The 72,089-nt window shown below is 45.1% G+C and overlaps 1 protein-coding gene across 1 annotated transcript; it reads right to left on the reverse strand.

Annotated features, from left to right (window-relative positions):
• Positions 1-22,511: 22,511 nt before the first annotated feature.
• PRNP (prion protein (Kanno blood group)) lies at positions 22,512-55,223 on the reverse strand. Its single transcript, XM_073653657.1, has 2 exons — positions 55,078-55,223; positions 22,512-26,899 (listed from the first exon to the last, which is right to left on the reverse strand). Exon 2 carries the CDS (start codon positions 26,887-26,889, stop codon positions 26,128-26,130), a length of 762 nt encoding a protein of 253 aa, XP_073509758.1. The 5' UTR covers positions 26,890-26,899; positions 55,078-55,223; the 3' UTR covers positions 22,512-26,127.
• Between the last annotated feature and the right edge of the window lie 16,866 nt (positions 55,224-72,089).

Raw genomic sequence — 72,089 nt, forward strand, 5'->3', positions numbered from 1 at the left:
CGGGTTTTTGTTCAGTGGTCTGTCACAAGGGGGCACTTTTATAAGTGCAACTATTTACAATGGAGAGTTCTTTGGTTATTCACTGTCCATAACCTAAAAGTCTCTGTACCCCTTTCGGGTAACTGGATAAACAGGTTAAATGCACACATATAAAACATTTAAATACGTTTATACTTTAAATTTCTGCAGTTTAAATTCTCCAACGGGCAGGGGGCTGACCTTTTGTAATTCTGGTAGATCTACGGAGTACACTATCTGTCAGTGCTCTACCCTGTTCCCTTGTCTCTACCCCTGGTGTGGTGGGTTCAGTGTGAACTGCATCACTAGTATTTTGAGGTGACACTGGTAGGTTGGGCAACTTCCTACGGATTCTTTGGCTTACCGTGGGTACGACAGGTTCACTATTAGCAGAGGGTTGATTCACCTGGTGTGCTGTTGATGAAACTTCTGCCTCCGGGGCCAACTGTTCTTCCAATTCTTCTGGGACTTCCGCAGCTTCCTGAGGGGCTGGTTGGAGAAAGGTGAGGACTGGCACAACAATTGCATTGTTCACTTGTGCCCACGACCGGGGAAATTCTCCGAGTACCGTTTTGACCATTTCTTCCACTTCCTCTGTGGGTTGAGGGCTATCTTGGTCTTCTTTAGGGTATTGCATTTGCTCGGGACATTTCTTCAAGTGGTCTCTCGAAACTTTTGCTGATGTTTCTCCTCCATCCTTACTAATGAGGCACACTTTGGTGTTATCATGACTCGAGGGTAGGATGGTGTACGGCTCTTCCTCCCACTGGTCATCCAATTTGTGGAGTTGCCTCTTCCTCTTAAGGACTTGCTCTCCAGGTGACAAGGGGACAGCAGGTGCGTGTTGATTGTAGGTCTTCTCTTGTTTTTGTCTTGCTTGGGACAGACTTCTTTCAACACTCTCTTGCACTTTGCGGTATTGTTGCTGCCGCTTAGTATCCCAATATGCATCTGGTGAGGCTGTCTCTGGTGTTAGGACTCCCATGTCCAGGTCGATGGGTAGCTTACCAGGTCTTGCTCTCATCAGGTAAGCGCAGTTGGTAGAGTTCACTGGGATGTGGTTGTAGAGGTCCACTTTTCTGGTCACAGGCTGCGTTCTTCCAGGGGCAACGTCTTCAACAGGTCTATCACCACCTGGTTCATCTTCTCGCACAACCCGTTGGTTTGGGGGTGGTACGGCGTTGTCCTGATTTTCTTGCAGCCGTACAGGTTGCAGAATTCCTGGAACACCTCCGCTTCGAAGGCTGTACCTTGGTCAGTAAGCACACTGTCTGGGTAACCATGCGGGCGGCAGAAGTGCTGCTGGAAAGCTTTAGCTGCTGTCTGAGCCGTCTGGTCTTTTACTGGCACTACTACCAGAAACCGGGAGTAGTGGTCTACGATGGTGAGAGCATAGACATAGCCTGACCTGCTTGGGGCTAGCTTCACGTGGTCCAAGGCTACCAGTTCAAGTGGCTGTTTGGTGATGATGGGCTGCAGGGGAGCCCTCTGGCTGTCACGGTCTTTTCACCTTAGGTTGCATGGTCCGCATTCTCGACACCACCTCTCGATTGCTTTCCTCATGCCAGCCCAGTAGAACCGTTCATGTAGCAGGACTTCCAGCTTCTTCCAGCCAAAGTGTCCTGCTCCATCATGGTAAGCTTCCAAGACCATTGACTATGGGCGGCACGGTGGCGCAGTGGTTAGCACTGCAGCCTTGCAGTGCTGGGGTCCTAGGTTCAAATCCCACCAAGGACAACATCTTCAAGGAGTTTGTATGTTCTCCCTGTGTTTGCGTGGGTTTCCTCCGGGTTCTCTGGTTTCCTCCCACACTCCAAAGACATACTGATAGGGAATCTAGATTGTGAGTCCCGATGGGGACAGCGATGATAATGTATGTAAAGCGCTGCGGAATATGTTAGCGCTATATAAAAATAAAGATAATTATTATTATTATTGACGCATCCCGACTCGGGACTACCACCTGCCAGACCAGTTCATGTGTCCGTGAGTTGCTGGCTCTTCGACACAGCTTCCCTTCATAAATGAATAGCTTGCCCTTCTCCTTCCACAGCTGTTTGGTCTCCACTGGAGCATCTGGATCAGGGTATGAGTCAGCTCGTGTCAGCAACTCCTTGACTAGGCGGACAGCCGGATCACTATCTTGCATTTCTGCCCATCCATGGTGGGGCAATGGATTGAACGTGGCTTCTCTGTTGGCATAGCACCTGTTCTTCACACAATGGGAGCACTGGGTTACTCCATGACGGTGGAAAGCGGGGATCTCTATCTCCTCCAGCTCTTCCGGGCCTTCTCCCCCATCTGGCAAGTTAGGCATCCTGGACAGCGCATTGGCGTTTGCATTCTTGCACCCAGCCCGGTACTTGATGGTGAACTCATAATTAAACTGTCGGGCCATCCATCTTTGTTCCAGGGCACCAAGTTTCGCAGAGAGATAATGCTTGAAGCGCTCTGTCACAGCCCAGACTACGGCGAGGAACTCCAACTTGAAGGAACTATCGTTTTCGGGGTTCCTTTCTGTGGGCCGCCGGAGCTTCGTGCTGGCATAGGCAATCACTCTTTCTCTGCCTTGCTGTATCTGGGACAGCACCGCTCCTAGCCCCACGTTACTTGCGTCTGTATGGAGTATGAAGGGTTGGCCATAGTCAGGGTAGGCCAGGATCTCGTCTCCCGTGAGGGCCATCTTCAGCCTGATGAAGGATTTGTCTTCCAGCTTATCCCATTTGAATGGAGGCTTCGGGTTTTTGGCCTTCCTGGACTGGCCTACTAGGAGGTCCTGCATGGGTGCCGCCATCTTGGTGAAGTCTTGGATAAATCTTCGGTAGTAGCCCACCAACCCAAGGAACTGCCGCACTTCGTTGGTAGTGGAGGATCTTGGCCAGTCCTTGATTACTGTGACCTTGTCAGGGTCTGGTGCTACACCTTCAGCGCTTACCACATGACCTAGGTACTGTACCTTGGGCTTCAACAGGTAACATTTTGACGGCTCGCCTTTAGGCCAAAACCAGCTAGGGCTTCAAACACCTCTGACAGGTGCTTCAGGTGATCTTCATAGGACTTGGAGTATACTATGACGTCATCCAGGTACAGCAGGACTGTCTCGAAGTTCTTATGTCCTAGACAGCACTCCATCAACAGCTGGAAGGTTCCTGGGGCGTTGCAGAGCCCGAATGGCATGCAGTTGAACTCGCTGAGGCCCATCGGGGTTGTGAATGCGGGCTTTTCTTTATCCGCCTCCGCTACAGGAACCTGCCAATACCCACTAGTGAGATCCAAAGTAGAGAAATAATTAGCAGATCTTAATGCAGCTAGTGACTCCTTAATCCTGGGTAATGGGTATGCATCTTTATGCGTAATGCGGTTAATTTGCCTGTAGTCTACACACATTCTCATGGTGCCATCCTTTTTCCTTACGAGAACTAATGGAGCTGCCCAGGGGATACAACTGTCTCTTATCACCCCAGCCTCCTTCATCTCTCGTAACAGCCCTTTGGCATTTTGGTAGTGTGCTGGTGGTACAGGCCGGTACCTTTCTTTAATGGGTGGATGATCTCCCGTGGGGATATGGTGTTGAACCCCTTTCACCTGCCCGAAGTCGAGCGGGTGTTTGCTGAAGACCCTTTCATACTCCTGGACCACCCGGTATACTCCATGTTTTTGGTGCTGAGGGGTGGAGTCAGTGCCCACGTGTAGCTTTTGACACCAGTCCTCCATCTGTCCCTTGGAGCCATTATCCTCCGCCGGTTTGGATGGAGGTAAGGGTTCCACTGTTTTTATAGAATTGCTGCTGACGGTGAATAATTTGGCAAGAGTAGCATACCGGGGCAAATGGACTTCTTTCTCCCCAATATTTAGGATGCGGACTGGCACTCTCCCATGGCGGACATCAACTACCCCCCGGGCTGTCAAGATGGTGGGCCTACTGTCAGAGTATACGGGCTCTACCAGGGCCTGGTAATCTCTACCCCTGAGACCGATTGCTGCCCGGCACCATATCAACATTTCACTTCTTGGGGGCATGGCAATGGGGAACGGGTCACTCATCCTGACACTGCCAGTTTCACCACTAGACTGTTCTACCTGTTGTCTTCTCATCAGGGCTCTGATTCCTCTTTGCAGAACCCGCTGCTGACTGGAACTGGCGGTCTCCGCAACCTGCTGTAGCAAGACAATAATTTCTGTAAGACAATTTTCAATGACATTAGTGCCTAAGGTTATCATGGGATGACTTTCTCGGCGATCAATGTCAACAATTATCATTCCTTGCCCCGGCAATTCCACTTTGCCAACCTTTATGGTCACTTCTTTAAACCCCACTTGAGGTACGGGCTTACCATTGCTGGCATAGATGCTTAAATGTTCATCTGGATGGCGGGTAATGTCCGAGTCAGTCCAGTATCCCTTGTAAAGAATGTAGGGGATAGTGGTCACCTGGGATCCAGTGTCCAGCAACGCGCTCATTGGGATGCCGTCAAGCACGACAGGTATCCCCACATACTTGTCTCGCCAGTTGCCTGGGCCTGGTGGTCTTACGCCTGGGGTTTGGCCCTCTGTCCCAGGTTTTGCACGTTTACATTACAGTACCTTGCATAATGTCCTGGCTTGTGACAGCGGCGGCAGATGGTTTGTCCCTCCTGGTCGTAGCGGTCACTGTTCCTCCCTCTGGTTGGTGGAATCCTCCTCTGTTGTCGCCACGGGACGTCCTCCCGACTGGAAGCCAGCTGGATCTTCCCTTTGGGTGACACCTGCAAGGACTGCACAGTTTTAGTTAGTGCAGCTACACTTTTAGTCAGCTCTTGGACCTGAAGGTGCAGGTCTGTAGACGGATCATTGTCCAGAGTCTGTGCATCAGCTCCCACAGGCTCTGGGGAAAAGAGTGCCACCTCCTGGTGGCAAGTGATAGCTGGGCGCCGGTGAGATGTAGCGCCACCTGGTGTTGGTTCTCGCAGCACCCGGATGGCTCTGTCTTTAAACTGTGCTAAGTCCAGATCAGGGTTTTGCAGAGCCATTATGCGCAGCTGTGTCCGGTGAACGCTGGACAGTAGACCCTCAATAAACTGCTCAGTTAACAGTCTGTTCTCATCATGCACACTGTCGGGGTCTACCTGTTTGATGGCCCTCAGCACTTCATGCAGGTTTAAAGCATAGTCCCGTACACTGTCCTGCGCCCGTTGTTTGCACCCATAAAACTTCATTTTTATCTCTGCTGTAGTACGGGTGTCAAAGGTGTCCTTTAGGCGGGCCAGTATCTTTCACAGTCCCTTTGTCTCTGGCTGACCAGGACTTCACTTCTCTCTGGGCTGCACCAATCAACTGGCCTATGAGGATGCTCACTTTCTGCTCCTCTGACAGGCGATACACTTTAAATAAGCTGCTCAGTTTTTCTTTAAAGTCACTCAGGGTGTGTGACTCTCCTGAGTACTTGGGCAACCACACCGCCCCAGGTATATATGGCATGGAGAATGGCATTATCGCGGCAGCGGCCGCGCCTGCAGCTGAAGCTCCCTCCATATTGGGCGTCTTCCTCCCCCTAGTGAACCGTGGCCTACCTTCTTTCACTTTGCTTCCATAGGCCGCAGTTCCGCAGGCGATGGTCTCCTTTGAGGACCTGGCATCGCTTGCTTCTGACGTCAGCGCTTGCTGAGGCTCCTTCCAGGACCTGGCGCTGCGTCAGTGCGTGAGGCGGGGCTTGGGCTTTGCGCGCTTCCAGCGGTTACGCCCCTCTTCTTCCCGCGCGGCGATCCGGAAAAGGCGGCCAATGGCGGGAAACAGCGGCAATTGGTGGGAAAACTTCACCATGGTATGCGACACAGTTCATGAAGACGCACAGTAACCGGTAGTAACGGGCATGTAATCCTGCCGACTACACCAAAGTTGACGCGCCCCCTGGGCCGTGGGGTACCCGGAGCCGGGCCTGTAGATGCTGGGGGTTGTAGTCACCGTGGCGGTGACCCGGTCCGTGACCCAGGTGGTCAATCCAAGGGTAGTAGATGTATATAGGCTATATAATGTCCGACTACGCCACCTGTGGAGTGCGGTTAATAGAGACCGCCGCTGCGAAACAGTCCTCTGAAGCCGGTGGTATAGCAGCAAAGGTGGTATAACTCCCCACAGGAAGAGTTAGCTTCAGGGCAGCGTGTGTGGATGATGGTGGTTGCACAGGGTGTCGCGGTGGAGAAATAACCACAGAGTCCCTATAGTGCAGTCCCAGGGTCTTTACTGGTAGCAATTAGACAGGCCTAGACTGGAGTACTGGCTAGAGATAAGAGTCCGGTCAGTCTGGGACCAAGCATAGAGTCCTCCTGGCCAGGTGGAGTTGTAGGCCTGCCGTTCTATACTATACTCTTTTGGCTATTCTGCTTGTAGCTGTGTTGTAGCCCACGTCCCTGAGTGTAGCGTGCTGTGCTCACCCGTATGGCTGGCAGCTCGGGCCTTGTGGATACCTCGATCCTCCTTGGTGGTACTGGTCCCTCGGTGATGCTGAGCCTCCGGGCGTCTGATGGGGCCAGGAGACCTGCAATCTCCTGCCCTCCGGTATCTGCTGCTGGGCCTGAAGGGTCCCACAGCCTCGGACTCCGGTGTCCGGTTCTTTGTGTATTCTGGCTAGGACGAGCTTTCTCAGCTCCAGTCCCTAGCTCCTCTCTCTTCAGTGTCCTAAACTCGACTCCTGCACTAAACAAAAACTAACCCCGCCTCCAGATCCACTTGCCAAGGGGAGGAGCTCCCCTTGATGGCCTGGAGCCAGGAAAGTGTTGCATGTATAGTGTTCCTGACCAGGAAACCCCTGCTTGCTTCAAGACATGGCATCACCTCTTTTGAGGGAAGCAATACCACTGTGGCAACCAGACCCTTGGGGTGCCACATATACACTGCTAAATATGAACAGCACAAGAATTGTATCCATGCATGGCACAGACATCTTGCACATAAAGACCCACAAGCAATAAGAAAGTTAGTTAAAAAAAAACTTACTGATGGTATTACAGTCAATCTGTTTAACCCCTTTACCCCAAAGGTGGTTTGCACGTTAATGACCGGTCCAATTTTTACAAATCTGACCACTGTCCAGATCCCGCTGATTCTGAGACTGTTTTTTCATGACATATTGTACTTCATGATAGTGGTAAAATTTCTTCGATATTACTTGTGTTTATTTGTGAAAAAATCGGAAATTTGGTGAAAATTTAGAAAATTTCACAATTTTCAAAATTTTAATTTTTATGCCCTTAAATTAGAGAAATATATCACACAAAATAGTAAATAAATAACATTTCCCACATGTCTACTTTACATCAGCACAATTTTGTAACCAAAATTTTTTTTTATTAGGATGCGATAAGGGTTAAAAGTTGACCAGCGATTTCTCATTTTTACAACAAAATTTACAAAACCATTTTTTGGGACCACATCACAAGTGACTTTGAGGGGCCTTTAAGACAGAAAATACCCCAAAGTGACACCATTCTAAAAACTGCACCCCTCAAGGTGCTCACAACCACATTCAAGAAGTTTATTAACCATTCAGGTGCTTCACAGGAATTTTTGGAATGGGGAAGAAAAAAATGATCATTTAACTTTTTTCACAAAAATGTTACTTTAGACCCCAATTTTTTTATTTTTTTACTTTTGCAGGGGTAACAGGAAAAAATGGACTCCAAAATTTGTTGTGCAATTTCCCCTGAGCACATAGATACCCCATATGTGGGGGAAAAGCACTGCTTGGGCGCACGAAAGGGAAGGAGTGCCATTTGACTTTTTGAATGTAAAATTTGCTTGATTAATTAGCGGACGCCATGTTGCGTTTGGAGAGCCCCTGATGTGCCTAAACAGTGGAAATCCCACATAAGTGACACCATTTTGGAAACTAGACCCCTCAGGGAACTTATCTAGATGTGTGGTGAGCACCTTGAACCCCAAGGTGCTTCACAGAAGTTTATAACATGGAGCCGTGAAAATAAAATTTTCACATTTTTCCCACAAAAATGTTTTTCAGCCCCCAGTTTTGCATTTTCATAAGGGTAACAGAAGAAATTGCACCATGCAACTTGTTGTTCAATCTCACCTGAGTAAGGCGATACCTCATATGTTGGGTAAAACCGCTGCTTGGGCGTACGGCAGGGTTTGGAAGGGAAGGAGCGCCATTTGACTTTTTGAATGTAAAATTTGCTTGAATAATTAGAAGGTGTGCCCATGATGTGCCTAAACAGTGGAAAACCCACACAAGTGACACCATTTTGGAAACTAGACCCCTCAGGGAACTTATCTAGATGTGTGGTGAACACCCTTAACTTCCAGGTGCTTCACAGAAGTTTATAACATGGAGCTGTGAAAATAAAAAAATCAAACTTTTTCCACAAAAATGATCTTTTAGCCACAAATTTTTTATTTTCACAATGGTAAGAGGAGAAAATGGAACCTAAAAACTGTTGTGTAATTTCTCCTGAGTACGCCAATACCCCTTATGTGGAAAATACTCTGTTTGGGCGCATGTCAGGGTTCAGAAGGGAAGGAGCACTGTGTGACTTTTTGAACGCAAAATTGGCTGGAATCAAGAGCGGACGCCATGTCACATTTCAGGAGCCCCTGATGTGTCTAAATAGTGGAAACCCCCCACAATTGACTCCATTTTGGAAACTAGACCCCTCAAGGATTTTATCAAGGGGTATAGTGTACATTTTGAACCCAGAGGTACGACAGAATTTGATAACATTAGGTCATCATATTGAATAAGTTGTCATTTGTCTTGAGCGCAAGTGCTCGCTACTTGAGTTTGCATCGGGTACTTGGGTATGCACCATGTATAATGGATGCTCGAGTGACATGTTCGAGTCCTCGCCCCGCATGTTTCACGGTTGCTAGACACCCAAAAAAAACATGCAGAGATCGCTCATGCATGGCAGGTGATCCCAGCAACGTTTTTTTGGGCCGCAAAGCATATGGGGCAGAGACTCGAGCATGTCACTCGAACACCCGTGATACTCAGTGCATACCCGAGCACCCGATGCAAACTCAAGTAGCGAGCACTTGTGCTCAACACTAGTCACCATATCGTCATCATTTCATCTTTTTTTTTTCTTTACTTTTGAAAAAATCCCAACGCTAATACAACCCCAACCCTAACCCTAGCCCAACCTTAACCCTAGCCCAACCCTAACCCTAGCACAACCCTAACCCCAACCCTAATACAACCCTAACCCTAGAGTTTATTTTTTTACGCCATTCCTTGTGTGGTATAAGTGATTATACGACTTTATTCTTCGGGTCGGTGCGATTACAGTGATACCAGATTCATATCGGGTTTTTAGGAATGACAGCTGTCACACACTAAAAGATGCTTTTTTTTCTTTGCAAAGACTAGTTCTTGCATCACCATATTTTGAGAGCTATAATTTTTCTATATTTTGGTCAACAGAGTCATGTGAAGGCTTGTTTTTTTGTGGGACAAGTTGACGTTTTTATTGGTACCATTTTTTGGTGACATTTTTTGATCGTTTTCTATTCCGATTTTTAGGAGGCAGAATAAACAAAAGCCAGCAATTCTGGAATTCTTCTTTTGTTTTGTTTTTTTATGCCGCTCCGCATGTGGTAAAATTAATAAGACAGGTTTATTCTTCGGGTCAGTACGTTTACAGCGGTACCGCATTTATATATTTTTTTTATGTTTTGGCGCTTTTACACAATAAAAACTATTTTCTAGAAATTTTTTTTTTTCGTATTGCTTTATTCTGGGAGCTATAAATTTTTTATTTTTCGGACGATGGAGCTGTATGGTGGCTTGTTTTGTGTGGGACAAGATGACGTTTTCAGCGGTACCATTTTTATTTACATTCGTCTTTTTGATCGAGTGTTAATCCATTTTTTGTTTGGCGGTATGATGATAAAGCATTGTTTTTTGATTAATTTTTTATTTATTTTTTACTGTGTTCACTAAAGGGGTTAACTAGTGGGACAGTTTTATAGGTCAGGTCGTTACGGAGGCGTCAATACCAAATATGTGTATTGGTTTATTTTATTTTTCATAATAAATAAATATTATTGGTACAATATATTTTTATTTTTTGGGGATTATTTTTTTCATTTTTTTAAAAATATTTTTTCAATTTTTTTTTTTTTTTCACTTTCCTACCTTTTTTACTTTTACACGTTGTCCCACTATGGGACTTTCCCTTTTTGCAGCCTGATCAGCTGTATAGCATAGAGAGCAGCAGTTCCCTATGCCATGCAGCCTGTCAGCGCTGCAAACAGGGGAGACATTACTTTGGTCATGCACTGTGCATGACCAAAGTAACGTCCTGCCTCCCGGATGTTGTCATGACATCGCTGGAGGCCGGAGAGGAGGAGAGTACCGGCGCTTACCTCCCCCTTGCCCCCGCAATGCTGCGATCGACTTTGATTGCTGCATTGCGGGGATTAATGTGCCACGGGAGCGGTGCGGGTGTCATGGTCATGGAAGGTCTTTTTACACCATCGCGAGCCACCGGGGAGGCCGCGGGCCATCAGAAGGTGAGTATAATGTTTATTTTTTATTTTAATTCTTTTTTTTAACAGGTTCTATGGTACCCGGGTCTGGATGAGAGTCTCCTCTTAATATCCGCATGTGCACATGTAGTCATGAGGATATTATGCGATTCAATGCAAGTCAATGGCGGCAGTTACGCTGCGTTTCCGCAAAAATAATGGACATGCTGCGGATTTTTTCACAATGATAATCCGCAGCAGAAATTTCCGCAGCATGTGCATAGCACATGCGGATTATCATTGGGGACCATGGGGCATGTATTACCAAGTGTTTTTTAAGCGTTTTCGCTGTGGAAATTCTGCTGCAAAAATGCTTGAAAAACGCATAGTGGGCACTCAGCTTTAAAGGGAAATTGTCAAGAAAATCCTTTCCTAAGAATAGTACTACAAAATCAGAACAGCTTCTGAACTTAATACACACAGATGTTTGTGGCCCAATGAGTACTCAAACTCCTGGAAAGAAGTGATATTTTCTTACATTTATTGATGAGTATTCAGGATAAAACTTGAAATATATCTCACTGAAGTATAAAGCAAATTTTTGAGAATGGCAAAAATTCTGAGAGCAGATAATGGAAATGAATATACAAGTAATGAGACACAAAGCATTTTAAGATAAAATAGAATTGTGTTTCAGACCACTGTACCATACAACACAGAACAAAATGGTGTTGCGGAAGAAGGAACCGGACACTTTGTGGAAGTGGAAGAAGTATGCTACTTGACGCAGATTTGCCAACAACATATTGGGGTGAAGCAATCATGACAGCTTGCTATCTTGAAAACAGACTACCAGGTAAAGCTACTGAGAAAATTTTATTTGAGCAATGGAATAGCAAGAAGCCTGAACTACAACACAAAAGAATATTCGGAAGTGAAGTATGTGTACATATTCCCAGAGAAAATCCTGCACCCAGAAATGAACAAGGTTACAATAAGCAGAGATAGAATGATTGTTGAGAACTTTGTGTCGCTGAAGTTTCATGGCATCATAACAGTAGTCCTGCTGAAGCTACAACAATCTCCTTCACAATCTACTATGTAATCGGCTTATCCCGTCTGTCTGTCTGTCCAGGAAATCCCGCGTCGCTGATTAGTCGAGAGGTAATTTGGTTAAACCAATGGTTAAACGATCTTGGTAAACCATCAACTCAACCGATGGTGATTTATGAAGTCAACCAAGGATGCATCAAACTTCCATGAAGGGAGAAGATCAATTTGAGAACCAAACATATTGACATTAAACATCATCACCTGCGTGATTTGAAAGAACGTGGAATACTTGAGTTTGTTTATTGCGAGACTGACCAGATAATAACTGATGATATGACAAAACCACTTCCAAGAGCCAAATTTGAAGAATTCAGGACTACTATGGGACTAACAGGATAAGTAGTTGTTGAGTGGGGGAGTTAGAATTATGCTTATTATTATATATATACAGTATATTGAAAATACCACTATTTACTACTGTTTAATAGTGTATGGGTTTCTGTCTCCAGCAACAGTGTTATATTGCCAGTAAAGCACTGTTAAAAAAGCAACAGGACGTACCTGTTCACTGTGTGTGTAGCTGGAACACATTTTACTTTCACTTTGCAAGCGGACAGACTAGATGGTAAAATCCTAAGCTATAAAAAATGCCAGTTATAAGCTATGTTATCTTTGTTCCCAAATAAATATATATTCACTGTTGAAAGGCTCGACAGCACAGAGATTAATCTGCTGCCAACAGGAGGGCCTCAGATTTTTTTTTTCCATTTCTAAGGAGTGGGACTCCTAGACTGGCAAAGCCTATGCACTAAGTGCAAGGGCTGAAAAACATTTACCCCTGGGGGAGGTATACATATATATATATGTAAGAGAATTGTAGAGGTAGGCCTCATCATCATCCTGTAAAAATTATGAAGGAGGGCATCATGCACACCCTTGAAAAATTAAACACAAGGGACGCCTGTTTACCCTCTAAAAATTATGAGCAAGTGGCGCACAATGACCCTCTAAAAATTATGAACGAAGGCCGCATGATGACCCTCTAAAAATTTTGAGCGAGGGCCACATGATGACCCTGTTGATATGGTGGAGGACAAGAAAAAGAAGAAACCATGAACCGTATACTCTTTTTTTTGGGTGGGAAGGAGAGCATGAGAATAAACCAGAAAAAATGGAACATTTGAATTAGCTTTATGTTCCGCTGCTGTGATCCAGTGGGGTTGAGAAGTATGGGTCAATCCAAGCCTTGTTCATTTTGATAAGAGTTAGCCTGTCAGCATTTTCAATTGACAGACGGATGCGCCTATCTGTTATGTCCCTGGTGGCACTAAAACTCGCTCTGACAAAATGCTAGTGGAAGGGCAGGCCAGCACCTCCAAGGCATAGAGGGGCAGATCATGCCACGTGTCCAGCTTGGATACCTAATAGTTGTACGGCATACATGCATATGTGAATTTTTATTCGACTAGGACCTTCTGGTATTACAACAATTTACTAGCCCTTTCTGCCGCAGGAAGGAGAGATGGAAAGTTCTTCTTGTAGAGTGGGTCGAGAAGGGGGAACAACCAGTAATCAGTGTTGGCCAAAATGCATATAACGCCAGGGTCACGGGAAAGGTAGCGGGACACAAAGTCAGCCTTGTGTGACAGAATCCCAACAGGCAAGACTTCCCTGTCCCCACCAGGAGGACGACTCTCCATCTCCTCCTTCCTCTCCTTATTTTCCTCCTCCTCTTTAGCCCATCCACGCTGAACAGACAGGATAAAGCTAGCGTGGGTACTACCCTCTGTAGCGCAAGCAGACATCTCCTGTTCCTCCTTCTCCTCAGACAGCTCCTCCTCATTATCACCCAATCCATGCTGAGAAGATGAGATGAGGCTGGGTTGGGTAGTATCACCCTGTGTACTTTCTTCCTCCATCTCCCCCTTGTCCACATGTAAAGCTTCCTCTTTAATTGTGAGCAGCCAGCGTCTGAGTAGATACATGAGCAGGATGGTTATGCTGATTATGACATCATTGCTCACCATCTTTGTGGATTCCTCAAAGTTTTGTAGAACCTCATAGATGTCATACATCCATGCACACTCGTCGGTTGTTATGTGCGGAGGCTGACCGGAATACCGATGGGTATGTTGTAGCTGGTATTCAACTACTGCCATCTGCTACTCATAAAGCCTTGCCAATATGTGTAAGGTGGATTTCCAGCTCATGGTCACGTCGCACACTAGTCGGTGAGCTGACACTTGCAATCGCTGCTACAGCACTGCTACACCAGTGGCAGCTGTAGCTGACTTGCGAAAATGGGTGCACATGCGGCGTACTTTTACAAGTAGCTCAGGCAAATCAGGGTACATTTTCAAAAACGGATGAACCACTAAGTTGAGCACTTGGGCCAGGCATGGTACGTGTGCGAGCTTTTCAAGCTTTAGAGACGCCACCAGGTTACGGCCATTATCACACATGACCATGCCTGGTTGTATGTTCAGCGGCGAGAGCCACAGATGTGTCTGGTCTGTTATACCTTTCCACAACTCTGTGGCGGTGTGCTGTTTGTCACCTAAACAAATACATTTCAGCAGAATCTTTGCTGCTTCACCGAGGCAGTGCTGCAGTGCTTCTAGCTTACGTCTGATATGGACGATGTGCTCCGAGATGACAATTCAGAGATGGAGGATGAGGAGGATGAAGGGGTGCAGGAACTAATGTAGGAGGTGGAGGAAACCATGATGGAACTAAGGCCTGCAATCATAAGCATCAGTAACACGCGTGCCATCCCAGGGTCCGATTCGGTCCCAGCCTCCAAAAGGTTCACCCAGTGTGCCATCAGAGAATAGTAGCATCCCTGTCCACATAGACTTATCCACGTGTAGGTCGTTAAGTGAACCTTCCCAGTAACTGGGGTGGTCAGGGCACAGGTGATGTTATGGGACATGTGCTGGTGTAAGGCAGGGACGGCACACCGGGAAAAATAGTGGTGACTGGGGACCGAGTACCAAGATGTCCACAAGCCAAAATGGCAACATTTCCAGGGTAAGCAGTCTGGAAATGTGCCCGTTTAGTGTTTGGGCCTGTGGGTAGGTGGCAGTGTATTTGCGCTTGCATTCCAAGGCCTGGGTTAGAGATAGCTGAACGCTGTTGGGACAAAGAATTGGACATGGTTGCTGATGGTGCTTGCGAATGTGCAACGACAAGTGCAGGATAATAGGTATTCGAGCTGCATCCTGGAAAATTGCCAAGCATGTAGCACAGGTGAAGAGGCAGTGGTGGCACCCACAGACACTGATTGCGGATCCAGGCGTTCGTCTGGTGCTTTGATGAAATGTTCCTGAGCATGCTGGTGGTGGTCAGGCTGGTAGTGGTCTGACCCTTGTTGATCTTGACTCGCCCCCAGGGCCGTGGGGTACTCGGCAGCCGGGCCTCTGGTTGCCAGGGGATATCACGGTGGCTGGCCCGGTCCGTGACCCAGGGTGGTCAGTGAAATGGGGGAATACTTTTATATGGAGTTTTTCGTGACGCCACCTGTGGTGTCTGGTGAGGATCACCAGCGCTGCAACAATCCTCTGAAGCCAATGGTAGGGCAGCTTGGGATGGAATGGCTTCCCACAGGTGGAGCGGGCCTCAGGGCAGCGTGGGGGATATACACTAAACACTGATCTGAGCTGCCTGGCTCCACCTTCCCTATATATATCCCTAACGGGCTCCCTCTGCTGGTCTGAGGTGGGAGGTGGAGGTGTATGAATGTAGTGAGGGCCTCTTGTGGAGAAGTCCGTCCATGCACCCTTCTGGGTTCTGTGGCACCAATGCGTAGCAGGGGCGCCACAATCTCGGTACAGAACAGGTTGAAAATGACTGTTCTTTTATCTTCCTCACTTTTTTTAAAAAAAGTGCAAGACTGGGGAACACCTAATCCTTGGCCTGGGAACTTGCGGCATGTGGGTGCTCTGGGGAACAGTTGCCCATCTTCTCCCTCTGGCTACCCCACTGCCTCTTCCTGCCTGTTGCTGTGCTGCAGATCCCTCACCCTCTGTGCTGCTGTCTTAACTCTGCATGGCACCTTCCCAGGTTGGGTCATTGACTTCATTGTCTACCACCTTGTTTTCCACTTCCGCACTCTGGTCCTCCTGATTTGTTGATTTAACAGAATTACTTGTTGGCAACTGTGTCTCATTATCATCTACCTCTTCAGATACTAATTACCGTTCCCCTCGTCATCTTCTTCTGACCATGGCAGATCAAATATTTGGGCATCACGAGCTCATCATGTCCTTCTTGAAATGTGCAGTGCAAAAGGCCAGAATCAATAAATGTAAATGTAAAGAGCTCCTCAGAGTGTCCGAGTGTGAGATCACTTGTTTCCTGGTACTCACCATGGCGGGAGGAAGGAGGATAAGGGTGAGGATTATGAGCTCCAGACTTTTGGCTCGTGAAACTGGACCATGTGGAAGACAGGATTGTGCTGGAAATATACTGGAAGCATTATCTGCCATCCAACCGACCACCTGTTCACAATGATCTGGCTTCAAGAGTGGTGTCCCGCGCCCCCCTGCAAAGTGGGACTGGACGCTAGGTCTCGTGTATGAGCGTGTTTGTTGTGCTTCGTCAGCAGGCACAATTTCACCTGGCGCATGGTCTTGGCCTCTGCGTGCACCATCAGCAGCACGTCCACTTCCCCTTCCCTTACTGCACGCCTCGCACATTTTCAATTAGGTATATAATATATGCCTGCAAACTTTCAAGTATTAATAGGGAAATTAAAAATATGTAGCACTGAAAAGTACATTTGATTTTAGGTTGCAGCTGCAGTATACCTATAAAAGGACTGTAAGGCAATAAACCCTGCCTATATGCGTCTAATCCAAAACTATCCCTCCTAAACCAGCTATCCTTACACTGAATGCAGATAACAGCGGTTTTACTAGAGAAAGGACATTATGATTATGTAGCCTTGAAAAGGACTTTTGTTTTAATGGTGGAGCAGCGGTATACAAGTACTGCAATAGAAATAAACACTGTCTATTTGCCTGCTCTAATCTAATCTCTCCCTCCTAGATCAACTCTCCCTGTACTGCTTCCAAAGGAGAGTGTACTGTGCATAGTGTCACCGAGTCTTATAGAAGACTCGATGACGTGATACGGCCTACCAATCAGAGTAATGCCAGTAGCCAACATGGCTAAGGCATTATCGTGTATGGCAGGCAATCGCCGCATGTTTGTAGGTTGTCTAATAGCTGAGAAACATGCGGCGTAGGGACTGAGAAAGGGGGAGGTCCCCGAAATGTTGCTGCTGGTGTGCTGCCCTTCAGTCGTCAGAGAAAGTCTCTGCCTGTTTGCCGTTTGAAGCATGGCGCTTCTAAGTATGTATGTATGCATCGCGCTCCTTGGATCGTCCACACTGACACATTTACTACAGCCTGGAAGCTAATTTTAAGCCTGTATTCCTGGTTGGAGGTCTTATTCACAAATGGTGATTTTTATAATTATTTACTGATATCTGAGTCTTTGAATGTATGACTATGGATTAAGCTGAATAATGAAATTATGAAAAACAAGTTCTGTGCCGGGTCTTTTTCAAATTGGGCGGGGACTCGAACATGGCGCTCAAGCACCTGCGTTACTCGATCGAGCAACGAGCATACCCGAGCATCTCAATGCTCGATCGAATGTCGAACAGTGGCGAGCATGCTCGCTCATCACTAGTGGAGACATCTTGATTAAGACTTTCTAACACCTCAGTCAATTTGGCTTGTCGATGTTCTATAATAGATTTAACTCACAGACAATATAGTCTACTACTATATGGTCACCATAAAAAAAGGGAAGGAAGGAAGAAAAAGCCTCACCATGTGTCTGTGTTGTATTGCCACTTCCATCAAGTAAGTGCATAAGCCCAAGTCTGCTGACAATCGATGAACAATGTCAGGAGACACAATGATCGTACCACATTTCATTTATTACCTCAATAATAACTTCATAAATTGAAAATGTACTTTTTCACAACCCAGCATTGAAATTAATTTTTTGGATTGGAATCTAGAAGATAAGAAAAATCCACTCTTCCATTTTTTCGTAAAGCGGTCAGCGGCAATACTACATTGCGGGCAAATAGTAGCCACCCTGCCCATGCTATAAACTCAGCCCCGTATGGAGATGTTCTTCATATAAAGAATATGCTCTGACAAAATAACATTTATCAAAGAAAGTCAAGTTATCAAAGAATGATTAGGAATGAGGGGTTACAAAAAAAGAAATATTGAGAATTATTTCAATAAAGCAAAAAATGTTACTAGGGTCAGCACATTACAATCTAAAAAAGACAATAATACTGATAATGGTATGGTTACTTTTAGTACTCCATGTACAATAGTTTGCAATACAATAAAATAAAAAATATATTGTCTAAATACATCCCCGTTTTATTTCAGGTTGATATTTTTAATAAGATTTTGGACAGAAGCCATAAAATGTAGCAAGAAGAGGTTTATCACTAGGCAACATTTTAACACATGGTTTATACTATAAACAATCTTGCAATTCTACTTAGCTGTCAGTCAAAGGTTTCTATAAATGTGCTGGCAATAAATGCAATATGTGCAAGTATGCTAAAAAAATGCAGAGAATTGATGAGTTGCGGACCATAAATTCATTCATTAACTGTAACACACAATATATTATTTATTGCATTTTTTGCAATACCTGCAATTTAAAATACATAGTCGTAACATAGCTGTACTAGTTGTAAACTAAAAAAAATAGAATTTCAGAACACATACAAAATATCAATAATAAAAACAAAACATATTTTGGTGTAACAAAACATTGTTTAGATGCACATAGAGGACCAATGGATAGTTTTTTGTTTTTTTTTGGCATCGAAAAAGTTAACCCAACTGCTAGGGGAGTAGACAGGCAAAAGAAACTCTTTTGGAGAGAAGCACATTGGATTATAAAATTGGACACCAAAGTGCCTATGGGAATGAATTATAGAACTGACACAATGTTAATTTCTTAACAATTATTGCACATTTTGCATATATGTTAATATTTTTATAATCTTTTTTTGATAAGGTGTTGATGATAATTCCTTTTCTTATGGTGTATTTCCTGCTTCATGTGATTGGTGCAACCACCTTTAAATAGGGCATCTCATGATGCCCAGATACACTCTTTGACTAAGAGCAGCAACTCCAAAAATGCTTCATAATGATAGCTTGGTTTTCATTTCTGCCATGGTGGTCGTCTATTTTTATATTTTGTATGAAGAGATTTTAAAAAATCCACCTTATTTCTGGATATTCAGTCTATGGACTTAGACTAACGCACTTACTTGATGGCATTGGCATTACAACAGACCATGGTGAGGCTTTTTCTTCCTTCACTTTTTTATGGTGACCATGTAGTCGTAGATAACAGTTCTGCAGAACACATTAAAAGATTTTAGTACAGTTACATACAGTGTAGCGTCTTGCAGCTGATGTTCTTTCTGATGCAGTCGCTCACTTTTCTTGTCTTTTCCATTTGGCCCAGACCGACATCACAACTTCTTCCAGTCAAGACTCATCTGCTGAGTTTACAACAAAGACACATTTGACTTGTCATATTTGCAGCATCGTTCCCATTAGGGATGAGCGGACCCTTGGAAGTTCTTGTTCTGGTACCTGACCTGAACTTTATTCCAAAGTCCCATGGGAAGTCCGACTGCAGGAGGAAGGAGAGGGAGAGAACCATAACCCAAATCCCTTTGAAAACAATGAGGATGCAGACTTTTGAGCCAAAAAATTCTCTCTCTCTTTCTCTCTCTCCTTCATCCTGCAGTGGACTTCCCCCGGAACATCAAACATTGCTACGGATTTCCTGGGAAAGTCAGTGTTTGGAGTTTAGCACCGGACAGTAACTGTCCAGTATGAACTCCGAACTTGTAAGTTCGGGTTCTCTCATCTCTAGTTCCCATCTATTCCCAGCCTACACAATCTCCTCATCCTGCTGATACCCCAATACTGAGCCTTCTGCCATATTTGACCCTATTACTGCATCTGCTGTGTCACATGCAAACAGTACCTTTCTTAGTACCCCATATAGTAATAAAGGCCAACATTGTGCCTCCTACATAGTATGGCAATCTAGTGCTCTATAGATATTTAAATTGCCCCCTAGAAAATATTAATGCCCTTTTTGAGTGCATTAGATAGTAATAATGCCCACATTTTGACCCCTAGTTAGTAATAAAGCCCCGTGTGCCAGTTTGATGGTTACAACAGTTATAATGCCCTGAGTGCCCCTCTTAATGCCCACTTAACATTTAATATTGTCTTGAATGCCCCTAAATGGTGATAATCTCCCCTGAGTGTCCCCTTAGCAATTAACAATGCCACAAGTGCCTCAACAAAAATAATAATTCCCCCTAAGGTACCCACATATATTAATAATTACCCCTGAGTCCCCCCACATACTATGATAATGTCCTAAGTTCCTGCATAAATAATTATAACACACCCTGAGCTCCCCTTGTATAATACTAATGTCCCCAGAGTCCCCAAACATACAGCAATACTGCCCCTTGAGTGTCCCCATAGCAATTAATTATTCCCTGAGTGTCACCACAAAAGTAATAATGCCCCCTGAGTCCCTCCACATACTGTAATAATGTCTAGAGTTTCTGCACATGTAGTTAGTTCTAGCATCCCTGAGTTCTCACATGTATAATAATATTGCCTCTGAATTCCCTCTACATATTATAATGACCCCTGAGTTCTCCACAAATAACAACTAAGGGTATGTGCACATGTTAAGAATTTTCAGCAGAAATGTCTGCACCATTTCTACATCTCTCGACAGGAAAAATGCTGCGTAAATTTTTTTTACATGTATTTATGTTTCAAATTTTTCCCCACGCATTCGTATGGGTGAAATCTTCAGCAGGATCGATGAAAGAATTGATACCAGATTTAAATCTGCTGCAAATCTGAAAGGAAAAAAATAAGCAACATGTGCATGACACTTCAGGAATCTCATTCACTTTGCTGGTACTAGGAAATCCTTCTGGTTTTGTAACAAAACTGAGCAGAAAAAACACAACAAAACTGTAACACGTGCACAGACCCTAAGGGTATGTTCACACGGTCAGTGCTTGCTGCGGATTGGATTCAGCACACTTGCGCTGCGTGCAATTCGCAGCGGCCAGATGTTAGAGCATAGTGAATGGGATTTATACAAATCCCATGCCCACTATGCGTCTCCGTTCTCCTGTGGATCACCCACAGAGACGGACATGCGACGCGTCTTCACAGACCGCAGCATGTCTATTTCTCCTAGTCTCTGCAAGAGAAATTCTACAGTGCAAATGGATAGGAAGCGGTGAAGCCGCATGTGTTCAGTGAACACATGCGGCTTCACCTGCGTGCAGCGCTTTGGATGCAGCATAGAGTATACTGCGTTCAAAGCACTACCAAAAAGGATGGTGAGCACAGACCCTAGCAAAGTTTCTGGGATTCAGTAATGGCAAATGAGAATAAGAAATACACAGATCTGTGATTTCCAATAATCTCCAAAGAATTCTGAAGTGTTCATTTAATTTATTGGCTTCATGAATGTGGATGTTCAACATGTAAATCTAGGTGTTTCTTACATGATAACAAATATCAGAATACATGAATGCATAATAAGTAAAGACACTCCCTGAATCCAACCATCTTATTCACACCACTCAACAAGTCTTTGTTTGGCTACTGTCACACCACCATTTTCTCTACATCTAAGAAAATCGGTCCAATAATTATGCTAATCAGACTTTGATCAGACTGTGATCAAATTGGGATACAATTTTCACAGAGGTGGAGAGGAAAAAAAAAGTCCATGAAAATTAGAATCATCCGAGTGCGGATGATTTTTTCATGGAACTATAGACATGAATGGGCTAATGCGATTTAATTCCTGGAGGAAAATCATGCATGCTGCGATTTTCTTCCTCAGACTACTTGGTCCGAGGAAGAAAATCAGACACGTGCACTGTCCCATTGACTGACATGGGTATGAGTGTTATCCGTCAAAACCACGAATAGCACTTGTTCAATTTAAACAGTCGTGTGCGCCATCTCTTTCTGTGAGTTCTCATGAGAATTGCCACACTTTATGAGATTCGGTAGGTCTAAAGACTTTAACTTCTTCCTTATTCTAACATCATGCTTCCTACAAAACAATATCAACCCTGTGGTTCAGACACTATGGTCAGTGTGATAAGTTCACTTTCAAAAAGCACTCCTCCTCCATTTAAAATTTTTAACCTCTTATTATTTTGCAATCATCATATTATATAACACTGTGTACTTCCAATTGCTCGTTTTCCCTTCTACCCAGCTAATTCTTCTCTTTTCCATTTGTTCTATGACATCACGTGACAAAAAACTGACTAGGTGAATCCTTCTAAGCTCTATGTAGAAACAGGAGGTCAAATTTCCCTGTATGAGTCATGAGTCACTGCAAAAGTCCCTGGCAGGGGAGAGGAGGGAGCAACTGGGTCAGGAGTTGAAGAGGGGAATGATAAATGCAAGGACAAGAGTTTCTTCATAGAGCAGAGAAAAGAGAAGAATTATCTGGGTAGAAAGGCAAAATGAGCAATTGTAAGTACACAGTGCTATATAATATGATGACTGCAATATATTGAGAGGATAAAAACTTTGATGGCCGTTTTTTTTAAGTGTATTAAGCATTTTTCCTGATACACTGACCTACACAATCTCACATAAATTAGGCCTTTCACATTAACATCAATACATTAACTGCGTTATAGAGTAAAGCCATAATATTTTTTTGAGTAGGTGCATAATGCCTCTTCCTTGAATTCAATAAAACTAATGGCTTCTGTCATACCTGACCATTAAGACGCTTTGGTTATTTAAGGGATATATACAGTAATTTCTGTAAGAGGATTTCAGTGGCTTTCTATGTAGCCATTTGTCCTAGATAAATGTGACAGCCGACCCAGTATCTGTATAATCCACAGTAGTTTATTATAAACCATTCCATACAACGTGCGAAACAGAATGCAGGATATACTGTATATGAGATGAGAGACGTTCTTTGAGGATACAAGAACACAGTTCAATACATCGCTTTAAACATAAAAAAGAAGACAGAGGCAAATGCCTGTATAAATACCCATACTGACGCTGTACAATCTGCAGGCAAGCATGGATGCTAACTGCACTGCAATCATGCTGCATGAGTGCTTGATGCATATGGGTATGTTCACATGGAGTGAATACTCTATGGATTTTGTATCCTGACTTGCAGGAGGAAAATCAGCAATGTAATATCTTTGCAGCAAAATGGATAAGATTTTATAAAATCATATTCAAGTGCTGCAAATAAAAAAAAATCTGCAGTGGAAATTGAACTGCAGTGCAGATTTTAAAGAGAGCTATGAAATGACTGTTCAAACTGTGCACAGTGCACCCTTGGCATGACCGAGCACTTCAGTGCATCTTCTCACCTATTTGTTTTCCATCTATTTCCACACCCTATTTCTTGATTGACAAATCTGGCTTCGCAGGAAGCAGAGGAGGATGGAGATAGTTAGAAAAAAATTAAGTGGGACTGAACTGGTTGGCTTCTCCAAGGGTGCACCAAGCACAGATGTTTGGTTTGAACAGTCATTTTGTACTGACTCCACCCCTTCTCTCCTTTGATTGACAGCTCTGGCTTCATAGGGCCAGAGAAGGTTGGAGATAGATGGAAACCAACTAGGTGGGAAGGTGTATTTAAATGATTGGCCCCGCCATGAAGCACCGAGCGCCTGTACTTGGTTAGAACAGTCATTCCGTGGTGACAGAATCTTTTTAAGAATGTCAATTAATGCTGCGAATTTTTGCAGGGCTTTTTACCCTTTGTAATGCAGAGACTGAATTCTGCGGTGTAAAGGTACCCCAACACGTACAAGATCTGGAGACCACCAAAGCTCATCAGACAGGCATCTACAAGATGTGGTCTTACTGCTGTCAATACCCTGCAGGTGATAACCCCTGATGTCTAGATAAACAGTCGGGGGCTCAGCTCCTGCATCAGCCCAGTGCTAAACTATTGTACCGTATAGATCCACAAATGCAACACCTGCTTCATTGTTTGAGCATCTGAACAATGTTTCCTATGTCTATATGATATTGGCAGTGTTGAGCTCTCACTCTGGATACATATATGAATTATGCAACATATTTAATGTTTATATAGATACTGCATATGTATAAATTGTGTAGTTCATATCTATTCTTACTTGCACACAATTGTTTTAGTCTAGACATAGCTATGAAAAGTGTTACAAATGTAGCAGTGAATTACCCTGTAAGCCACGTTTACGTAGATTAACTTCATGGCCCAGAATTATCCGTACACCTTAGTGTTTCATTGGAATGCATTACCAAACTCACTTGCCTATTTTGCTAAATTGTAAACCAGTTTAGCATTATACAGTAACTCTAAATTGTAAAACTTATTTCCCCTTGACAGGAAAGTTGTACTTTCATATTGGTACTTTAAAAATGTGGGTGTGAAACCAGGTGCCCAAAAGAGTAAACCAAAGCAACATCTCATGGCAATAGAGATTCATAACATACACTGGAATTTCCTGTACCAGAGGTTTATAAATAAGCGTGATGATATCGTTTTTGTGTTATATTAAAAAAAGTGTAAAATTTTATGAATTAAAGGAAATCTGTCACCAGCTTTTTGCTATGCAATTTGAGAGCACCGTGATATAGGGAAAAGATCCTGATTCCAGGGATGTGTCACTTACTGGGCTGCGTTTTGCTGTTTCAATACAATCAGCAGGAGATTATCACTATAGGACAACTGGCCTCAGGCATCCTAGTCCACCCTGGCCTCCAGCACTGATTAGCTGCTGTCAATGTACACAGAAAGCTGTGGTGTGGACAGTGATCTAAACAGCTCAACAATGGAGCCCTGCTAGATCTGCAGCAGAAAAAACTGTGACTATCATAACTACTATACCCAGTAAACTAAGCGATACATCACTGGAATCAGGGTCTCTGTCCCTACCTCATGGTGTGGTCAGATTACATAGCAAAACTTGCTGACAGATTCCCTTTCTGACAATGGGGTGCTTTATTCGATAGTCTTGAACCGAAAACCCTTTTGATAAATTTAGCGCATCTTTCAGCTACAATATAAATTTGATAGAGATTCTTTCATGTGGCCAGGTGACTGGGTGTAGGATGGCCAACACCACAAAAAAAAATCACCCTAAATAAGGGAAAAGATGTTAAAATTGGGCATGTGAACATTACATTTCTAATGTTTATCAAGCCTTTATTGATAGGAGGTTAATTGGGAAGGTCAACTGCCATCATCCAAAAGAGGAGAAAACCAATATAGTCAACATATCTGATGGAGCTTGAGTTTATACACTATAAAAGTAGGTTGAAGAACCGTTGAGTGAGTGGTCCTCTGGTGTTCGATCAATGTCATACACATTTTACTCCACATTGGCTATTACAGTCATTCGCACTGGCCATACTCGCTCCATGACATCGAGACAAGAGAAAACGATCCTTCTGGGATCCTTCTGAAAACATTTTCGGAATGTTCTTTCAATAAAGATATTTCATGGACTAAAGTCTATCGGACAAATATTTTAAACTTGGGTAACTTCTTACAAGACGATTACAAACCGTTCGACATCGGGCAGCTAAAACTATAGCGGATTCTTACAAGACGATGATACGGAGTTCAACATTGGCTAAAACAAGATGTTAAATTTCACCCAAGAATTGATCATTTTAGTTGAAATTTTCATTTTATTTTCAACTTCAGTCTAATGTGTATGGCCACCTTATGGTAAAATATCCTACATCATGGGTGACAATTCGGCACTAAAGGCCTTGGAGACTTCCTATTTGCATCTCCTGTAAGTATTAATTTTTTAATATGTTGTATTCGGCTCAGAATTGAATATTTTATGACTGGTCGGTCAGTGATACTTTATTTGGTTCCCTATAGTCCATCATTTTACCACTCACTACTTGGCGATATCTTTACAGTCCATCATGTTGCAAATATTTCATGACAGTCCTTTGTGTCTTACTAGACGACTGCTACTCATGACAACCACTAAAAGAACTTACATGGTAATAGTAAGGAAACTCAATATGAAAGTGGTATCAATGTCTACTGATCAACTGATCAATGGGTGTTAGACATTAATGAAGTAACCATGCAAAAAAAAAAAGTGAGCCGGGTGGTTGAACGATAAAAAAGAAAACAAATACAAAAACCCTAAAACCTAAAACACAGTGAAGGCAGTTTTTTTCTTTACAATAATAAAAAAAAAAGTTCATGTTACTAACATGGCGGTTAAGACCTGTATCCAAGCAAAACTGACAGATTGCTTCTTTTTAAAATTATTATATAGCTCTGATGTGTGATGTGTACACTAATATAGGACACAGCATATGTTGTAAGGGATCCCATAACATAGCAATGATACAGGGAATCAGAAGAAAGAATATTGGATTAAGCAGCGGTGCGGGATCTGTACTGATTTCATCTATATGTACAGAAGCCTTTTCCACTAGTGAGAATTCACTTCTCCCATCATTCCACCACAAAGTATACCAAAAGTGTGATGAAGAGGATGAGACTTGGGCTACAGAGGAGATTCATCCCAGAGCCAGGATAACCATTATAACCACTATAATATTCATTTCCCTTCTTGTATTCAGTAACACACAATTGCCGGATGACGCTGCTCTTCACTCTGAATTCAGTTTGGTCTATGTCGGAGACATTCTTCGCCTCATTTGGCTTCATCACATATTCGGTCATGGACATGTTGTAGCAGTCAGTGACAAATCTCTCTTCGGGCACATATGAATTTTGTTGGTACATTGGTCTGTAAACCTGCCTGGGCATTTGGCTTTGGTAGCTATTGTAATAACGACTGTCCATATCATTGTCAAAGCTATACCTCATATTGCTAACTGCACTGCCCAACATGAAACCTCCAACTGCTCCTACAGCAGCTCCTGCGGCCACCATTTTCATGTTGGTCTTACTTTTAGGAGGCTTAAATTGCTTATTATAGTTGTTTCCTCCTGGATTATAGTTATTTCCCCAGTTGCCGCCAGTATTCCAATTGCTCCCTGGATTGGCTGGGTAATGGGGATTCCAGTTGCCTCCAGTGTTGCCTGTATGACTTGGGTTCCAATTACTTCCAGTGTTGCCTGGGTTACTTGGATTTCGATTGGTTCCAGAACTCCAGCCACCACCTTTACTTTTTCCCCCTTTTTTAGAGGTTACCGTGATTACGAGAAAGAAGGAGATTAACGCAAGGTGAATCCAAAACCTTTTTGCCATCTTGATCAATCTGAAATAAAAGAAACCAATGTTATTTTCTTATTTCATTATACTGTTACACGTATTTCTCATGATGCCTAGGCTTAAATATGTATTCTATTTCCAATCTTTTCTTAAAAGGGGTATTTCAATGACATATCTGTTGGATTTGCCGTATAGTCTGATAGATGCAAATCTCACCTTTGAAAGCCCAACAGGGTCCCGTCTTGCGTTACTGTGAATGGATGTTGGCCCCATTGGTGAAGGTCTCTACTTACTTCTATTAGAGTCCTGAAAATAGCTGAGCAGGTATTCTTGTAGCTATGCCACAAATACTTGAGATCAAAATACACCTTTCAGAGTATCTGTCACTTGCCATAAATGTATAAATGTGATTTTTTTTCACCTGGTATACATGAGGCTCTTCTCCAGAATCTGACATAATTTATTTTTATGTTTCTGAACCATTCTATTCCTGAGATATAGCTCCCTCTTCCCTGTATGTAAAACAAGTATTTTTATCCAAGTAGGTGTGGTCATCAATTTCTTGAAGACCACGCCCATTTGAATTAAAAGACTAAACTAACATACAGAAAAGAAGGAACTATATCTCAGAAATGAATAGGTGCAGGAACAAAAAATTATGCAAGATTCAGAGAAACAGCTGGTGAAAAAATACACATTTATGGCAAGTGACAGATACTCTTAAAGGTGTATTTTGATCGCAAATATTTATGGCATATCCACAAAAACCCCTGCTCAGCTAGTTTCAGGACTCTAATAGAAGTAAATGGAGACCTGTGCCAATAGGGCCAAGCTCCATTCACTGAAGCTCAAGACAGGACCTTCTTCCCAAGAACGTTGGGCTTTCAGAGGTGAGACTTGCATCCATCAGACATTATGGCATATCCAACTGAAGGGAAAGGTAGTGACATAGCACTTTTTCTTCTAGGAGTGGCAGTGCTGCCGAACAAATTAGTATTGTATTTGCTCTAAATCTACAAAAGGTCTTAATGACAACACTGAATCTAGCGAGCATCAGAATTGGATGTCAAATGCCTTCTTCAGCCACAGTACCTGAAATCTATTTTACAATAAATGATCTAACTTCCAAGTAAAAGGGAGGGGTTGGTAGTATCAAAATCTTAAAGGTGGCAAAGATCTTCATTACAATTTGAATTAAATGTAAAGAAACATATCACCTTCGTTGAGGCAAGACTCCATAATAAGCCTTCCATATTACCCATAGTTTAACAGCCAATAAAACTATTTGATAAAATACAAACATCAAAGGAAACAAATGATGCCAAGAACACGGAGAACATTTTTGGTAAGTGGCATCATGTCATTCCAGTCAGCAGCATGTGATGCAAAAGAAGCAGACTTATGAATAACAGGCAGGCAGCCAGATCACATCGACAAGAGGCGGCACGCGAGATGAGGAGGGCAAACTATAATAGTCAACGAGCTGAACCAGAAATGTTTGAATTTACGAACATTTCTTTAAGGCAACCACACCCTGTTACTGTTCATAACATACATCATATTGCAAGCAGAAAGAAACACATTCCCGGTCACCATCATTTATATTCCTAATTACTTGAACCAATGATCCAATTGCCACACTATCCTCCCTTAGACAACTTCAGTACTCCTCCTGACTGTTGACACTGTTTGCTGTCAAAAATCTTTGAGAAACTACACCCTGCCCCTTTCTCCGGCCACTCTTTCCTTTCCTCCACTGGAGTTAGAGCTTGTAGGGTTTACCAGCACAGTAAGATCCACTCTCGTCTCCAGTTTCTGGACAATCACTGCCATTACTTGAGGGTCTAATGGGGAAATACTACTTGCTTGGCAGCCACATTGGCCTTTTAGTTGCCAATTGCCTTCAATTTGCTCTCTCTGGTATGAGCCTGCACCTTTACACTGGCCACCTTTTTGGGTTTAGGCAAGGGCATGCAAAAAGGTGGCAACTGCTTCCGCATTGTTGATTAGTTTGCCAGAGGAACTCACAAAGCTCCTGCTACACAAAATAGGCCCATAACTGTGGGAGATCCCAAAAAGCGTACCTGGAGTCAACTTGCTTTTGGCAGTCATCATGCTTCTGCGAGCACCAACAGCTAAGCCTAGCCTCCTGTACTGAAATGCCAGGAGGAAGTGTTTTTTGTACAATAACGTCATGGTGTGTGACGGACCGGAGCAAACAGATACTTTCGTGTCTGCATTTTTTCTCTCCAGCGTTCTATCAAACCTATTAGAAACCTTAATGAATCATAAACCACATGATTTGTCTGATCCTAAATTAAGTACTTTGACACTGGTTGCACTATAATATTATTAAATGGGCAATCTCAGACGTGTAACTTGTAGCTTCTCAACACTACAAAGATTGTAAATGGTATTTTACACAGTAAAAACTATTTATAATACTGGAGTTTTCTCATGTGCCAGATAGGCCTTTGTACCTTTCCCCAGCACAAGGGAAGTCCATCCCCTTTTATGATACCTTTGAGAATAGCTTTCTATCCCTTTCCGCCAAGGCCAATTTTCATCTTTGAGCTTCCATATTTTCCTCCACTTCTTCCAAGAGCTATAGTTTTTCTTTTTCCATTGACATAATTGTATGAGAGCTTGTATTTAGGGAAACAAGTTATAGTTTTTGGAAGATACTATTCATTTAACATACAATGTGCTGGAAAACAGGAAACAAATGCCAAGTGTGGTGAAAAATTCAAACTTGTTTTTTTTGATTGGAGGGGGGAGTCTTGGCTTTACATCATTCATTGTGTGTTAAAAATAACCTGGAAACCAGGGTGTACATAGAAAGCATGGGGCCCCATAGCAGAAGTTCAAAATGGGTCACAGAAGAGCATACACACGTGGTCAAAATTCTTGGTACCCCTCGTTTAATGAAAGAAAAACCCACAATGGTCACAGAAATAACTTGAATCTGACAAAAGTAATAATAAATTAAAAATCTATGAAAATGAACAAATGAAAGTTAATCATTGCTTTTCAACAATGCTTCCACAGAATTAAAAAAAAATTAAACTCATGAAATAGGCCTGGACAGAAATGATGGCACCCCTGAAAATAATGTGACAAAAGGGACATGTTAAATCAAGTTGTATTCACTAATTAGCATCACAGGTGTCTACAATCTTGTAATCAGTCAGTTGGCCTGTATATAGGGCTACATATACTCACTGTACTGTTTGGTAACATGGTGTGTACCACACTCAACATGGACCAGAGGAAGCTAAGGAAAGAGTTGTCTCAGGAGATTAGAAAGAAAATTATAGACAAGCATGTTAAAGGTAAAGGTCATAAGACCATCTCCAAGCAGCTTGATGTTCCTGTGACTACAGTTGCACATATTATTCAGAAATTTAAGATCCATGGGACTGTAGCCAACCTCCCTGGAGGTGGCCGCAGGAGGAAAATTGATGACTAATCAAAGAGACGGATAATACGAATGGTAACAAAAGAGCCCAGGATAACTTCTAAAGAGATGAAAGGTGAACTTCAAGCTCAAGGAACATCAGTGTCAGATCGCACCATCCGTCATTCTTTGATCCATAGTGGACTTTATTTGATATGAGCAAGGAGAACACCATTGTTGGAAAAAAAAATCATAAAAAAGCCAGACTGGAATTTGCCAAACTACATGTTGACAAGCCACAAAGCTTCTGGGAGAATGTCCTATGGACAGATGAGACAAAAATGGAAGTTTTTGGCAAGGCATATCAGCTCTATGTTCACAGACGGAAAAATGAAGCATATCAAGAGAAAAACACTGTCCCTACTGTGAAACATGGAGGAGGCTCTGTTATGTTCTAGGGCTGCTTTGCTGCATCTGGCACAGGATGTCTTGAATCTGTGCAGGATACAATGAAATCTCAAGACTATCAAGGGATTCTAGAGAGAAATGTGCTGCCCATTGTCAGAAAGCTTGGTGTCAGTCGCAGGTCATGGGTCTTGCAACAGGATAATGACCCAAAGCACACAGCTAAAACACCCAAGAATAGCTAAGAGGAAAACATTGGACTATTCTGAAGTGGCCTTCTATGAGCCCTGACCTAAATCATCTTTGGAAAGAGCTGAAACATGCTGTCTGGAAAAGGCAACCTTCAAACACGAGACAACTGGAGCAGTTTGCTCATGAGGAGTGGGCCAAAATACCTGTCGAGAGGTGCAGAAGTCAAATTGATAGTTACAGGAATCGCTTGATTGCAGTGATTGCCTCAAAAGGTTGTTCAACAAAATATTAAGTTAAGAGTAACATAATTTCTGTCCAGGCCTATTTCATGAGTTTAATTTTTTTTTAAATCCTGTGGAAGCAGGGATGAAAAGCAATGACTGACTTTCATTTGTTCATTTTCAAAGATTTTTAATTTATTATTACTTTTGTCAGATTCAAGTTATTTCTGTGACCATTGTGGGTTTTTCTTTCATTAAATGAGGGGTACCAACAATTTTGACCACGTGTGTATCTCACAACTTTGCAGCCCTTACAAAATAATTTTCCTTCTGTTGAAGCCCCTGAATTGCCCTTTCATTGCTCCCATAAAGTAAGATGCCAACAAGTGTCCTCCCGAAACACAGTATGTACCTACTGTATCCCCCTCAAACATCTCCTGGCAAAGTATGATGACCCCAACATAGTATGATGCCTCAACTGTGATCGCCACACAGTATCCATACAGTATAATTACAGTATAATAACTACAAAAAGTACTCCATACAGTATAATGGGCCTCCATACAGTATAATGGCCCTCACACCCCTCCACTCAGTATAATGGCCCCAACATAAACATCCACACTGTATAATGGTTCTCACTAGCCCTCCAAACAGTATAATGTCCAGCATGATAGACCCCAAAAACGTTCACACTGTATAATTGCTTGCATACAGTATAATGGCCCACACATAGACCTACAAACAGTATAATGGTCCCCACATAACCCTCCACACAGTATAATGCCCCCCACATAGCCCTGCAAACAGTATAATGCCCCTCCCATGTAGTCCTGCAAACAGTATAATGGCACCTACATAGTCCCGCAAACAGTATAATGGCCCCCACATGGTCCTGCAAACAGTATAATGGCCCCCACATACACCTGTAAACAGTATAACGGCCCCTTCACATAAACCTGCAAAGAGTATAACAGCCCCCATGTAGTTCAGAAAACAGTAAAATGGACCCCATACAGCCCTCCAAATAGTATAGTGGCCTCACATAGCCTTTCAAATAGTATAATGGCCCCCACATAGCCATTCAAATAGTATAATGGCCCCCACATAGCCCTCCAAGTAGTATAATGGGCTCCACATATTCCTTCATACAGTATAATGGGCCCCAGAGGGCGCGCTGTAGTGAGGTCATCGTGCACTCTGAGCTGAGACATCACAGAGCTCAGACACAGAGGGGGAATGATGGGAGACGGTGCGCCAGCTGACAGCTACCTCTCCTATCACTGGTTTCAACCGTATAGGCATCCAGGACCAGGATGCTGATACAGTTGAAAGAATGATGTCGGGGTGCGTGGGGGGAGCCTGTTGCCAGCCCCATAGCGGCCGCGTGGTCTGTCACCATTGGCGGTACTCCACTGCTGGAAACATACTTCTTCAGATCACTATATAAAAAATTTGTAAAGTTTTACTGTTCAGGGTAATTCATTCTATATTCTAATAGATTGGACTTATACAGAAGTGGCAATACCACATGTTTTTTCTTTATTATTTTATTTTTAATGGGGAAAAAGGGTGTAATTTTAAAAATATTTTTAATCTCCTTGGGGGACATGAAACTGGGATTGTCTGATCGCTTGTTGTATATACTGAAATATCACTGAGATTGACAATGGAATTTAAAAGCGATTGGCGCTGTGTAGCAAAGGCCGCTGGGTATGGTGCAGACTAAGCTCCCACTATATACATGGGGACCTGACAATGGGAAGGGGCCAGGAAAGGGTTAAAGGTATCAATGCATTAATTATATAGATTAAAATGTAAAAGGTTTTACAAAGTTTTTCAGTTATCTCCTAAGGATAGAGATAACTGATCGAATACAGAACTCAATTACCTCCGCCAGTGCAACAAAGAATGAGCGGAAAGGAGTTATGTCCTCCATTCACACAGGGTTCTGTAGCGTCCTATTCCGGGGGCTGCTAGGGGTCCCAGCAGTCAAACTTCTGGTAGTCTGTAAGTTATTTTTTATCCAATCAATAGGGGGATAATGTAAAAACCAGTAAAAGTCATAGCTGGAATGGCAGATGGTGATATTATCTGTCCCTGTGGTTTTTAGGGAATGAAAAATCCTATCAGCTACTAAACCATAAGTCAGGGGTTTGTCCCATGCATATTTTTAGAATGGATCCTGACTATATTTAGCTGAAATGTCATACATCCCATGACACATCCCACTCCCAGCCCTCCTCCGTCACAATAGTTCCTTTTTCTCACAACCCTAAGCTGGAACACTTCACACTTTACTCACACTGTCATAAAATATTTCCGCAAAGGACACAGGCAATCTTGTTACTTGGATGGCAGCTAATCAGTTTTATGACGTATTTGTCTAAATAAAAATCTATAAAAGTCCAGTGAATGTCAGGACACTTTTGCCCAGAGGGGAAATGAATTGTTGGACTTGTTTGCAATAGTTTGCTTTGTTATCAATGTATCCAGCTACTACATAATTCTTACACTGTGTGGGTTCTGATTTTTTTTTTGGGTGCAATCACTTGTGGCAAAAATTAAACTTTTTCATTGACAATTATTCAGAATAAAACACATTCAATAGCAAGGGGGAAAATGCTTCTTCCCCTTTGCACAGCCATTGTACTGAAGTTCTGCACACAGCGAGAGCTGATCTGATTACATTAGTTTTAGACTATTCGTATATAATCATAACTAATAATACACATTATCATTGATACCACTGGATTTGCTGCATAAGCGAAGGCTGAGATCACATGCAGCGGTCATACTGCAGTATTTAAAGTGAATCTGTATGTAGGATCAACCCTCTTGGACCGTCTATATGGGCATGCAGGTCATACAAAGCTGAATAAAATGACACCTTGATGTCTTCAATCCCATGTCATGTTTCAGAGAAATCCATATTTTTCTTAATATGTAAATGAGGTGTTAAGATCTATGGGCCGGACACTGATCTCCCCGAGAATCTGTCTCCAGAGATCATTTTAAATGAAATATGCATTACCTGTGTAAGACATGTAATGACAGGAAACGACAAGCGTCAGATAACTGTGACATGTCTTCATTAATGGGTCCATATTACAGCTCCAACATCTAGACCCCATGTGATTCTTATACTTGACAATTCTCCCAAAACATCCAGGAGGTTTCCAGAAAAAGGGGGAACCTCATGGACTCCTGGAAGAGGTGGTAAATCTTTCAGATAATGCAAAATCATTTGGGAACTTTCCAGTAAGCAGTGCTCCCCATAGAGCAATGGTTCTCAACTAAAGTCCTCAAGACCCACCAATAGATCATGTTTTCAGGATTTCCTTAGTATTGCATAGGTGATGGAATTATTACCTGTGTAATACTAATGAAATGCTGCAACATGATCTGTTGGTGGCTCTTGAGGACTGGAGTGGAGAACTACTGCCATAAAGTTCTTTGATGGACCTCCAAATCTCTGCAAAGAGAAGAAATTCCAGAACTCCCTGAAAAGATTTTGAAAAGTAGGCAAACATGGTGGTTCTCCAGAAGTGAACTTAGATAATCAAAGAGTTCTATATTGATCTAAAACTGGCCAATGTAGTGCCGGCGTCCCTGCCCTCTGCTAGGCAGGGACGCTGTTCCCCTCACCGCTCTGCTCCGTGCCCGGCGTCCCTCTCCCGCTCTGCTGGCAGCGCGCGCTCCTTCCCGGCCACTGTGCTTAGGGCGCGCGCGCGCGCTCTCCCTCCCTCTTAAAGGGGCCGCGCGCGCCGTCCTAAGGAGTCCCCGGCCAATGGCCGGAGGACTTTACCATATATAAGGCACCTCCTCCAAAATGGAGGTGCCCGAGCAATGTTGTTTGCACCTGTGTCTCACCTGTGCTTCAGCCCTCAGGTCCCGTTGCCAGTTACCTGCCAGTTACCTGCCAGATTCCTGCCTGATTACTTGCTACCTGCCTGCTAGTCTGAGGTCCGACGGTCTGCCTTACTAATCCTGTCAGTCTGTCTAAGGACCAGCCTGCCTGCTCACCTGGGAGCGCACATCAGCTACCTGCCTGCTTGCCTGTGGTCCAACGGTCTGCCTTCCAACTCCTGTCAGTCTGTCTATGGACCAGCTTGCCCGCTCACCTGGGAGCGCACATCTGCTACCTGCCTGCTAGCCTACCTGGAGGCTCCGCCGTCACGTGCTGTGACCACCTGCCTGTCCAGTGACTCCTGCCCGCTCACCTGGGAGCGCTCATCTGCTACCAGTCTGCTTGCCTACCCGGAGGCTCTGCCGTCACGTGCTGTGACCACCTGCCTGTCCAGTGACTCCTGCCCGCTCACCTGGGAGCGCTCATCTGCTACCAGTCTGCTTGCCTACCCGGAGGCTCTGCCGTCACGTGCTGTGACCACCCGCCTGTCCAGAGACTTCTGCCCGCTCACCTGGGAGCGCTCATCTGCTACCAGTCTGCTTGCCTACCCGGAGGCTCTGCCGTCACGTGCTGTGACCACCCGCCTGTCCAGAGACTTCTGCCCGCTCACCTGGGAGCGCTCATCTGTCGCCTGTCCGCTGGTCTTCCTGGAGGCTCCGCCGTCACATGCTGTGACCACCCGTTCATCCAGAGACTCTCGCCTGCTCACCTGGGAGCTCACGTCTATCTTCAGCCGCCACAGGTCGTACCAACCCTATACCTAGAGACTGCCCCGGTCACTTGCCGTGACCTCCAGCCCGTTCACTCAGAGACTGTCCCGTTCACTCAGAGACTGTCCCGTTCACCTGCTGAGACTTACAGCCCGTCTTCCCTGGTTGCCACCCGCTCCCTTACAAGGACCGCCCCCTTGTATAGTAGCTCAGAGGTTCCGCCTCCCAGACCCGTTACAGCCAAACACATTATCTTTTCCCCCTATCTCCCCCATAATTAAAAATGCTCGCCAAAACGCTCCTGTATTCTTTATGAAAGAGCCACTGTCAGCTGATTTCTGACCCAGACAAAAGGATTGGCTGTTAAAATTTAACATGCCAGATCCTTCACTTCCTAACATTACCAGGAGGCCCAAGTACACATTGGATGGTCAGCCTATCCCGTCGAAATCAGAGAGTTTGGTTGACTTTTATCTAATGCATATTGGGGCCTTAAGTCTCTGTGACACCCCAGGGGTCTGGTTGCCACAGTAATAGAGATATTATGTCTGAGAGCAAGTGGGAGGTTTCTCTGGTCAGGATCCCTAAACATGCAACACGGTCCGCCCAGACCTGGGAGGGGAGGAATCTGCCCTTATAAACTGGGTCTGGGGTGGGATTAGAGCAGTCAGAGCCTGGAGAGGGAAAGCAAGAACAGGAGCTCTGGAGGAGCAGAGGCAGAAGGCCAGGGGCTTTGAGCAGAGATATAGCTCACCCTGGCTGAGTACACTAAAACCGGACACAGGAGTACGAGGCTGTGGGGATTGATCTACACCCAGCAGCAGAAACCAGCCGGCAGGGGATTCCAGGTCCTCTGGCCATAGAAGCCCGGAGGCTCAGTCACAGAGAAAGGACCAGCGCCGCCATCCAGCAGCGGAGGCTAACAGAAGGCCCCAAGTCACCAGCCATACGGGTGAGCACCACACGGTATACTCAGGGACGTGGGCTACTTGTAAACGCTGACAGCAAGGTAGCCAGGAAGAGTGCAGATTAACGGGGAGGCCTACAACTCCACCTGGCCAGGGGAACTCCTGCTTGCTCGCAGACTGACCAGGCCCCTTATACTAGCCAGTACTCCCGGGAGGGTCCGCCTTGTACCATCAGTAAAGACCCTGAACTGCACCTCACGTCTCTGTGATTCCTTGCCGCTCCAGCACCATTAGCACTGGGACCCTCACACCATCACTCCCATCATCTTCCACATTAGCTGCCCTGAGGCAATACTTCTCCCGTGGGGAGTCATCCCATACTCGGCTGCGCAAACAACATCAGCCTCAGCGGTCTGCAGCGCAGCGGCGGTCCCCACTGACCGCAATCCACGGGTGGCGTAGTCGGACACTTATTACAACATTTAGACTGCCACTGGTTTGACCACCCTGGGCACGGACCGGGTCACCGCCACACGGAGACTACAACCCCCAGCATCTCAGCGATCCGGTTCTGGGTTCCCCTGCACAACACAGGCCCAGGGGGCGCGTCAACTTTGGCGTAGTCGGCAGGATTTCGTGCCCGCAACCACCGGGTACTGCGTGCCTGAAAAAGAGACTTTTATACTTACCTGTGGTGAAGTTTCCCGCCGCCCGGAGTCGTTTCCCGCCATCCGGAGCCGATTCCCGCCATCAGACGCCATCTTGGACCGTTTCCCGCCGTCTTCTGCCTTCTTCCCGCCATCCGCAGCTGCTTCCCGCCATCGGACGCCATCTTCGGGACGCCGAGCAGGAAGAAGACGGGCGTGGACGCCGAAAGCGCGTGGGATCCGAAGCTCCGCCCCACACAGTGACGCTGCGCAAGGTCCTGGAAGGGAGGAAGAGCGACGCTGACGTCATCGGAGCGCGACGCCAGGTCCTCAACCCCGACGATCGACTGCGGAGCCGCGGCCTACGGAAGAAGAGAAACGCAAGGTAGGCCATGGTCCACTAGGGGGGAGGAGGATGCCGGACACCGAGGGGAGCTCCACTGCCACAGCCACCGCCAGCGCCACCGCTGCAGCAGTCATGCCATTCACCATGCCCTATATCCCGGGGGCAACCTGGCTACCCCAGTACTCAGGGGAGTTACATACTCTAAATGACTTTAGAGAAAGACTGGATAGCCTCTTCCAGGTGTACCCCCTCACAGAAGAGCAAAAAGTGAGCATCCTGGTGGCCCAATTAATCGGGGCAGCCCAAAGGGAGGTAAAGTCCTGGCCACCTGGGAGGAAGAGGACTGTCAGAGACATACTAACCCGGCTGAAAGACACATTTGACACCCGCACCTCAGCCGAAATAAAACTAAGATTTTATGGGTGCAAACAACGGGCACATGAGAGTATAAGAGACTATGCTCTAAACCTACAAGAGGCCCTGAGAGCCATTAAGCAGGCAGACCCTGACAGCGTGGGAAATGAAGATAAGCTGTTGACTGAACAATTTATTGAGGGTCTACTGTGCAATGCCCACCGAACCCAGTTGCGGGCAATGGCCTTACAGGACCCTGACCTGGACTTTGCACAGTTCAAGGACAGAGCCATCCGGGTGCTCCGAGAACCGGCACCAGGTGGCGCTGTGACCCACAGGCGCCCTGCTATCACTTACCACCAGGAGACGGCGCCCTTGTCTGCAGGGCCTGTGGGAGCTGATGCGCAGGCTTTAAACAGTGACCCGGCTACAGACCTGCACCATCAGGTCCAAGAGCTGACTAAGAGCGTTGCCGCGCTAACCAGAACTGTGCAGTCTTTACAGGTCTCTTCTCCAGGAAAGATCCAGCTGGCATCCGGACCGGAGGACGTCCCGTGGCACCGACTGAGGAGGACCCCACTGGCCAGAGGAAGACCCAGCGACAGATACAACGAGGACGGACGACCCATCTGCCGCCGCTGCAATCAACCCGGACATGTGGCAAGGTACTGTCATTTAAATGGGCACAATGTGGGGTAGAGGGCCAACCCCCAGGCATAAGACCATCAGGCCCATCAAACTGGCGTGATAAATACGTAGGGGGACGTCCAATCTTGCCTGTGGTACTGGATGGCATTCCTATGAGTGCCCTACTAGACACCGGGTCACAGGTCACCACCATCCCGTACGTGCTCTTCAAGCAGTACTGGAATGACTCGGACATAACCCGCTACCCAGATGACGACCTGAGTATCATCGCCAGCAATGGTCAGCCCGTGCCGCAGGTGGGATTCAAAGAGGTGACCATTAAGATCGGTAAAGTCGAACTGGCGGCACAAGGACTGATAATAGTGGACATAGACCGTCATGAGAGTCACCCTAGAATAACCTTGGGAACTAATGTGATTGAAAATTGTCTTGCAGAGGTGATTCTCATTTTACAGCAGGTTGCCAAGAACGCCAGTTCCGGCCAGCAGCGTGTGCTCCAAAAAGAGATCCGGGCACTGATGAAGCGGCAACAGGTGGAACTATCTGGTGGTGAGATAGGTAGCGTGAGAATGTGTGACCCGTTCCCTTTTGCCATGCCCCCAAAAAGTGAGATGATGATTTGGTGCCGGGCAGCTATTGGTCTAAGAGGTAGAGACTACCAAGCAATGGTAGAACCCGTCTACTCAGACAGTAGGCCCACCATTTTGACAGCACGGGGGGTGGTCGATGTACGCCATGGGAGGGTGCCCATTCGCATCATAAATATCGGGGAGAGAGAAGTACACCTGCCCCGGTATGCCACGCTAGCCAAATTGTTCACCATAAACCAGAATTCTGTACAGGCCGTGGAACCCTTGCCTCCATCTCAACCAGAGGAAGGTAACGGCTCTAAGAAACCAATGGAGGACTGGTGTCAGCAACTGCATTTGGGTACTGACTCCACTCCCTCACACCAGAAACAGGGAGTCTATCGGGTGGTTCGAGAGTACGAGAGAGTGTTTAGTAAACACCCGCTAGACTTCGGGCGAGTAAAGGGGGTAGAACACCACATCCCCACGGGAGACCATCCTCCCATAAAGGAGAGATACCGACCCGTATCCCCGGCACACTACCAACACGCCAAGGGGATGCTTAGAGACATGAAGGAGGCTGGGGTAATCAGGGACAGCTGTAGCCCCTGGGCAGCTCCACTAGTCTTAGTGAAAAAGAAAGACAACACCATGAGAATGTGTGTAGACTACAGGAAGGTCAACCGTATCACACACAAAGATGCGTACCCGTTACCAAGGATAGAAGAGTCCTTAGCTGCATTAAAATCTGCTAACTTCTTCTCTACTTTGGATCTCACTAGCGGGTACTGGCAGGTTCCTGTAGCAGAGGCGGACCGGGAGAAGACCGCATTCACCACCCCGATGGGTCTCAGTGAATTTAACTGCATGCCGTTCGGGCTCTGCAACGCACCAGGAACCTTCCAACGGTTGATGGAATGCTGTCTGGGACACCGGAACTTCGAGACGGTCCTGTTATACCTGGACGATGTCATCGTCTATTCCAAGACCTACGAGGACCACCTGAAACACCTGGCAGAAGTGTTTGAAGCTCTGGCAAACTACGGCCTAAAGGTGAAACCCTCCAAGTGTCACCTCCTGAAACCAAAGGTGCAGTACCTGGGACACGTGGTGAGTGCTGACGGAGTGGCTCCCGACCCTGATAAGATCACCGTAATTAAGGACTGGCCAAGACCCTCCAGCATAAAGGAAGTGCGGCAGTTCCTCGGGTTGGTAGGCTACTACCGAAGATTCATTCCCGGTTTCACCAAAATGGCAGCCCCTATGCAGGACCTCCTGATAGGTCAATCTCGGAAAGCCAAAAACCAGAAGCCGCCCTTTAGGTGGGAAAAGCTGGAAGAGGAGTCCTTCTGCCAGCTGAAGATGGCCCTCACGGGGGATGAAATCCTGGCATATCCAGACTACAGCCAGCCCTTTATCCTCCACACGGACGCAAGCAACATCGGGCTAGGAGCCGTACTGTCCCAGATCCAGCAAGGGAAAGAACGGGTAATCGCTTACGCCAGCCGAAAGCTACGGCCCACGGAGAGGAACCCTGAGAATTATAGCTCATTCAAGCTGGAGTTCCTGGCAGTAGTGTGGGCAGTGACCGAACGTTTCAAGCATTACCTTGCCTCCTCCAAATTCACCGTGTACACGGATAACAACCCGTTGACACACCTGGACACTGCAAGGCTCGGTGCCCTGGAACAGAGATGGATGGCCCGCCTGTCCAACTTTGAATTCACCATCAAATACCGGGCAGGACGCTCAAATGCCAACGCGGATGCCCTGTCTAGAATGCCGAACTTACCGGATGTAGGGGAAGATCCAGAAGATCTGGAAGAAGTTGAGCTCCCTGCTTTCCACCGTCATGGGATTACCCTGTATTCCCACCGTGTGAAGGACAGGCGCTCCGTGACGTTCAATCCCTTGCCCCACTACAACTGGGCGGAGACGCAAGACAGTGATCCCGCAGTCCGTTTGGTGAAGGAAATGCTGACCCAGGCCGATGCCAGTCTTGACCCAGACCCTCCGGAGGAGACCAAGCAACTGTGGAAGGAGAAAAGTAAGCTGTTCCTCTACAGGGAGAAGCTGTGCCGGAGAATGGTTAACTCTCGAACACATGAGTTGACCTGGCAGGTAGTGGTCCCAAGACGAGACGCGGCTATGATTCTGGAGGCATACCACAACGGAGCAGGGCATTTCGGATGGAAGAAGCTGGAGTTCTTGTTGCGTGAACGGTTCTACTGGGTAGGCATGAGAGGAGCCATCGAGAGGTGGTGCAGAGACTGTGGCCCGTGCCACCTGAGAAGAAAGGACCGTGCCAACCAGAAGACTCCCTTGCAGCCCATCATCACCAGACAGCCACTGGAACTGGTAGCCCTGGACCATGTGAAACTGGCTCCAAGCAGATCTGGGTATGTCTACGCCCTCACAGTCGTAGATCATTGCTCCCGGTTCCTGGTGGTGGTCCCGGTCAAGGACTTAACGGCTCAAACAGCAGCTAGAGCCTTCCAGCAGCACTTCTGCCGTCCACACGGGTACCCGGACCAAGTGTTGACAGACCAAGGACCAGCCTTCGAAGCGGAGGTCTTCCAGGAGTTCTGCAACCTGTATGGCTGCAAGAAGATAAGAACAACGCCCTATCACCCTCAAACCAATGGACTCTGCGAGAAGATGAACCAGGTGGTGATAGATCTGCTAAAAACATTGCCCCTGGAAGAACGCAGTCTGTGGCCTGAGAAACTGCCCGATCTGGTGGACCTGTATAACCACATCCCTGTAGGTTCCACCAACTGTACCCCGGCTTACCTAATGAGAGCAAGACCTGGTAAGCTGCCTATTGACCTGGATATGGGAGTCCTGACGCCTGAGGACACCTTGCCAGAGGCAGACTGGGATACAGAACGGCAGCAGCAGTATCGGAAAGTACAGGAGAGCGTCGAGCGAAGTCTGTCTCAAGCTAGAGAAAGGCAAGAGAAGGCTTATAACCAGTATGCTCCCGCTGTTCCCCTGGTACCTGGAGAGCAGGTCTTGAAGAGGAAGAGGCGGCTCCACAAGTTGGACGACCAGTGGGAGAAGGACCCGTACACCGTACTGCCATCAAGCCATGAGAACCCAAAAATCTGCGTAATCAGTAAGGATGGAGGAGAAACCACAGCCATTGTCTCCAGAGACCACCTGAAGAAGTGTCCCGAGCAGCTGCAAAGCCCTGAAGAAGATCAAGAAAACCCTCAACCCGCAGAGGAAAGGGAAGAAATGATCAGTACCGTACTCGGAGACTTCCCCCGGTCTTGGACACAAGTAAACGGCGCTGTCGTGGTACCCGTCCTCACCTTTCTCCAGCCAGCCCCGCAAGTGCCTACAGAGGAACCGGTAGAGCTGGAAGAGCAGCCGGCCCAAGAGGCAGAAGAGTCCACACCAGCAGTACAGGAGGAACAACCCTCTGCTATTAGTGAGCCTGCCGTGCCCCTAGTGAGCCAAAGAGTGCGCAGAGAGCTGCCCAGCTTGCCCATAACACCTCCTACACCCTGTAGTGCAGAACCAGTTAGTGAGCTCCGTAGGTCCACTAGAGTCACTAGAGGTCAGATGCCCGCTCGCTGGAGAATCTAAACCAATGCACTGTAAAGTTGACTGTTTATTGAAAAATGTTTATGGTTTATGTTTGTTGCCTGTTTCTAATTATGTTTCTCAGTTACCCTGCAGATTTATTTGGACTAACAGGTTATGGACACTGGATAACCGGAACAGTTTTGTAGATAGTTGCACCTTGGTGCCTCTTGCAAAGACGGTCGCAGAAGAGAAAACCTGTCTGGCGTGGCCTCCTTGCGGCCCAAAGTAGTTAGTCTACCCTTGCAGCCACGCCCAAGGACAACGCAAGGGGTTTGCTTTGGACAGGTCCCCTATTCTGTGCCAAGACTTCGCCTTGTTGGGTGACATGGACAGCCCCTTTGTTTCATAAGCTTCACCTTGGGTGATATGGACACCCTGTCACGGAAACGCCGTGACCTCTACAGACTAAAGTTTCTTGTGAATATGTTATTGTATTATTGTTATACCTTGTATTTATGTTTCTTTAAAAATGTGTTTAGTCCCGGAGTACTAAAATTTACTAGGGGGGAATGTGACACCCCAGGGGTCTGGTTGCCACAGTAATAGAGATATTATGTCTGAGAGCAAGTGGGAGGTTTCTCTGGTCAGGATCCCTAAACATGCAACACGGTCCGCCCAGACCTGGGAGGGGAGGAATCTGCCCTTATAAACTGGGTCTGGGGCGGGATTGGAGCAGTCAGAGCCTGGAGAGGGAAAGCAAGAACAGGAGCTCTGGAAGAGCAGAGGCAGAAGGCCAGGGGCTTTGAGCAGAGATATAGCTCGCCCTGGCTGAGTACACTGAAACCGGACACAGGAGTCCGAGGCTGTGGGGATTGATCTACACCCAGCAGCAGAAACCAGCCGGCAGGGGATTCCAGGTCCTCTGGCCATAGAAGCCCGGAGGCTCAGTCACAGAGAAGGGACCAGCACCGCCATCCAGGAGCGGAGGCTAACAGAAGGCCCCAAGTCACCAGCCATACGGGTGAGCACCACACAGTATACTCAGGGACGTGGGCTACTTGTAAACGCTGACAGCAAGGTAGCCAGGAAGAGTGCAGATTAACGGGGAGGCCTACAACTCCACCTGGCCAGGGGAACTCCTGCTTGCTCGCAGACTGACCAGGCCCCTTATACTAGCCAGTACTCCCGGGAGGGTCCGCCTTGTACCATCAGTAAAGACCCTGAACTGCACCTCACGTCTCTGTGATTCCTTGCCGCTCCAGCACCATTAGCACTGGGACCCTCACACCATCACTCCCATCATCTTTCACATTAGCTGCCCTGAGGCAATACTTCTCCCGTGGGGAGTCATCCCATACTCGGCTGCGCGAACAACATCAGCCTCAGCGGTCTGCAGCGCAGCGGCGGTCCCCACTGACCGCAATCCACGGGTGGCGTAGTCGGACACTTATTACAACATTTAGACTGCCACTGGTTTGACCACCCTGGGCACGGACCGGGTCACCGCCACACGGAGACTACAACCCCCAGCATCTCAGCGATCCGGTTCCGGGTTCCCCTGCACAACACAGGCCCAGGGGGCGCGTCATCTCATCCAACAGTATTGTGGGAAGTCGAGGCCTTACAGCTATAATATGGACCCTAAGAAATAACAGTATTATGGATATCTAAATTGCTTTTAAGATAGTGTTTAACCTCCCCAATAATTGTGCAGTGTAAACAGGCTGCCAATCACTCGATGAAAGAGGAAAACGCTCGATGAAAGAGGTGAAATGATCTTTTGGATTGCCTAAAAAAAATTATCGTTCTCGGCAGCACATTGTCCTGTTTAAAGAGGACCAGGACTGAAAAGAACATTTGAAGCCTCTGCTCTGGATGAAACTGAAGCGCGGTTGGCCTCACGAAACAGACTTTTAAATGACTGCTGACTGCCAAACATGTTGACGATCGACGATCATTTAACTCCACTGGTCAACTAGTGTAAATGCACCTTTTTTTCTTTCACTACTCCATCCTCATACTTTCCTTTAGGCCTCACTCAGAAATTCATTTTTTGTACACAAAAAAAAGGAACAAATTTCTGCAGTATTTTGGATGATATTTTCATCAGAGGTTGGTCAGTATCCCTGTTTTTACCATTAGTGTTCCATCAGTGATTTTTTTTAAATGCCTAAAAAAAGAAAAATAACAAAGTAGCTCCTACCCATTCCAATATTAAAAATGGTGAGCACATGGACAGCTGTGACTTTCACAGACCCATAGACTTGTACGGCTGATTTTGACTCATGTATCCGTGATTTTTTTGCAGACATTGGGTCTGCAGAAAAACATAGACATGTGAACTGCACCATAGACTATAATGGGCACATGTTCAATCCATAGTAATCAATGATAGAACATAGACGTCTGAATGAGGCCGTTGGGTTCATTCAGATATCAAATTCTAGCTTTATTTTTTGTTCGGATAGAATTTGCACCGATTATAGTACATGGGGCTCTTCACACATCCATGTATTTTTGTGTGAAGATCTGTCCGATTTTGCTCTGAATCATGGATCAAAATCTCTCCAATGCAAGTTGATGGCTCAATGAAAAATAAAATTTGGACGGCAGTCGGATGCCATCTGTGTGCTGTCAGCTTCTCACACACTGAAGCTTGAGAAACCTCCATTTTATTTTTTTTCATATGAGAAAAACTGATGAAACTCTGATTGTAAAAACTAACACACTGACCAAACTCTGATGATAATGTGATCCAAAAAACTGACTTCTGTGTAAGGTGTGCAGGGCAGTAGTGATGGTCGAGGGGCTATGTTCCCATGCCCTGGCACCCTACAAATAAAGAGTGTCCCAGTCCCTTAGTGTCACGCTGTGTACTAAGCAGTGTACTCCCATCCAGGTAGGAGGCCTCCGCTGCATTCACGTCTTTTTGGTCCAGGAACTGCTGCACACAAATCAGGGGACATTCGCTTCTTATCAAACAGTCCAACTTTACTTAACAGTTTGAGTTTAATTGATGATACAACACAGTACATTTCCATGTTCTCCATTAATTCAGCCTGAGCTATATCTTCGCTTAATTGCTCCTTTAGCCCCTGGGATACTCCGTCCGGCTCTGCAGTATTAACAAAACCTGTCCCGTCTCCCTCATCCGTTTCCCCGTCCGGCATCCACTTGTTGGAAGGGAATAAAGCACGCTTCTCAGTGCCTAGTTTAGGCCATGCATGTTACAGCTGAAGATTGTTGCTGACGTTCTCATACTGCCAAAACAATCCGTACTTCTTGTGCCCTCCAACCCTCTGGCCTTGAACTCTTACTAAACCTTATCTATCTCTCAATCTAATCTAACCAGGAAGTGCCCCCCATTTTATATGGGCCCCGCCACCCCCATACTGGGCTGGTCCCAAACATATCAACTAAATCTAACCTTGTGCTCCACTTCCTATACCTCATATGCCAGTCTCTACATCTATCAGCTTTATACTATATCTTATGTCCTCATGTATCTAAAGTCACTAGCTATCTCTAACCTAAACATTAAACTATATCCTATACTTCTTTATATCTTATACACAAATAACATTGTACATTAATCACAATACATTAGGAGAATCACATACGTTAGTGTCTATAAAACTCTATGCAGTGTAACATCACAACAGTCACAAAATGCAATCAAATCGCATATAAGAACACACTCCGTTACAAACGCTATTTTAAAGGGGTTGTCCACTACTAGGACAACACCTTCTTGAACTAATTGTTTGGGCCCGATAAAATAAAAATGCTTATACTCACCTCCCAAACTTGCACCATTCCCGCGGTGTCAGTGTCGAGCCCAGGGGATGGGGAGGACTCGGCGCCCGGGCCTCGTTGGTAGCTTCAGGGGATGTCGCGGTAGTCGGCTCCCGGGCCCTTACTCTGGGCCTCTCTTTTAAAAGGGTGGATAATTAGATAAAAGTTCGTGACGCCACCTGTGCTGTGGCAGCCCACTGAGGCCGGTGTGAAGGCAGCTTTTTGGTGGTATAGCTCCCGACAGGTGGAGCTAGGCCTCAGGGCAGCGTAGGAGAAGGGGGGATGCAGGACAGGGTGACCCAGCCGGGCCTGAAGAAGGATAGGCAGACACACAGTTCACTTCAGTACCTTTTACTGATGGATGTTCAGGCACATTCCGGAGCACTGTAGGGTGAAGGGTGCATTTCAGGATCCTCCCCAGTGAGCGGGTGTAGGGCCTCCTGTTTCTTGCCTTTGTGTAATAAGTTTCTGACCTGCCTGGAGCTAGGCCTAACTCTGTCTCTGTCCTGCACCGGCTGATTTTGTGGTAGGGCCTTCTCTTGGAGTACACACTCCCAGCTTGCGGGGCCTCTGTGGCTCCTGGCTCTGTTACGTATCAGCTCTTGGGTGATCCTGGGACCTGAAGTCTTCCAGGGGTCTCCGGTTGTCTCTACAGGGGGGATATACGACCCTGTAGACGCGGACCCGGTTTCCGGTATATGTTTTCTGGGGTGAGCTGGTTAAGCTCCTCTGCCCCCAATGCTACTCACTCCTCTAGCCTTCGGCCTACTCGGGGCCCTCACTAGGCTATACACACTAGCGGCAGCTTGCCGCGCTTCACCGCTCTTATGGTGTCGGCACATCTTAAGCTCACTATGCTGAGCTACAACTGAGTCTGGACTGGGCTCCACTGCAGGCTGACCTCTCTCAGGCTTAACTACTGCAGGAGCTCTCTCAACAGGCTTGACTCTCTGTCGACTCCAGACTGAGCTGCCTAGCTCCACCTTCCCTATTTATATCCCTACGGGCTCCCTCTGGTGGTCTGAGGTGGAAGGTGGAGGTATGTGTGTGCTGTGGGGGCCTCTTATGGAGGAATCCGTTCATGCACCCCTCTAGGATCTGTGGCACTCAAGCGCAGCAGGGGCGCCACATCAGCACTCGCAGTCCCGGGGATCCCGTGCTGTTGTTGTGACACGTGACGCTGGTGCCCAATCAGCACTGGGCGTCAATGTCCCCACCTACGTACGGACTGAGCATGAATAAGAAGTCCTCTAACTTCCTATTTATGTTCAATCCGTACGTAGGTGGGGACAGTGACACCAGTGCTGATTGGGCGCCGGCGTTATGTGTCATTCCACTGCATCACAGCCCCGGAACCGCGAGTGCTGACACTGCTGGAATCGGGGACAAACAATTAATTCAAGAAGGCGTTGTCTTAGTAATAGACAACACCTTTAAGGAGTAGAAGCATATGACAGTCCCTGTCACAACCTTACATCTGAATGAGCCATTAGGGTGATGTCTTGCCTTTTTAAGGTTCATTCAAGATTACTTCCCATTTTTGTCTCTATGTGGAGCCTCACTAATGAATCTCGATTTGTTTTTATACTTCTTTTTTATTATTTATCTCTACTTTATTCAGTGCTGACTACAGTGTGGACTATAATGTAAAACTATAAGACAAAGATATACTGTAGATGAGGTACTGTGGGTTCCCAGCATTGTAAACACAAGGCCTTTCTCCTCCTCACTGCAAGTATTCCTAGCTAAAGAGCTTTCTACAAGAGGCTGCTCCATAGCAACCAGAGACCTAGCCATCTGCTGCCTCGTCTTCAGTCTGCTCCATTTACACAAACAAGCTGAAAAAGAGAACGTCATCGCGGCCACAGCCCGAGCTCGATACAACTAATTGCCTTCAGAGCAGCCACCTCAGAGAGGGACATTCTCAGTTATAGATAATCATTGCAGAACACGCAGTAGCTTGGACTAAAATGACCCATTTACATAAACCTTCTATGTATTACACCAGATTCAGCATTTGATCAAATTGCAAATTTGACAGAATACAATGAAAAAATGCATTCACTTATTATTTTCTTGTTTTTCCCCTCATAAATGTAATCTTCAAGAGATCGATTAGCCAATGTATTCTAAATGTAAACCAACTCGCAGATTGGTAAGTACTACAGTGAAAACGACAATTAGCTAGCACAGTTGCAAAATTAGTATAGTTACCTCATTATTTGGTATTTAAAGATAGTACTCACCACATGGCATAGCAAAGGTTTTTTTTCTGTAGACTCAATCTTAAAGGTAAGTTCACCTGGAGTATTTTTATGAGGATTTTAAAGTGGATCAGCTTCAAAATCCACAAAAAAAAAACCTCCTGCTGAACATAAAGATCCATTACATGATGTAGTAACAGGTCACACTAAAAACAGAGAGAACAATCACTGGAGAAGGACATTATGGTCGGAAGAATAGAAGGAACAAGGCGAAGAGAAAGACCAGCAATCCGATGGCTTGATACTAAAAAGATGACAACGGAGAAGACCCTGGTGGACCTATCTAGGCTTGCACAAGATCGATCTTCCTAAAGATCGTTCATCCATCAAGTCACCATGGCTCAAGATAGAGCCAAAGGCTGTTAAAATAAAAAAAAAGAAACCAATGATGAGCCTATCAACTACCAAGAACTAGTCATAGGCATGGCAGCAACATCAGGGCTGAATGGTTGGCTCTGTTATCTTGCCTTTTCTCTCAATTTTGATTCATGTTTCTGTGAATTTCCTCAGTTCTCAGAATTCTTTGTAAACTCCAAAAAACATACTGATAACCAGTAATGAAAACCAGAGTACTAAGCAAAGGGGGCAATGGTATAATCATCCAGGGACGGCTTAGCTGTTAAACCATGAAAGAGGATCTTTAGTAGGGTCATTGGAGCCCTTGAAGTAGATTGGTTCGGCTCATGCCACCCATGGATTGCTGTCTGTCGTTTGCAGTATGTCAGGCAGCTGTGGGATCTCTCGGTAATATACTTGCCTAAAATTTCACCTGACTCTTTCTGTGAATGTCATAGTCATGTGGTTTTAAATAAAACTGTGGCCATTTATCACCAATATAATGTCTTGTGTATTTTATTTAAATCATAGAATTACTATGGTATGAGTCATGTGCTAATGAATGAAGGTCCATCCCATATCCAGAAGTCATGAATCAGCCCATCACCTGGACTGATTGAAGGTGTCTACAGAGAAAATCAGGCTCTCAAGGGAAGGACCGATCCACAAATCAACCTTGCCTAACATTACATAAAAATTCAGAAAGGAAAAAAAGGAATTACCAGAGCCATTAGACAACTATACTTCATTTTTTCACTGCAGCATACTGATGGCTTATCCACTAGAGAAGAGAATGTGAATATCACGGATTATAAGTCTAAGATGGATGGAAAATGGAAGTAGTGAGTATTTTGATCCCCTAAAGGATGGAGGAGACATAAGTTTATAAGTGAAATGGAACTTTGGAATAAATATGTCAGGGCTTATATTATACATCTAGACTCGATGGGGAAAGTATTGCTACAACAATGTTATTTCAGACTGCTATTTGGGTCCTGAATTGGATGCTACAACAAAGAATAATGGAAAAGTGCGCTCCTATGTGCAGTAGTCATACATAATGGAATTATTATTATTATTATTTATATAGCGCCATTGATTCCATGGTGCTGTACACAAGAAGGGGTTACATACAAAGTACAGATATCACTTACAGTACACAAACTAATAATGATAGACTGGTACAGAGGGAAGAGGACCCTGCCCTTGCAGACTTACATTCTACAGGAACGTGTAGGAACGATAGAGTTTCTCTGCACAGAGGAAGAATTCATGGACAAGATGTCCCTAATGTGCTTTTTAGATCTCTCCACGTCTTGTACAGGGAGGCAGTATCGGGACAATTTATACAATATAAAGTTATGCCATGTTGCAACTGCTCTTCCGTCATTTTAAAGTGCAATTAAAGGTGCAATTTTGTAACTTTAAGGCCACGTGCACACATTTAGTATTTGGTCAGTATTTTACATCAGTATTTGTAAGCCAAAATCAGGAGTGGAAGAATTAGAGGAAAAGTATAATAGAAACATATCACCACTTCTGTGTTTTCCACCCACTCCTAGTTTTGGCTTACATATACTGATGTAAAATACTGATCAAATACTGAATGCATAAATGTGGCCTAAGACTGAGAAAATTGCTGTCATGCATCTAAAGTTTTCTCAGGACAGATGGACAAAATAATGTATACAGACAAGTATGAACTTCTTACCCTACAACAATATTTTAAACCAAAATTACTGCCAAATCAGCATCTACCACCAAGCCCAGGTCATAGAGTATTATTACGAGTACCTCATGAGTGGAAATAAGAAACCCTGATCTAAAGGGAATGTTTAAATGCTCACAGAATCATTTGTAAGAACAATCGTACCTGCTGATTGCCCAGTCAAACAGATTCCGCAAACAAAGTAGTGATAATCCGATTGTTTATCACTGATTACACTTTTATGCTGAACACAAAGTGCTCGTTGGCCAGCAGTATATCCACCGTCGAAAACTGGGAATATGCTCCCGATAATAATGCAAAAGATTTCAACGACTGTGTGAAACCCTCTCTATAGTTTACACATGTAAACATAATTAAATGAGCGCTGATTGACTTGCTATATTTTTGATTTGATACATTTCCCTCTTCAAGCAATTTATCTGGCTGTGTAAAAGGACCCAAAGGCTCAAATGCCCTGTGCATGGAAAATGCTCAAACCCTTCTGTATTCAGGATAACTGAGAAAAATATTTATCAAAATGGACTAGAGGCCCCATACACATTAGATAAAAGTGGGCCAAACCCACCGGGAACTACGGTTTCTTTGTTGTGTATGGGGGCCTCCCAGCTATCCTCTGAGATGAGGACGGTGGAGAGAAGGATTGGACAGTTTCGTTAGTATTTTAACATCTTAATGATCATTTTGCTTTCAGTGTGCATAAGCCGCTGCCTGTGGAAATCACATGAATGTTCAACCAAGATGAGGGTTCATGTGTATGGGGAGTTGAGAGAGACAGCCGTCTGCCGAAAAATCAGTCGGCCAACAGTTATCTCATTTATATATCCAGCCTAACAGTTAAACAGTCTTTGTTGCCACTATCGACCAATTACAGCACAGCTTACATTTTTACTGAGCAATTTAAGAAATGAAAGGCTAGCTCTGATTCGTTCCTAAGGGCAACAAAGAAAATTTTGTTAAATGAGGTTAAATGTATAATAACAACTTAAAGGAGTTTTCCCATAAACAAATGTTCATTTTATTCACTGGATCTTGAATTAAAAATAAGATCCACAATTGTATGTGAATAAATAAAATGTTCCTGTGCTGAGATAATCTTGTAAATGAGCCCCTGCTGTGTACTGTGTAATGGCTGTGTCTGACCGTGCAAAAATTATGCGTGGCCAAATTATGCGCAAAAAACCTTCATTTTTCAAAGTGACATTAGTCTAGATACAATATTTCTTATATATTCATGTATGGAGTGCCGAAGTTCTTTTTGCAATTGAGATTACTCTTTTCTTCAGAGCACCCGAATAGACCAGTGAGCGACCCCTCTCTTTTTTCTATTAATCATTTTTGGGATCCCGCTCCTGGAGCATTGCAGCAGGTACGTGTTCACACTATTAGAAGTTTGACAGCCTTTTTTCTGACCATGTGTCCCTCCCATTCAGTCACAGGTGGTTTTAACTAGCTCTACCAGCCCATACATTGTAGGTTAAAAGCCCAAGCAGAGACATATTGTCCATACAGGCTTACAGCCCAAGAGTGGCATATCTAGTGGTAGCGTAGCGTAGTTTCCCATCATACGAAGGTGACCTTGTCGTGGTTGATGGGCACACATAAATTGGCCAAATTATGCGCAAAAAACCTTCATTTTTCAAAGTGACATTAGTCTAGATACAATATTTCTTATATATTCATGTATGGAGTGCCGAAGTTCTTTTTGCAATTGAGATTACTCTTTTCTTCAGAGCACCCGAATAGACCAGTGAGCGACCCCTCTCTTTTTTCTATTAATCATTTTTGGGATCCCGCTCCTGGAGCATTGCAGCAGGTACGTGTTCACACTATTAGAAGTTTGACAGCCTTTTTTCTGACCATGTGTCCCTCCCATTCAGTCACAGGTGGTTTTAACTAGCTCTACCAGCCCATACATTGTAGGTTAAAAGCCCAAGCAGAGACATATTGTCCATACAGGCTTACAGCCCAAGAGTGGCATATCCAGTGGTAGTGTAGCGTAGTTTCCCATCATACGAAGGTGACCTTGTCGTGGTTGATGGGCACACATAAATTGGCCAAATTATGCGCAAAAAAACTTCATTTTTCAAAGTGACATTAGTCTAGATACAATATTTCTTATATTTTCATGTATGGAGTGCCGAAGTTCTTTTTGCAATTGAGATTACTCTTTTCTTCAGAGCACCCGAATAGACCAGTGAGCGACCCCTCTCTTTTTTCTATTAATCATTTTTGGGATCCCGCTCCTGGAGCATTGCAGCAGGTACGTGTTCACACTATTAGAAGTTTGACAGCCTTTTTTCTGACCATGTGTCCCTCCCATTCAGTCACAGGTGGTTTTAACTAGCTCTACCAGCCCATACATTGTAGGTTAAAAGCCCAAGCAGAGACATATTGTCCATACAGGCTTACAGCCCAAGAGTGGCATATCCAGTGGTAGCGTAGCGTAGTTTCCCATCATACGAAGGTGACCTTGTCGTGGTTGATGGGTACACATAAATTGGCCAAATTATGCGCAAAAAACCTTCATTTTTCAAAGTGACATTAGTCTAGATACAATATTTCTTATATTTTCATGTATGGAGTGCCGAAGTTCTTTTTGCAATTCTGACCGTGCAGGAACATGGTCTGATCATACCACATCTCCTGGGCAGGGGAGGAAGCAAAAGAGTATACAGACAGGATAGCATGGGATCACAGCTGATTCTTTCTTTGAAGTAAAACATTGTTTAAAAACAGACAGGGAAATGTTTTACCTCACAAATAGAATCAGCTGTGATCCTGTGCTGTCCTGTCTGTATACTCTTTTGCTTCCTCCCCTGCCCAGGAGATGTGGTATGATCAGACCATGTTCCTGCACGGTCAGACATTACACAGTACACAGCAGGGGCACATTTATAAGATTATCTCAGCACAGGAACATTTATTTAAATCACATCCAATTGTGGAACTTATTTTTATTCCAGAATAAAATGAACTTTTGTTCGTGGGAAAACCCATTTAAAGGCCTCACATTAGCACAATGAGCTTTTATCTCTAAATTCTGCATGATGGAATCCATTAGTGATAGTTTACAAATCCGTGAAAATACCAATAACATAACACACATTGACATAAAGTTATATGCCAGTTTTCCTGTTACATAAATTATAAATCCAGTCTGAATTAGGTTACTCAGGAAATATCAAGCATTTCATAAGGCTGCATAATGATGTCTAGATGTATCACCGCTACCGCACAGTATGTCCAGATTAACAATGGTTTCATCTGTTGTTAATGCCATTACATATAGGATTAGGCCATTTAATTTCCCGACATTATGAAAATCAAGGAATACAGTACGCCCAAGGCTATAGGATGTCATCTTATGTTCTCCACCTTTGCCAGATGGATACTTGATGGAGTATAAACACATTGTATTTACCTGGAAACACTGATGCAAATTTACACTCCATGAATGACAGGTGCAGCCATGATCACCCTACCTACGCCAATGTAAATCAGCGAAGCCAAACCATTAAGGACATCACATACACATACCCATCAGAGGATGCAGCCATTGCAGAACAAAGCTCCCCTGATGCCATAGCCTTGTATCTAGATACCTTATCCAAGACAGAGTATCTCGTTGACAACCAGGCATCCAGCACCCATGGCACCCTACGCCCCAAACTACACCTCTAACATGGTACATACGAATTTTATAATTTTAACGCAAATTCATATCCTAATAGACACACAAGCTTTAGGACGCCAGTCATTTTTGTTTCATCTCTGAATTGGGATAATGCAATAGTTCTACCTCCAGTCTAACGACAGCCCTAAAACATACGGTATATATCACCCGCATAACAGTCTTTTCTTACCCGTCAGTAAAAATAGGCCTAGCGATGCTCCTTTTAATAGCCTAGTCCTTTGAAACCAAGCAGAGACAGATCCCTTCTCTACGCCTCATTACAAAACGATCAACGGTATAAAATAAAGCCATTCGAGAAACCCTCGTTGCAATGACACACACAACAAGCACATAATACATCCAGCTAATAAATTAATCATAAGCCTGAATCATGCTGTTCCTCTTCCTATAATAACACTGCATTAGGTAGGTGATCGGATGCAGTATATTTCGCCATGTGCTGGGTTTTATAGAGGGAGCTGCAATGTTTTCCTGGCCTCGCTTGCTGTAAAAAAGCAATCGAAAGGAATCAATGCTAAAAAGGCTCCTACAAAGAGGTTTTAAGAAAAGGCTTTAGCGAGTTTACCTTAGCTACAAGCAGAGGAGAGGCAGATCTCTTCTGTATGTATGACTGTCACCGAGGCTGGTACTGAGGACTCAGTGTTCACAGCGAGGGGGTTGGGAGGAGTGGGCAGATCTCTTCCATATGGGGAGGGAAGGATTGTGTTATGTGTGTTCTAAAATGGATCTAACATCCGCCTAAATGGAAGTGAGAGGGATTAAAGGCTATACATTATTCATCTTGTGGTTAAGGGAAAGTTGACAGATTAATTTGCAAGGTAGGGGGCATTCCCACACCAAGGCTTCTAAGCTTTACTTTATTTATTTCCACTGGCAAAAAATGTGTCCTTTTTTAGTGTTTTTCCAAAACTGGAAAGATAATTTTACATTTTGTAAGATTGTATCTGTGGATATGAGTTAGCAATTGATTTCAAATTGTTGCTTCAGTAAGTCCTATATCACTGATGACGAACCTTTTAGAAGCCGAGTGCCCAAACTGTAACCCAAAACCTACTTACTTATCGCAAAGTGCCAATAGGGCAATTTAACCTGAATACTAAGGTTTTTGTCCCAATTCTGGAATGACGTTCCCCATCCTGGAATAATGCCCCCATCCTGGCATAATGTTCTCATCATGGTATAATGTCCCCCATATTGGTATAATGTCCCCCATCTTGGCATAATGTCCCTATTCTGGTATAATGCCCGGATCCTGGTATAATGTCCCTATTCTGGCATAATACCCCCATCCTGGTATAATATTGCTGTCCTGGTATAATGTCCCCCATCTTGGTATAATGTCCCCCATCTTGGCAAAATGTCACTATTCTAGTATAATATCCCCATCCTGGTATAATGTCCCCAATCATGGACCTCTTCCATTCGTCTCCTGGACACATTTTAAAAAGAAACAAATGATGATACTTACCTTCCTCCACTACCACACCATGCGGTGTCTTTTTCTGTAGCTGGCTCAGGATCTGGCAGCTGACTGCGATGTGCCGGTTTGGGTACCATATTACATCACCGCCATACGTCACGCGTCACTGGCAAGATGATGTCTGCTGACGACCTCTGATTGGTCGGCGGTGTGTATTGCAGTACAGGGAATGGGCGGGTCTCTGTGCCACAATACAGTTCACCTGACGCACATCCAGATGAAATTGGCATCATTGTGTTATGATCTGCTACAGGGACTAAGGAAAGACAGGAGATCTGTCCCTACAATAGAACTAAACTAGATCCCTACGATGTAACGGGGAACCTGATCCTGCGATCAGACCCGCTAAAGTCCTCGGCTAGTCTGTACGAAGACCTATAGATGTGAGGGAGGGATCCCTACAAGAACTAGGGACTGGGATATGTTGGACACCTCCTAGCAGAAATAGTAGCAGTCAAAGATAAACACACAACAAAAAGCATAGAGGTCAGAAGACCTAGCAAAACTAACAGAGAACGGCAACAGAGCACCAAGCTAGCTCAAGAGTAGTAAATACAATGAAGTCCAGCAAGGCCAGGAGGGCGGAGCCGGATTAAATAGGCAAAAATGGTCATGTGACCAGCAAACTAAAAAAAAACTAACAGGAGAGTTCTAACAGTACCCCCTCTTCTAAGAGGATCCTCCGGATCCCCTAGGCCCAGGCTTACCAGGAAACCTCCTGTGAAAAGCTCTGACAAGTCTGGAAGCAGAAACATCATCCGCCCTCACCCATGAGTTATCCTCAGGTCCGAAACCCTTCCAAGCGACGAGATACTGCAAACTCCCTCTATACCGTCTAGAATTTAGGATGCGGGAAATTTCATATTCCCCGTCCTCCACCACCGGAGGAACAGTGGCAGAGGCGTCACCATCCGACACATCAGCTTTTTTCAACAGAGAAACATGAAACACCGGGTTAATCTTCCAGGACGTAGGAACCTCCAACCTAACAGCAGATTGGTTAACTATCTGAAGCACCTTAAAGGGCCCTACGAATTTGGAACCCAATTTTTTAGAAGGAATCCTCAATCGCAGATTCTTAGAGGACAACCAAACCATGTCACCAACAGCAAACAAAACCTCTTGCCGTTTCCTATCAAAGTACCTCTTAGATTTTTTGCTAGCCTCCTGAAGATTACCACGCACATCCATCCAAACTCTCTCCAAATCACCGGAAAAACTCTCCTCCTCAGGCACAGCCGAAACCAATTTGGAGAATGACCCAAAAGACGGATGTCTCCCAGAACAACAAAAAAAAGGCGAACACCCAGCAGAAGAGGATGTATGGTTGTTAAGAGCAAATTCAGCAAGTGACAGAAACTCAGACCACCCCTCTTGATTGTCTGCCACAAAACAACGCAAGAACTGCTCAACATCCTGGTTCTTCCTTTCTGTCTGGCCATTAGACTCAGGATGATATCCGGATGAAAACGACAAATGAACTCCCAACCTGTCACAAAAGGCACGCCAAAAACGAGCCACGAACTGAGGTCCCCTATCAGAAACAATGTCAGTAGGAACACCATGTAGTCTGACAATTTCCTTGACAAAGGCCTTAGCGAGTGTCTTAGCGCAAGGCAGTTTGATGAAGGGAACCAAGTGACACATCTTGCTAAAACAGTCCACGACCACCCAGATGACCGTGAAACCTTCAGAGGGGGGAAGGTCAGTAATAAAGTCCATAGCCAGATGTGTCCAAGGTGCACTAGGAACCTCCAGAGGGCAAAGCAACCCCGCAGCAGGAGCATGCGAAGACTTGGATCTAGCACACACAGTACATTGGCGCACCCACTTAATGACTTCCTTCTGCCATCCAGGCCACCAAAAACTGCGACCCACAAGTCTCTTGGTCTCAGAAATTCCTGGATGACCTGCCAACCGAGACTCATGACACTCAACAAACAAATCTCTCCTAAAGGTCCTAGGCACAAACAACCTCCCATGGGGAGTGTTAGATGGGGCATTCTCCTGAGCTTTAAGAATCTCATCCTCCAAAACGGAGTCCAAAGCAGCAATCGCAACACCTTCTTGTAAAATGCTCTCCTCTTCCTCCTCAACACCGACCATGGGAGAAAAGCTGCGAGACAAAGCATCCGCTTTAACATTCTTGGTACCCGGGATGTAAGTAACGGAAAAATTAAACCGCGAGAAAAAAAGTGCCCACCTAGCCTGACGGGCATTCAAGCGCTTGGCAGCATCAAGATAGATCAGATTTTTATGATCAGTGAAAACCTGAATGGGAAATTCAGCACCTTCCAAGAGGTGACGCCAGTGTTCAAATGTGAGTTTAATCGCCAGCAATTCCCGATTACCAATATCGTAATTAAGTTCAGTCTCAGAAAATTTTTTTGAAAAAAAGGCACAGGGATGTACTCCATCCTTGTTTTCCTGAGACAACACCGCACCGATCCCCACCGAAGAAGCATAAACCTCAACCAAAAACGGCTTAGTCACATCAGGCTGCATAAGGATGGGAGCAGAGGTGAACCTCTCCTTTAGAAACACAAAAGCTTCAATGGCCTCAGAAGTCCACTGAACCGCATTAGCACCTTTCCTGGTGAGATCGGTCAGCGGTTTGACAATAATAGAAAATTTTTTTATGAATTTTCTGTAATAATTGGCGAAACCCAAAAACCTCTGTATCGATTTCAAACCAATAGGCCTAGGCCATTCCTGCACAGCTTGAACTTTAACCAGGTCCATCTCAAAACCTTCACTGGAGATAATGTAGCCCAAAAAACGAATTCTCTGTACAGCGAACTCACATTTCTCCAGCTTAGCAAAAAGCGAATTGTCCATTAGTAACTGTAATACCTCACGTACGCTCCCCCAATGAGACTCCAGATCAGGCGAATAAATCAGAATGTCATCCAAATACACAACCACATTTTTGCCGATTAAAGGTCTAAGGATGTCATTAATAAGATTCTGAAAAAATGCTGGAGCATTGGTAAGACCAAAAGGCATCACCAGATTCTCAAAATGACCCACAGGAGTGTTAAAAGCAGTCTTCCATTCATCAGCCTCCTTCATGCGCAACAAATTGTATGCCCCCCGGAGATCAATTTTAGAGAACCACTTGGCCCCCACTAACTGGTTAAATAAATCAGGAATCAATGGCAGTGGGTAAGGATTGCGTACAGTAATTTTATTAATCTCACGAAAGTCCAGACAAGGACGTAAACCGCCATCTTTTTTTTTTACAAAAAAAAATCCAACAGCCACAGGAGACTTGGAAGGCCTAATGTGACCGGCGGCCAAGCTTGTCTGTATGTATTCCTCCAAAGCCTTTCTCTCAGGAATAGTAAGATTAAATAAACGACTTTTATGAAGAGTCGCTCCAGGGACAAATTCAATGGTACAATCATAGTCTCTATGGGGAGGCAAAATTTGTGACTCCTCCTCAGAAAAAACTCTCCAAAAATCCTGAATAGGTACAGGTAATTCCCCTTTTTCCACTGCAGCAATACGTCCGTTACAACACTTGTCATAACACTTAGGGCTCCAGGACTTAATTTCATTGGTAGACCAATCCAGTACAGGATTGTGCAATTTTAACCAGGGTAACCCCAATATTACTGGAGAAGGCAAATTATCCAATACCACCAAATCCAAATTCTCTTGATGAATACCATTAATAGTGAGGGGAAATTCACAGACCTTATGAGTAACACTCTTCAAGGGAGAGCCATCAACAGAAACCACAGCAATAGGGGATGACAAAGTTTTAGGTTCTAATCTAAGTTTTTCCAAGAATCCCCCATCAATCACATTCAGAGTAGAACCACAATCCACAAATACCCGAAATTCAATTAATTCATCCTGAGCAGCGGTAGTAGCAGATAGGAATACTCCCTTAGAATTTAAACAGGCAATACGTGCATGACTGACCATTTTTTTTTCTTTCTTCATACGAAGCACACAGTTCTTAATAAAATGACCAGAATTTCCGCAATAGAAGCACAAGCCTTCAGAAAGCCTGCGGTCTTTTTCCTGAGAGCGGGGTGCCATCGCCCCAATCTCCATCGGCTCTCCATTGTCAGCACAGACCCTCTCAGGACTCGGAGCTGACATAGCAGAGGATTTGCTCTCATTAACCCTTGCACGCAGTCTCCTGTCCACCCGTATAGCTAATTGCATTGCCTCCTGCAAGTTTCCAGGTGTGGGATAAGCAATCAGTAAATCCTTAACCCTTTCACCTAGCCCTGCAAGAAACAAGCTTTTCAAAGCTGAATCGTTCCACCCCACCTGGGCAGACCACCGACGGAAGTGAGAACAATATTTTTCCACATTACCTGATCCCTGCCTCAAACGTCTCAATTCAGACTCAGCAGATGAGACACGATCATGATCATCGTACAACAAACCCAAAGCAGAAAAAAAACTATCCACTGATCTAAAGCACGGATCACTAGGTTGGAGAGAGAAGGCCCATCCCTGAGGATCTTTGCGCAAAAGTGACATTATGAACCCTATGCGCTGTGATTCATCACCAGAGGATCCGGGTCTCAAACGAAAATACAATAAACAAGCATTTTTAAAAGAAAAAAAATCTTGTTGTTCGCCAAAAAATAAATCAGGCAGACGTACCTTTGGTTCCACAAAATGTGCTCCAGAACAGCTACTCACGTGTTGTTGGATCTTGGCCACCTCCAGAGAGAGTCCCTGCAAGCGTTGAGCCAAATCTTGAACCGAGACCATGATGGAGAACTGGAGGTCTTTCCTTAGAGAAATTATTATTTTTTTTTTTCTTTTAGGGCTGGTTTTACTGTTATGATCTGCTACAGGGACTAAGGAAAGACAGCAGATCTGTCCCTACAATAGAACTAAACTAGATCCCTACGATGTAACGGGGAACCTGATCCTGCGATCAGACCCGCTAAAGTCCTCGGCTAGTCTGTACGAAGACCTATAGATGTGAGGGAGGGATCCCTACAAGAACTAGGGACTAGGATATGTTGGACACCTCCTAGCAGAAATAGTAGCAGTCAAAGATAAACACACAACAAAAAGCATAGAGGTCAGAAGACCTAGCAAAACTAACAGAGAACGGCAACAGAGCACCAAGCTAGCTCAAGAGTAGTAAATACAATGAAGTCCAGCAAGGCCAGGAGGGCGGAGCCGGATTAAATAGGCAAAAATGGTCATGTGACCAGCAAACTAAAAAAAACCTAACAGGAGAGTTCTAACACATTGCTCCTCCCTACTCCCTCCCACCCAGGTCCAGTTACATCCTCTGCAACCGCGATCATTACACCCCTGGATGCTGGAGTGACACGTGCACGTATCGCCATCACTGTCCTATATCCTAACGCTTTTTTTGTACTTTTATATTCTTTCAAATTATTTTTTCATGTGTTTTAAAGCTCGGTGTAAACACATAAGCACTGAATAATTAAGACTGACATGTAATGAAGGGTTTGGTAGAGTAAGAGGCGCTTGATTCCTTAAAGGGAATCTGTCAATAAGATCAACCCTCCTGAGCTGTCTATATATGAATAAAATGATACATTGATACCTGCAATCTGACGTCTTATTCCAGAGAAATTTACATTTTTCTTATATGTAAATGACGTCTTCCAGACTATGGGGAGGATGTTGCCTAGAAGATAACTTTGCCTCCAGAGATTATTTTACATGAAGGAAGAGTTACCAATGAGACAAGTAACTAACACAGAACAGGAGAAATGAATTTTGTCTTCTTGCGAACACATTTTTTGCAGCTCTCTGAGCTCTGCTGTATTGTGACAAAATTTTAACCATTTCATGCCTGTGAGATGGAAGCTGAAGCTGAGAGGAACCTGCAGATGTGTCAGGTATAATCACACACAGCTCTGCAGTGAGATAAGCAGAACAGAGAGCAGCCATTATACATCACACTGGTAACTGTGGACTAAAATTCGATTGAACCCGACAATCCCGAACATCCACCGGTCCGCTCATCCCTAGTAATTACAGACCAGGTCATTCCAGTGGTGGCTGGGTAATGTGGGGTGTCTGCCCTGTGGGTACACCTATGGTATTGGAAGCCCGCCTAATGTAATAGGAGGGGAGTTGGTAATAGGCTGCTATACGATAGAGGTGCATGTCACGTAATGGTGTGAATGACACCCTATGCAGACCTGTGTGCAATTAGAATACTAGGCAGTCACCCCACGGATGTTTGGTGGGTTAGTAAGTGGTTGTTTTCAGTATTCTGCACCTGTGCTGCCCCCACCTTTATCATGGGGGACCTGCTGCATCCTGTTTGTGCATTTGTGTCTGGACATAGTATTGCAAGTATTGCTGCTTTTTCTGTCAGTGATGTTTTATATTGATTTTTAGTCCTTTTTTAAGTGAATTGTGGCTTGTCATTAAGTTAGTGATCAGTTTCATCATTTGCTTCATGGCCTCAGCCTTGAACATCACTTGCCAGTCAATTGCGTAATTGTCCGGATGATTTGAAAAACAGCGGAGTTGCGTCCCATGAGAAATTGGTGGCAGCAGTGGGATCTGCGTGATCTACCCGGTGTCCACCCTTGACATCCTGATGGCAGCAATGGGATCTGCACAAGATTCCCCCTGCTGTTATCACAGTGTACATCATCAGAACCAATAACAGCACATGAATACATCACCAGAAGCATAATCAGTACAAAAATATAGCATCACAGCCACGATTACTATATCCATACAGCACAAAATCCACCATCATTAGAGAAATACATCACCACAACCAACATCAGTACTATAATACATCACATGAAGCGCCGTCAGTATAGAAATACAGGACAAGAAACACTATCAGTACAGGAATACATGACCAGAAGCACCATCAGTACAGGAATACATGCCACGGGTGTGTCAGAAGTGACAGACAGTCACCCTGCAGTTGGTTGCAGAAGATCTCTTTGTTTGGCATTACAGACACCTTCTTAGCTGTCTCACTCTAGGACCCAGCGGCTACCTCCCTCCAGCTAATTGACACCCAGGCTGGGTGTTTAAATACTGGCTGTTGCACCAGAATGTGCCGGTGATATTCACATGACCCCTTGTGAAGGCTTGGAGCAAGTGCAGTTCTAACTTCCTCGTTGGTGCTAAGAGGACGTGTGTGCCATGTCTCTGAAGTCGACTCAAGCTAAGCTACTTCCTCCGTGTCTGTCTCCCCTTGCTGGCTTTAGTTGTCTGTTGGGATCGACTAGCACTCACCCCCCCTTACCTATTCAGGTCCAAGCACTAGGGAAATATTGGAACAGGTTCCTGTCCGGAGACTGGTGAGGAATAGTGTTGAGCAAGCACTAAAATGCTCGGGTGCTCGAAGCTCGGGCCGAGCTCACCGTGATACTCGGGTGTTCGACCCGAGCAACGAGCCCAACGTTAGTCTATGGGAGACCCGAGCATTTTTGCGGCGGCACCCCCCACAGTCTGTAGAAAGCCTAAAAAGTGCCCAAAACGATAGTGACAGTGCTCAAAAGACATGGGGACAGCATGGGCATCGCCCCAGGAAGTATTTCTGACCCCCAGGTCACTGCTGTCAACAACGTGGTCAGAGGTATTAAGCCACTGTATTCCTGTGAAATATGTTACGGAACTTCCTTTCCAGGGTAAAGACTTGTGTATAAGGTAAAATAAATAACCAAAAACAAAAATACTCCTCCAAAACCTTGGGCTATGTTCACAAGTAGCATTTTTTATGCGTTTTTGCACTTTTGTATTGCTTTCAACCTTGACAAATGCATTCACCGGGAAATGTCATTTTAACATTTTACAATCTTATCTGGCCATGTGCTGTGTGACACATGCATACAGTGCTGAAAAGACATGGGAACAGCATGGGGAAGACCCCTGGAAGCATCTCTGCCACCCAGGTCACTGCCTAAAAGTGTGCCCATCAGAAGTGATCCTTTCCGCATCAGAAGATGCAGACTTGGAACTATCACCGTGCAACTCCTTGTCTCAGGACAGTGTTCAATTGTACCTCCCCCATTCCTTGCAATGCAAGCGCAAGTATGCAGCCTGCCACCCACCCACGCCCAGGCTGCAATACCATACTGCTAGCTTACTTGCACTTGAAATGGGGCCTTTTAGTTTGATGGAGGCCGAAGCTGGCCACTACCTCATGGCTGCTTTGGCAGCGAGGTATCTATACTCAGTCCCCAGCCGCCCGGCGGCCGGGTGTCCACGCTCGGTTCCCAGCCACCAGGGGGCAGCCGGGTGTCCATAAACGGTCCCCAGCCGCCCCTATTTCTCCTTCAAACTTCCCCCACACTTTTCTTAGCCTGGCCTGCTTTAGGGCAGCATTGGACGAGCCCACCAGACAACCAGACTCCTCCGGTGGGCTATGGCTTCTCCATCAGGGGAGTTGAGAGTGCCAAGATGAGGAGCATGATGATGATGACAGAAGTTAGCGTCTGCTTTGTTTTCTTGGAATGCAAGCGCATGTATGTAGTAGCGGCTAAGCCTGAGGTGGTCAGCGTTTTGGCGCATATCCTACCTCCTCCGAGGATTGCTGGATGTTTTCCTGCTACTATCCCAGTTCTATGACTCCCATTAAAATAAAGCTTCAGGTGATGAATAATGGATGAGGTCGTGGCAAAGGAGAAAGAGCAGGAGGAACAGGGACCATTCACATCAATGTCAGGCCAGTCAACCACACATGTCTTGTAGGATATATTTCTGTACCAAAAGGGGCGGTTCGGCTACACAGTTAAAGGGCATGCAGTGAGTGCAATCCCTAACAAAAATTTCGAGGCACTCCAAAGCCCCTTGGAAGTGACATGGAGGTCAAAGGGCCTTAACTAAACTGTTTTTTCCATTTATAGCAACTGGGTCTCCTGTGCACTGTTGGCCTAAGCAGTGAATGGAAGGCTTTCCAAAAATTATGAGGAACTGCAATGCCCCTTGAAACAGATGTGGATTACAGCATACTAAAAATCTTCTACTCATTATTGGGGAGTGGGTTTCCCTTAGTGTTCGCCTTTGCATTGAAAAGCAAAAGCTGACTAAAATTAGGAGAAAATAAAATGCCTGTTGGAAGAATGGTGGAGGTCGCAGTGGAATAAAAAGACAATATCAATGCCCCTTGGAAAAGTGGTGGAGGTCTCAGTAGCTTAACAAGACGGTTTTAATGCCACTTGGAAGAATGGTGAAGGTTGCAGTAGCTTAACAAGATGGTTTTAGTGTCCCTGGGGAAAGTGGTGGAGGTCGCAGTAGCTTAACAAGATGGTTTTAATGCCCCTTGGAAGAGACGTGGAGGTTGTAGTAGCTTAACAAGACGGTTTTAATGCCCCTTGGAAGAGACGTGGAGGTTGCAGTAGCTTAACAAGACGTTTTTAATGCCCCTGGGAAGAGACGTGGAGGTTGCAGTAGCTTAACAAGATGGTTTTAATGCCCCTTGGAAGAGACGTGGAGGTTGCAGTAGCTTAACAAGACGGTTTTAATGCCCCTTGGAAGAGACGTGGAGTTTGCAGTAGCTTAAAAAGACAGTTTTAATGCCCCTTGGAAGAGACGTGGAGGTCGCAGTGGAATAAAAGACAATATCAATGCCCCTTGGAAAAGAGGTGGAGGTCGCAGTAGCTTAACAAGATAGTTTTAATGCCCCTTGGAAGAATAATGGAGGTCGCAGTGGAGTAAAAAGACAATATCAATGCCTCTGGGAAGAGTGGTGGAGGTCGCAGTAGCTTAACAAGATGGTTTTAATGCCCCTTGGAAGAGACGTGGAGGTTGCAGTAGCTTAACAAGACGTTTTTAATGCCCCTGGGAAGAGACGTGGAGGTTGCAGTAGCTTAACAAGACGGTTTTAATGCCCCTTGGAAGAGACGTGGAGGTTGCAGTAGCTTAACAAGACGGTTTTAATGCCCCTTGGAAGAGACGTGGAGTTTGCAGTAGCTTAACAAGACTTTTTTAATGCCCCTGGGAACAGACGTGGAGGTCGCAGTAGCTTAGCAAGACGGTTTTAATGCCCCTTGGAAGAGACGTGGAGGTTGCAGTAGCTTAACATGATGGTTTTAATGCCCCTTGGAAGAGACGTGGAGTTTGCAGTAGCTTAACAAGACGGCTTTAATGCCCCTTGGAAGAGACGTGGAGGTCGCAAAGGAATAAAAGACAATATCAATGTCCCTTGGAAAAGTGCTGGAGGTCGCAGTAGCTTAACAAGACAGTTTTAATGCCCCTTGGAAGAATAATGGAGGTTGCAGTGGAATAAAAAGACAATATCAATGCCTCTGGGAAAAGTGGTGGAGGTCGCAGTAGCTTAACAAGATGGTTTTAATGCCCCTTGGAAGAGACGTGGAGGTCGCAGTAGCTTAACAAGACGGTTTTAATGCCCGTTAGAAGAGATGTGGAGGTTGCAGTAGCTTAAGAAGACGGTTTTAATGCCCCTTGGAAGAAACGTGGAGGTTGCAGTAGTTTAACAAGACCGTTTTAATGCCACTTCAGAGAATGGTGGAGGTCGCAGTAGGTTAACAAGACGGTTTTAATGCCCCTTGGAAGTGCGGTGGAGATCGCAGTAGCTTAACAAGATGGTTTTAATGCCCCTTGGAAGAGTGGTGGAGGTCACAGTAGCTTAAAAAGACGGTTTAAATGCCCCTTGGAAGAGACGTGGAGGTCACAGTGGAATAAAAAGAGAAAATCAATGCCCCTTGGAAAAGTGGTGGAGGTCGCAGTGGAATAAAAAGACTATGTCAATGTCCCTTGGAAGAGTGGTGGAGGTCGCAGTAGCTTAACAAGACGGTTTTAATGCCCCTTGGAAGAGACGTGGAAGATGCAGTAGCTTAACAAGATGGTTTAAATGCCCCTTGGAAGAGCGGTGGAAGTCGCAGTAGCTTAACAAGACAGTTTTAATGCCCCTTGGAAGAGTGGTGGAGGTCACAGTAGCTTAAAAATGTGGTTTAAATGCCCCTTGGTAGTGACGTGGAGGTCACAGTGGAATAAAAAGACAATATCAATGCCTCTTGGAATAGTGGTAGAAGTCGCAGTGGAATAATAAGACAATATCAATGCCCCTTGGAAGAGTGGTGAAGGTCGCAGTAGCTTAACAAGACGGTTTTAATGCCCCTTGGAAGAGACGTGGAGGTTGCAGTAGCTTAACAAGACAGTTTTAATCCCCTTGGAATAATGGTGGAGGTCGCTGTATCTTAACAAGACAATTTTAATGCCCCTTGTAAGAGTGGTGGAGGTCACAGTAGCTTAAAAAGACGATTTAAATGTCCCTTGTGAGAGACGTGGAGGTCACAGTGCAATAAAAAGATAATATCAATGCCCCTTGGAAGAGTGGTGGAAGTCGCAGTGGAATAATAAGACAATATCAATGCCCCTTGGAAGAGTGATGGAGGTCGCAGTACCTTAACAAGACGGTTTTAATGCCCCTTGGAAGAGACGTGGAGGTTGCAGTAGCTTAACAAGACGGTTTTAATGCCCCTTGGAAGAGACGTGGAGTTTGCAGTAGCTTAGCAAGACTTTTTTAATGCCCCTGGGAACAGACGTGGAGGTCGCAGTAGCTTAGCAAGACGGTTTTAATGCCCCTTGGAAGAGACGTGGAGGTTGCAGTATCTTAACAAGATGGTTTTAATGCCCCTTGGAAGAGACGTGGAGTTTGCAGTAGCTTAACAAGACGGCTTTAATGCCCCTTGGAAGAGACGTGGAGGTCTCAAAGGAATAAAAGACAATATCAATGTCCCTTGGAAAAGTGCTGGAGGTCACAGTAGCTTAACAAGACAGTTTTAATGCCCCTTGGAAGAATAATGGAGGTCGCAGTGGAATAAAAAGACAATATCAATGCCTCTGGGAAAAGTGGTGGAGGTCGCAGTAGCTTAACAAGATGGTTTTAATGCCCCTTGGAAGAGACGTGGAGGTCGCAGTAGCTTAACAAGACGGTTTTAATGCCCGTTGGAAGAGATGTGGAGGTTGCAGTAGCTTAAGAAGACGGTTTTAATGCCCCTTGGAAGAAACGTGGAGGTCGCAGTAGTTTAACAAGACCGTTTTAATGCCACTTCAGAGAATGGTGGAGGTCGCAGTAGGTTAACAAGACGGTTTTAATGCCCCTTGGAAGAGCGGTGGAGATCGCAGTAGCTTAACAAGATGGTTTTAATGCCCCTTGGAAGAGTGGTGGAGGTCACAGTAGCTTAAAAAGACGGTTTAAATGCCCCTTGGAAGAGACGTGGAGGTCACAGTGGAATAAAAAGAGAAAATCAATGCCCCTTGGAAAAGTGGTGGAGGTCGCAGTGGAATAAAAAGACTATGTCAATGTCCCTTGGAAGAGTGGTGGAGGTCGCAGTAGCTTAACAAGACGGTTTTAATGCCCCTTGGAAGAGACGTGGAAGATGCAGTAGCTTAACAAGATGGTTTAAATGCCCCTTGGAAGAGCGGTGGAAGTCGCAGTAGCTTAACAAGACAGTTTTAATGCCCCTTGGAAGAGTGGTGGAGGTCACAGTAGCTTAAAAATGTGGTTTAAATGCCCCTTGGAAGTGACGTGGATGTCACAGTGGAATAAAAAGACAATATCAATGCCTCTTGGAATAGTGGTAGAAGTTGCAGTGGAATAATAAGACAATATCAATGCCCCTTGGAAGAGTGGTGAAGGTCGCAGTAGCTTAACAAGACGGTTTTAATGCCCCTTGGAAGAGACGTGGAGGTTGCAGTAGCTTAACAAGACAGTTTTAATCCCCTTGGAATAATGGTGGAGGTCGCAGTAGCTTAACAAGACGGTTTTAATGCCCCTTTGAAGAGCGGTGGAGGTCGCTGTATCTTAACAAGACAATTTTAATGCCCCTTGTAAGAGTGGTGGAGGTCACAGTAGCTTAAAAAGACGGTTTAAATGCCCCTTGTGAGAGACGTGGAGGTCACAGTGCAATAAAAAGATAATATCAATGCCCCTTGGAAGAGTGGTGGAGGTCGCAGTGGAATAATAAGACAATATCAATGCCCTTTGGAAGAGTGATGGAGGTCGCAGTAGCTTAACAAGACGGTTTTAATGCCCCTTGGAAGAGACGTGGAGGTTGCAGTAGCTTAACAAGATGGTTTTAATGCCCCTTGGAAGAGACATGGAGGTTGCAGTAGCTTACCAAAACGGTTTTAATGCCCCTTGGAAGAATGGTGGAGGTCGGAGTGGAATAAAAAGACAATATCAACGCCCCTTCAAAAAGTGGTGGAGGTCGCAGTAGCTTAACAAGACGGTTTTAATGACCCTGGGAAAAGTGGTGGAGGTCGCAGTACCTTAACAAGACGGTTTTAATGCCCCTTGGAAGAGACGTGGAGGTTGCAGTAGCTTAGCAAGACGGTTTTAATGCCCCTTGGAAGAGACGTGGAGGATGCAGTAGCTTAAGAAGACGGTTTTAATGTCCCTTGGAAAAGACGTGGAGGTCGCAGTAGCTTAATAAGATGGTTTTAATGCCCCTTTGAAGACACGTGTAGGTTGCAGTAGCTTAACAAGACGGTTTTAATGCCCCTTGTAAAATGGTGGAGGTCGCAGAAGCTTAACAAGACGGTTATAATGCCCCTTGGAAGAGCGTTGGAGGTCGCAGTAGCTTAACAAGACGGTTTTAATGCCCCTTGGAAGAGTGGTGGAGGTCACAGTAGCTTAAAAAGACGGTTTAAATACCCCTTGGAAGGGACATGGAGGTCACAGTCGAATAAAAAAGACAATATCAATGCCCCTTGGAAGAGTGGTGTAGGTCGCAGTAGCTTAACAAGACGATTTTAATGCCCCTTGGAAGAGACTTGGAGGTTGCAGTAGCTTAACAAGACGGTTTTAATGCCCCTTGGGAGAATGGTGGAGATCGCAGTAGCTTAACAAGATGGTTTTAATGCCGCTTGGAAGAGCGGTGGAGGTCGCAGTAGCTTAAAAAGACGGTTTTAATGCTCCTTGGATGAGTGGGGGAGGTCACAGTAGCTTAAAAAGATGGTTTAAATGCCCCTTGGAAGAGACGTGGAGGTCACAGTGGAATAAAAAGACAATAAAAATGCCCCTTGGAAGAGTGGTGGAGGTCGCAGATGAGTAAAAAGACAATATCCATGCCCCTTGGAAGAGTGGTGGAGGTCGCAGTAGCTTAACAAGATGGTTTTAATGCCCCTTGGAAGAGATGTGGAGGTTGCAGTTGTTTAACAAGATGGTTTTAATGCCCCTTGGAAGAAACGTGGAGGTTACAGTAGCTTACCAAGACTGTTTTAATGCCCCTTGGAAGAATGGTGGAGGTCGGAGTTGCATAAAAAGACAATATCAATGCCCCGTCAAAAAGTGGTGGAGTTCACAGTAGCTCAAGAAGACGGTTTTATTGCCCCATAGAAGAGACGTGGAGGTTGCAGCAGCTTAACAAGTCAGTTTTAATGCCACTTGGAAGAGACGTGGAGGTTGCAGTAGCTTAACAAGATGGTTTTAATGCCCCTTGGAAGAGACGTGGAGGTTGCAGTAGCTTAACAAGATGGTTTTAATGCCCCTTGGAAGAGACGTGGAGTTTGCAGTAGCTTAACAAGATGGTTTTAATGCCCCTTGGAAGAGACGTGGAGGTCGCAGTGGATAAAAAGACAATATCAATGCCCCTGGGAAATGTGGTGGAGGTCACAGTAGCTTAACAAGATGGTTTTAATGCCCCTTGGAGGAATGGTGGAAGTCGCAGTGGAATAAAAAGACAATATCAATGCCCCTGGGAAAAGTGGTGGATGTCGCAGTAGCTTAACAAGATGGTTTTAATGCCCCTTGGAAGAAACGTGGAGGTCGCAGTAGCTTAACAAGACAGTTTTAATGCCCATTGGAAGAGACGTGGAGGTTGCAGTAGCTTAACAAGACAGTTTTAATGCCCCTTGGATGAGACGTGGAGGTTGCAGTAGCTTAACAAGATATTTTTAATGCCTCTTGGAAGAGACGTGGAGGTTGCAGTCGCTTAACAAGACGGTTTTAATGCCCCTTGGAAGAATGGTGGAGGCCGCACTAGCTTAACAAGATGGTTTTTATGCCCCTGGGGAAAGTGGTGGAGGTCACAGTAGCTTAACAAGACGTTTTTAATGCCCATTGGAAGAGACGTGGAGGTTGCAGTAGCTTAACAAGATGGTTTTAATTCCCCTTGGAAGAGAAGTGGAGGTTGCAGTAGCTTAACAAGACGGTTTTAATGCCCCTTGAAAGAGACGTGGAGTTTTCAGTAGCTTAACAAGACGGTTTTAATACCCCATGGAAGAGACGTGGAGGTCGCAGTGGAATAAAAAGACTATATCAATGCCCCTGGGAAAAGTGGTGGAGGTCGCAGTAGCTTAACAAGACAGTTTTAATGCCCCTTGGAAGAATGGTGGAAGTCGCAGTGGAATAAAAAGACCATATCAATGCCTCTGGGAAAAGTGGTGAAGGTTGCAGTAGCTTAACAAGACGGTGTTAATGCCCCTTGGAAGAGAAGTGGAGGTCGCAGTAGCTTAATAAGACGGTATTAATGCCCCTTGGAAGAGACGTGGAGGTCGCAGTAGCTTAACAAGATGGTTTTAATGCCCCTCGGAAGAGATGTGGAGGTTGCAGTAGCTTAACAAGACGATTTTAATGCCCCTTGAAAGAGACGTGGAGGTCGCAGTAGCTTAACAAGATGGTTTTAATGCCCCTTGGAAGAGTGGTGGAGGTCACAGTAGCTTAACAAGATGGTTTTAATGCCCCTTGGAAGAGACATGGAGGTTGCAGTAGCTTACCAAGATGGTTTTAATGCCCCTTGGAAGTATGGTGGAAGTCGGAGTGGAATAAAAAGACAATATCAATGCCCCTTCAAAAAGTGGTGGAGGTCGCAGTACCTTAACAAGACGGTTTTAATGCCACTTGGAAGAGACGTGGAGGTTGCAGTAGCCTAACAAGACGGTTTTAATGCCCCTTGGAAGAATGGTGGAGGTCGCAGTAGCTTAACAAGACAGTTTTCATGCCCCTTGGAAGAGCGGTGGAGGTCACAGTAGCTTAAAAAGACGGTTTAAATGCCCCTTGGAAGAGACATGGAGGTCACAGTGGAATAAAAAGACAATATCAATGCCCCTTGGAAGAGTGGTGGAGGTCGCAGTGGAATAATAAGACAATTTTAATGCCCCTTGGAAAAGACGTGGAGGTTGCAGTAGCTTAACAA

The sequence above is a fragment of the Phyllobates terribilis genome, unplaced genomic scaffold (assembly GCF_046119375.1).
Source record: "Phyllobates terribilis strain yellow unplaced genomic scaffold, ASM4611937v1 Scaffold_11__3_contigs__length_659146591, whole genome shotgun sequence".
Taxonomy (NCBI): domain Eukaryota; kingdom Metazoa; phylum Chordata; class Amphibia; order Anura; family Dendrobatidae; genus Phyllobates; species Phyllobates terribilis.

Excerpts from the sequence above, each read along its gene's own strand:
- PRNP (XM_073653657.1), bottom strand. The coding sequence starts at position 26,889 with ATGGCAAAAAGGTTTTGGATTCACCTTGCGTTAATCTCCTTCTTTCTC.